At 37.3% G+C, this 72089-nt stretch overlaps 1 pseudogene; it reads right to left on the reverse strand.

The window, feature by feature from the left end:
* Window positions 1–18819: 18819 nt before the first annotated feature.
* LOC139039627 (myb/SANT-like DNA-binding domain-containing protein 7) lies at window positions 18820–21661 on the reverse strand (annotated as a pseudogene).
* Window positions 21662–72089: the final 50428 nt, after the last annotated feature.

A 72089-nucleotide genomic window follows, 5' to 3' on the forward strand; every position in this document is an offset into this window, starting at 1 on the left:
TTTATAGCTGTATTGTATTCCATTGTATGAACTTGCATCCTGTTTCAAGTTAGCTAATGACAACTCAGTCTTTCTAGTTGCTAATCCTATTGCCTCTATTTTGAAAATATAGCATGAATCTGAAAAACTTTACCCACTTTTAGTGGTCAAGTCATTAAAATTTCTTTATTTTTGTAAATGGTCTTTTTCCATCTGTCTTTGGCCTCTTTTGTGTATTCTTAATAAAAAATCTGGAGTATCCTTTTTTTAAAAAATTTAAGTCAAATTTGAATTCTTTTTTTCAAATTTGAATTCTTAAGTTATGCCTCTATTAGTGGCTTTGTATTTCATAATAAACACATTTCATAATGAATCAAAAAAAATAATGCAACTCTATAAGGCTATACACAATCTTGCACCAAGTTATATTTCCCTTGATCTTCAACTCCTCCTGCTCTCTCCCTTGCTCACCCTATTCTAAGCACACTGAAAGCAATGACACAGAAATAGAATGAGAAGTTAGACATCATGTGCATGGCTTCATAATGCACTTGATCTGATTTGTCTAGAGGACAGTTTGCCTCAAATAGACCCAGCAGTCTAATATTCTACCTGAGAATCAGGCAAGCTTTAAGTAAAGTTGATCTAATTTGGTCACTGCTATAGCTATTTTTTTTAATATAAGCATTTTATTTTAGGACAGTTTAGGTTTAAAACATTATTGCGAAGATAGCATATGGAGTTCTCAGATACCGTCACTCCTATTTTCCTATTGTTAAGGAAAGTTAAGTTTCCTACCATAACTTAGTATAGTACATATTAACACATTGTGCTGTTCTTAGTCACTCAGTCATGTCCAATGCTTTGCGACCCCATATACTGTAGCATGCTAGCCTGCCAGGCATCTCTGTACATGGGGATTCTCCAGGCAAGAATACTGGAGTGGGTTGCCATGCCCTCCTCCAGCGGATCCTCCCAACCCAGGGATCAAAACCAGGTCTGCCTCCTTGCAGGTGGATTCTTTAATATCTGAGCCACCAGAGAAGCCCAATTAACACATTACTATTGTTACTGCAAGGAGATTTAACCAGTCAATCCTAAAGGAAATCAGTTGTGAATATTCATTGGAAGGACTGATGATGAAGCTGAAACTCCAATACTTAGGCTGCCGGATGCGAGGAACTGATTCATTGGAAAAGACCCTGATGCTGGGAAAGGTGAGAGGAGAAGGGGACGACAGAGGATGAGATGGTTGGATGGCATCACCAACGAGATGGACATGATGAGGTTGAGTATGCTCCAGGAGTTGGTGATGGACAGGGAAGCCTGGCATGCTGCAGTCCATGGGGCTGCAGAGTTGAACACAACTGAGTGACTGAACTGAACTGTTTTTAATTGATGAACATACCTTATCCATATTTTCTTAGTTTTTTTTTTTTTAAACTACTTTCCATTTTTTTCTAAGACTCCACCCAGCATATCATACTGCATTTTATTTTCATGTTTCTTTAGACTTCTCTTAACCCTGTGACAATGTCTTAGACTTTCTTTATCTTTCATAACCAGCTTGGGGGTTTATTGGTCAGCTATATTGTAGGATCTTCCTCTACTCGAATTTCTCTGCTGTCTTTCTCATGATTAACCTGGTGATATAGGTTTTGGAGAGGGAGAGCACAGATGTAAAGTGCAATTTTCACCATATCCTATGAAGGGTATACACTATCAACATGATTTGTGTCTGTTGATGTTGAGTTTTTTCAGGTTTTTTTGCTCTAAAGTGACCCATTTTTCTGCTGTAAAGTAAAATGCTACACTCTGGAAGGAAGTCAACCTATACAGATCATATCAAAGGAAGGGGGATTTGTATTTCCCTCATTTGGTAGGGAGTAATTAGATAATTTATTTGAAATTCTTCTAAATAGGAGATTTCTTTCCTATCCAATGGATAGCCCTTTCAATTGGCTTCTATATCTCTTAATTATCTACCCTTCTCCCATTATTAGCGGGTGTGTGTGTTTTGAACACTTCCTCATCTTCTTGTACTATATGATTCTCTGGGCTCATTTTGTATATTTCTTGCTCTGGGGAAATATGGTACACTCACTCCTAGCATCATCTATTTTTTCAAGGAGCCCTGGTTCCTTATATTGAAGAAATATTAGAAATCAAGATCTGGATGCTAGGTATGCTCACTGTTACTGAGTCTTGTTGCTTCCAGGCCCTCTCAACTGGCAGGAAAAAATTGTATGTGTAAATACTAACCCATATTTGTACATATATCTATAAATATTATATGTGTAACCTTTCCTATAAACTAAACATGAGTTCATATTGATGTGTTCATCTCTATTGCAATATCAATGGACCATTCCAGCCTCCTCTCCTTGCTGATCTATAAACTCCCATTCTAGAGAAACCTAACTTCCACCATCCAACATTTACTTAAACGTTAAAATCCAATATATGTGTATGATGTTATCATAATTTTCCCTAGTGAGAAGCAACTTCATCAACTAGAGTAAAGTTTTATGTATGCTTTCTTTTGTCATTCATTTTACAGACTCCTGTCACTTCCATTTATGTAAATCAGTAGATTCCCTCCACCACCCAAATTCTTTGAAGAGGTTCAGTGAGGTTCTGTCATATCTTTGTAATACAGTAAAATTGGTCATATTCTACATCCCATCTGACCCGTTGATTTTCTTTGTTTGTTTGTTTGTAATGTACATTAAGATTTACTCTGTGCTATAAAGTCCAGAGGCTTTTGAAATTTTTAGTGTCATGCGTCCTTAATTAGAGCATTATATCATATAGTTTCACTACCCTAAAAAAGTCATCTGTGATTCACATATTTAAAACTTCCTCCACTTCTCTCTCCTAGCAACCACTGATCTTTTTTTGCTATTTCTATACTCTTGCCTTTTCTATAATGTCATGTAATTGGAATGATCCAATATATATCCTTTTCAGATCAGCTTCTTCCACTTAATGATATGCAATTAGGATTCACCCATGTCTTTTTGCGACTTGATGGTTCACTTATTTTTGTCTTTTAAATTACTTTCATTAAAATGTGTAAAATTCACGCTTAAACCATTTAGGCCTAAGGGTTTCTTTTTTGAATGGTTATTAATTGTGGATTCAAATTCTTTAATAGATTTGGGACTATTCAGGTTACCTATTTCTCCTTAATTGGATTTCAGTGCTTTCTGTCTTTCAAGAAATCGGTCCATTTTATGAAATGATTAAATTTGTAGGAAAAGAGTTGTTTATAGTAGTTTATTCTTGTCCATCTAATTCCAAGAAACTCTCTCTCATTTCTGACACTTGTAATGTATATTTTCTCTTCTTTTTCTTTGTTAGCCTGACTGAAGATTTGTCAATTTTATTGACTTTTTATAAGTTTTTGGTTTTGTTGATATTTTTCTAGTGTTGTCTGTTTATAGTTTCTTTGATTTATGCCCTGATTTTTATTATAGCTTTTATTCTGTTTCCTTGAGGACTAAATTACTGTTCTTTTAGATCTTTCTTCTTTTCTAATATGTGCATCTAATGAAATAAATTTGTCTTAAAGCACTGTTTAAAAAAGAAGCATTCCACAAAATTCTGAAGATTTATATTTTCATTTCTCTTTATTTCAAAATATATTTTAATTTCTTGAGTTTTTCTTTTGGCCAGTATGTTATTTAGAAGTGTAATGTTTTGTTTCTAATTTTTGAAACTATTGTTCCATTAGTTCCTCTTTTAGTTTAATTGGTTTCTAGTTTAATTCCATATAGTCTCAGAACATACTTTGTATGATTTATACTATTTTAAATTTGTTAAAGTATTATTTGTGGATCAGGATGTGAAGTATTATGGTGAACGTTCAATAAAAGTTTGAGAGGAATGTGTACTCTGCTGTGTTGGATGGACTAGTTAAATCAAGTTGATTGGTACTCTTTTGATGAACTATACACTATACTGTACTGATAGAGATATTTTCAATCCTTCAGTTATAATACTATACATGTCTATTTCTCCTGTCTGTTGTATCAGTATTTGGCTCACATATTTTGACACTCTGCTTTTAAGTTCATACATGTTTAGGATTGTTATGGCTTCTTAGAGAATCGACCCAATCACCATTATGTAGTACCTGAATTTATCTCTGATAATTTTCTTTGTTTTAAAGTCTTTTTGTCTAAAATTAATATGGGAACTCCATATTTATTTTGATTTGTGTTATATGGTATAACTTTCTTGACTCCTTTATTTTTTAACATATTTAAGCCTTTATATTTAAAATGAGTTTCCTGTAGCTGACATATAGTGAACTTTTTTCTTGTTTGTTTTATTCACTCTGACAGTCTCTGTCTTTTAATTTTATATTTAGACCATTCACATTTAAAGGGATTTTTGGTAAGCTTGGATTAACATCTACCATGTTTGTAACTGCTTTTGGTTTGTTAACAGTGCTTATTTTACTGTTTCCTTTATTTTTAATTGAGTATTGTATAAAACTTCATCTTATCCCCTCCCTTAGTATATTAATTATATTTATTTAAATAATTGTTTTAGTTTTTTTCTTAAAATTTCCTCTTCTCTGTTGTCTTTTTCTTCTACTGATAGTCCACTTAGCCATATGTTACATCTTTGACATTTCTAATAGGTACTGGGTTTTTTGCCATTTTTTTCTTCGACTTTCAGTTTGGTGTGTTTCTATTAACTCATCTTCAAGTTCATTGATCTTTTCTCAGCTTCACTGTGTTTACTAATGAGACAATCAGAGACATTCTTTCTGTTACAGTGTTTTTATTTGTAGTATTTCATTGTAATTCTTTCTTATCTCTCTGCTTATGTAGCCACTTGTCTTTGCAGATTGTCCAAGTTTTTAATTAGATTCCTTAATATATTAGTGATTCTAAATTCCATTTAAATCAGGTTCTAGTGATTACTTTGTCTCCCCAGATAGTATTTCTTGCCTTTAATGTGTCCTATACTTTTTTTTTGTTGAAATGTGAACAAGATAGGATACACTAGAGATAAATGGGACTCTTCTGGGAGAATTTGTTTTTTTTTCATGTCATCAGGATCAAGAGTTTTTAAAAATTTTATTGGAATATAGTTGGTTTTCAATGTTGCTAGTTTCAGTGTGCAGTAAAGTGATTGTTATACATAGACAAAATGCATTGTTTTTCAGATTATTTTCCTGTAGAGGTTATCACAGAATACTGTGAAGGGTTCCCTGTGCTGTCCAGTGAGTTCTTGTTTGTTATCTGACTCATCTTAGTGTGTGTATGTTAATGCCAAACTCCTGATTTATCCCTCTCCCCCACATTTCCCTTTTGGCAACTGGAAGTTTGTTTTTGATATCTGTAAGTCTGTTTCTGTTTTGTAAATAAATTTGTCATTTTTTAAAAAAATTAAAGTCCATATATGAGTGATATCATATGACATTTGTATTTATTTGAGTATGTATATTAATCTGGGATTTGTTTAATGTTTTCTATAGCTCTAGGTACCACAGGCTTCCTGTGCCTCTGATGTTCTTGCTTTTGTTTCCCATCCTCACTGTGGCTTTATAAGTCTTCTTCCTCAGAGAGAGTTGTATTTTGTACATGTTTTGACAGTGATCCACTATTATTCTTTTGGAGCCCTGTTGGTGTAGTGGTAAATTATGAAGAGGTGGGACAGTTGATTATCTTCCTGTTAAATCTCCTTCTCTAAGTGGGCCTGTATCTGTGGACAGAGACACTGTGGGAGAAGTAATTTTTATTACTTTCCTCTCCTCCCATCCCTTTTTATGATATGATTCTAGTTATGTATGATACCTCAAATCCTTTGTGGAATGAAATGTGGTATAAATTCACATGTAAAATAAAGCAATACATACCTTTTTTGAAATATTCAAGTCATCAATGTTATTTCTGTAATTCCCCAGGAATGTGAGTGTCATAAGGGAATTTTTCAGCCTTTCCCAGGTTTTAAGTTTCTCAGAAGTAAATATCTTCATACTAGGATGTTATAGTCAGAGTGACATTTCTCTGTGCAACTTTATTTTGGAATCATAAAACATCTCTATAATAGAATTTGGATTGTTTTTATTCCTAACTCTGATGCTGGTCTGCTTTTGACAGGTTGCCAAATCCCTCTGTACCTGTGTTCCTCTGTGTCTGAAAGTAGAGTAATAAAATATGCTAACTCCCTTCCTCTTATGGAGGGTGACTTTATATATAAAAGATTTAAGAATCTTGAAACAAAATCCTTTTTGTCTAAAAGAACAACATGGACCATTAATCCCATTTCATATTGTTCGCCTCCTGCTTACTAACTTGAGTGTCCCTGGGGTGGCATTCTGAGAATGCACCAAGAAAAAGTTAAGATGTTCATAATTCAATCAATGGACATGTTGTGATTGTGACTGTCTATAACCATAGCTCTTTAAAGTTACTAGAGCATCTGTCTGAGGAACAGCTCATGGGATCTGAATTTGGTTAGGCCAGTGTATTAGAGAGTGGCAACTGTGCAGACTGCAGTCCCACTGGGTTTACTCTGCAAAGTGTTTTTATGTTGCTCTTGACCTTGGCCAGCTGCCTGTTGGATTCTTATTATTTGAGTTCCAGAGGAGCCCATTTTCAATATCTCTGGCGGCTTAAAAACTCCAAGAGCAGTCGACCGATAGTCCCAATTTATTGGTGAAAACATAGGGTGGAGAGGACCCTCAGAATAAACGGTTTAGAGCAGGAATGTAACCATGTGTGTGATGCATATGTACAGATAGCTTATCTTTATGTTATTAAAGAAGTGGAAGAAAATCTAGAAATCATTAGAATTTATCTTTTTCTCATGAATGAGAAATCCAAGGCACAGTAATTTTTACTAAGTTCATAAAGAATTAGTGGAAAACTAAGAAATAGAACTCAAGTTTCCCAATACCCAAATCAGTGCTTTTTTTATGTTTAAAACATACTTGTTTCTCTTACAAAATTATTATCACATTCCAGGTTTTCCTGGTTTGATCTTTCCACTCCAACATTCTTTTTGATTCTTAAGAGTCTTTGAAAATGCAGTTTCACCCAGTGATAATACCTTTGCTCGTGGAATCTAATCAGAGAAGAAATGCTACTGATTTCTTAAAAAGAAAAAAAGCTTTTATTTTAAAATTTCTGTTGTAAAGCTACTTTAATATATTCCTAATTCATATTTAAATCATCCCAATTCAGCTCTGTGAGAACATTTTGAAAAGCAATATGTTATGACTTGAACAATATAGAGCTTTGCATATTATAAACAGTCAATAATGATGTTTTTGAGTGAGTGGACAGCTGAATGAAGAAAATAGGATTAAATAATAAATTAGATTACTAGCTTTATTGGCAGTTTGTTATAATAGTTTATCTTGAAAGTAAACGTAAGAATATTAAAAGGGGTGTTATTTGGAACATTTAGTAGCTTTTGTGTTTCACAGTGGTTTTATATAATTTTAGACAGTATTTATTTGCACAGACTGAAATTATTTCAGAATTGTTCATTACTTCAGAGGACCACCTTTTTAATGAAATTTGTTTGTATTTGCTGCCAAACGGCATATTTGGATATGTTAGTCTTTTCTCCGGCTGTTTGTGTCTTGTGCTTTAAAGATGCACCATTTTCCTGTATCTAATCATGACATTTTTTTATAGTATAATTTTGGTTTCAGACATAACATTCTGAAAAGTGACATTTCCCCTGACTTAATTATGCATTCTGATGAACCAATATTTATTTCTGCTATGTAATTAGTTTCTGATCTTTCTCTGGTGTTTAGAAATCCAACTTTTGCTATTAATTAGTCTGTATTTATCTAAATTTGAAAAGATTTTCTCACATCTAATAATACCTGCCTTTCTTTTGGTATTTTCTGGTAAGTGAGAGGTAAAACTAATCTTGTTAGCTTTATATTCAGAAACCATAAACTAATTTAAATTTCATTCTAGACTTTTACTAGCTGGGTGCTTATGTTATAAAAATACATATGCTTGGTTACTATAATAACACTACAAATAGCAGTGTATTTTTTTAATCTGTTAGGTGATAGACTGAATATAATTAGTCCAGGGCTGAGATGAGAATATAATTAGTCACTGGTGCCAAGGACCAAGGTTTTTACAAATTGTTTGCTTTATGATCCTTAGTGTAATGCCTCTATTCAGCCAGTAAATAGGTTAAAGAAAAGAGAACTCTCCCTTTTAAAAGCATGACCTGAAAATCACAGGTGCATGTTCTCAAATCCCACTGACTCTCTTTGGCTGCATGATATCATTAGACTTGGCATAGGCTGATAATTCAGTCTCTACCAAGCATCCATAGTCTCACTGTAATTTCCATGATCATTTCAGAAGAGAAAGGAAATTAGCAGTATCTGCCTGGGGTTTAGATCCTTTGATATTACCCCACAACCCCTGGGTACACACTTCTATTTTGTTTTTATTTCCACTCATTACTTCCTCTATTTATTTCACTTTGGAAATTTTCTGTTGACCTGTTTTAAATTCACCAATTCTGTCTTCTTTTGTGTCCCATGTACTGATAAAGAACTATTCATCTCAATTTTACCACCTTCTAGATTTTCAGTCTTGCTGCTGAAATTCTGCGGTGACTATTCTTGCATGTTGCCCTCTGCACTGTGTCCTTTAATATGTTAATGGCAGTTAAATCTTTGATAGTTCCAGTATCTAAGTCATCTCAGTGTCTGGTTCTGTTGTCTGCTTTATCACTTGACAGATATTCATTTTATTCCTCTACTCTATTTTGTATATGTGTGTGATCATTTTTTTTTTAACTGAATTCTGGAATTATGTGTAAAAGAACAGTAGACTTTTCAGTAAAAAAACAAAAGACTGAGGCAAATAATACCTACGCCTAGAGAAGTGTATGCCTCTTCTTTTGTCGGGTTACTGTCATGGAGAGTTGAGTCAAACTAGAGAATAATTGATCTGAGTTTGACTACTATGCCTTTAGTGTTTCACAGGTTTCAAATTTCCCAATGGTGGGATGCTGCTATATTTTGTTGAGTGTGGAGCCTAGGGTGTTGGGAAGATTTTTGTACATTCTGATTCCATGCTAAGCTTTCAACAGACTGCACAACTGCACTGTGGAAGGAATCTTTCCCATGCTATTCCCCTTCGGCAATGGTATTGCTTGTTACTAGGTATGAGGCATGTGGTACAAACAAGGGTTAGCTCTAAGATTTTTATGATTCAGCTATAGTCTTAGATGAGTCTTTTCAACCTGAGTTATACTAATAGACTTTCTCAAAAGTTCCTGTTCTCTTCCATGAGAGTCACATTCTGTCTTCTACGTGTGAGATTCTCAATTTGGAGAGATTCTCCTACCTTTCCGGCAACAGAAGCAGACCTTTTAAACTGGGCAAACAAATGTGCTTCTGCATCTCCATGAGAAGAAATGTGCCTTGACCTGGGACTAGTGGCAGAGGATTTTCTTGCTTTGTTTCAGTAGATTCTTGGAGCTTGCCCTTTGAGGTAAGGCTTAAGATACAAGGGAAGGTTTCCTAATCTTTTCCTAGGGTCAGAAAGTTTTTGTTTCTACCATTTGCCTTTGTTGGAAAAAGCCAGGTTTCCTGTCCCTCATCCATTGACTTACAGCTTTTGATTCACATAAGAAAAAGTTCAAGAAGTATGAATTCATGCCTGTGCACCATGAAGGGAAAATTCTTTTCGTTCTCCTGCTCTGCCCCCGTATTCTCATGAACACAAGATGGAGGCTCATTGTAAAGAATAGGGTGATTACAGAGTCATCTTGTCCCAGGTATTCTAAACTTTCACCCTGATCATCTCTTGATCTTTAAGAACACTTTATTGTTTCAGTTGTTTTCTTTACTTTCTCCTACTTTATTCTTATACCGGTCACTTCTTACTCTTGTGCTCTGTAAAGGTAAAAAAAGTTCACGTGTCCCTTCTGTCCTTAAAAAGCTCTTTTATATTTTAGAATTTTCTTCACCCTTCACCTCAGTTCTCAGATGGGCTTAAAATGTTATGATTTTGTAGTTTTCTTTCTTTTTTTTTTTTTGTTTTTACTTTTGTTGTTAGGGTAGATGTGATGGTCTCTTGTGGATTTATACATCCTAAGTTGAATATGAACCTGTCCTTGGGTTTAAATAGCATATGTTCAGTATTATCTTTTGCTAAAATGGTTTCTTGACATTCATAGCCTTAGGGTTTACAATACCAACTGTATGCAGTTCATTGCAACACACATTCAGTAATTTTAAATTGGAGCCTTAGTGTTGAAATTGTCTTGCTTGTGTAGTAAATCTAGCCCACTTTTAGCTAGTGTGTGAACCTAGCGGAATCTCTCAATATATGCATCTCAATCAGTTCTCCACTGTTTTCACATATGTAACTTACTGCACTTACAAGGGTGGGTGGAGTGTTGTTGTAATGTTGGAAACTATATGCTCCAGTGACATGCATAAATGTAACTATTTGCAAAGCTCAAGAGTGTTAACAAATGTCAAATATCTATTCTGTTCTATTTAGAATATACAGTAAACTCATGAGTTATGTCTGGATAGCTTTCAGATATTCTGATTCCTAAATTCATGAAAACAGACATTTAATATAGGCAAATGGTTTCCTTTTAATCATATTTAGGATGAGAGTCACATATTTAATATAGATATCAAACAAAAGTTAACTCAGTGCCAATTTAAGCTAAGAAAGTTCTTTTTATCACTACAATAGAATTATTGTGTGTACAATGCTAGATACAAATGTATGGGGAATGAGTGCATGTCCTATTTAAGTGACTTCCTTAAACAGTCAGTTTTCTAACACACAGGATTCAGATTTACACTTGAAAAAAATACTAGATTAATCTGGATCATGAATAATCACCACCAGTGGAATATCCTTGAAATAGTAAATATTAAATTTGTAAAGAACAAAGACATACTGTACCATAACTGATGGCAAAGCATAATCATTATTGGGTTTTAGGCTAGAAGTGATTTTTAAATACGGACCCTAGTTTAAGACATTAACATCTTACAAGATAAATGCCAGCTCTTCTTTTTCCACTTTCCAAACTACTAAAATGCAGTTTACTTGAAGTTTAATAAATATATTTAGTGTACTTAATAAATATCTTACAGAAGAGATAAAATCAAGTTAATGATGTGTGTCCAGCAGAAATAATCTTCTTATCAAACTGTTGTGGCCATCTCTTCTCTATAAGGAACCAATCTTCACAAGCTGTGAGAACCACCCATTTGACACACTCTATTACTTGTAATTAAAACATAAACATCTACTTGGCCATGCTGTCATTTAATAAATTATGATCAGCTTTCATATTTATTTCCAGAGTGTTAGTTTGTGTGTTATGATTAAGATTCAATTTGAGCTCCAATACTCTGTGTCGTTACTTTGTGACAACACCAAGTGTGAGATCATTTGTATTGCTTTTCCTTATGCTAATTTTTAAAAAATCTGTCAATATAATGGCAATATATTTCTATATATATTCAATATATTTCAATCTGTCAATATAATTCAAATACTGAGATGCATTTGGAAATCAGTTCTCATTTACTCTAGTCATTTCATATTCATTATCATAATGTTAATGATGATGTTTTTGTGTTATTTAAATATAATTTTATTGTAAGACCCTATAAGATCTATTTCTTGTTTGGATTTAGTCAAGTGTATCTTCCTTAGTGAGCTTCCCTGGTGGCGCATGATAAAGAATCTGCAATGCAGGAGACCGGAGGTTCGGGGTTTGGGGTTTAATCCCTGGGCTGGGAAGATCCCCTGGAGAAAGGAATGGCAAGGATTTGGCAACATTCTAGTTCCTTTGATATTTTTGATGAAGGGATATTTGCAAAGTGAAACCAAGTGTGCAGAGAAGAGCAAATAGACCCACTGGTATTTTACTTCTGATGCCCTTGATCTGGTTCCAGTTCAGGGGTTACATTTTGAGTATGGATTTTTCTCTTAATTCTTCAGCTTTCCTTCTATTTAACTTGGATAAGGTCAGTTAGATCCAGAGAAGAATTTCCACACCTAATATGAAAATGCAAATGATTGGCTTGCTGTTCTTGTGAAAAATACCAGAAACTGCATGTGTATTATCTTACCTTGTAGAAAAAAGCCAATTTGATAATTACAAGCTGCTTTCTGCAGCTGCGAATGCCACTTTTGAACCAATAAAAAACATCAGGAGGCCCAATCATGAACATTCTTTGAAAATTCTATTTACAAAATGTATGCCTTAACAAACTACCTCACAGCTTCCTGGGAATTAAAGTCAGATCTAGTAAAGAAACAGTTTCCTAAATGGGCTTTGCTCACATAGGGTCTCTTGTACTCAACTCCCAACAGAGTAGAATTGGCAGATTTTCTTGAAAGTTCTATAAAATTTTTCTATTTTTACATATAAACAGTCTAGCCAGTGTAATCATCCAAAACTAAGGTCTCAATGGGTTTTATAATAACTATTTAAATGATACTGTACCTTAAGGTAATACCTACAGTTTGTTTGCAAAATTTTCACAGATGTAACTCCAACTCACTTGAAACTTATTTTTATCTATTATGTTAGTTGTCTATTCTTAATTGTTTATTTCTCCCAAAATATTATAAGCTTTTTAAGAGCAGAATAAAGCTCCATTTCCCCCATAAGTCTTAATACTTAGTTAACTCTTTATATATAATAATTGGTTGAATATTCAAATATACCAATATAAGAAAAAAATTGGGCTATAATTGCACAACTTATCATTTAAAATTAAGTCCTTATTTCTCCTTTTAACAGAAATTTCACTTATTTATATATTTTTTAGAGTTGGTGAATGTGAAACCTTCCAATAAAATATACTATGCATTTGCATTTCTTAGTAAAATTAATATAACACAAAAATATATCAAATTCAGGTATAAAATTTAGCCAGATTGTATACCCTGAAAAAAAGTTTGTTGTTTCTGAAGTAAAGGCCAGAATTATGAGATGTGTAGAAAAGATGCAATGGATTCTAGAACATTGTAATGACTCCAGCAAAACTACAACTAAATAATCTGATAGGTTTTCTTGAGGACTCCTTGAAATGGAGGGTACATTTTCTCTCTTTGCAGCTTCTTTAAATTTAAAGAGACTGAAATATATTTAAGAACACTGATGAATTTTTTTTACCAGTTCATCATGTATGGACCCTATTTCACAGTCTAAATCTTTCTAGGAATATCCAAAATTGCCCTGTTCCTATAGATTCATCTCAGATCCTATGCAATATAGGAGGCTGGGAAAATTGCTAAGCAAAAAAATAGCAGAAGAACATGTAATCTTTAGGAAGTTGCAGGGTGATTCTTCCTGTCCAAAAAAAGAAAAAACAAGACTTAAATCTAGGTATCATCTGTGTATCTAATGCCGGTGGTTAGGGTTAAAGCTCACTTCATCAGAGCTTCTGCTTTCTATTCAGTTCAGTTCAGTCACTCAGTTGTATCTGACTCTTGGAGACCCCATGGACTCCATCAGGCCAGGCCTCCCTGTCCATTGCCAACTCCTGGAGTTTACTCAAACTCATGTCCATTGAGTCAGTGATGCCATCCAACCATCTCACCCTCTGTTGTCCCCTTCTCCTCCTGCCATCAATCTTTCCCAGCATCAGGATCTTTTCCAGGTGGCCAAAGTATTGGACTTCAGCATCAGTCCTTCCAATGTACATTCAGGACTGATTTCCTCTACGATGGACTGGTTGAATCTCCTTGCAGTCCAAGGGACTCTCAAGAGTCTTCTCCAGCATCACAGTTCAAAAGCATCAATTCTTTGGCACTCAGCTTTCTTTATACTCCAAGTCTCACATCCATACATGACTACTGGAAAAACCATAGCTTTGATTAGACAGTCCTTTGTTGGCAAAGTAATATCTCTACTTTTTAATATGCTGTCTAGGTTGGTCATAACTTTTCTTCCCAGGAGCAAGTGTCTTTTAATTTCATGGCTGCAGTCACCATCTGTAGTGGTTTTGGAACCCAAGAAAACAAAGTCTGTAACTGTTTCCCCATCTATTTGCCATGAAGTGATGGGACCAGATGCCATGATGTTAATTTTCTGACTGTTGAGTTTAAAGCCAGCTTTTTCACTCTCCTCTTTCACTTTCATCAAGAGGCTTTTTAGTTCTTCTTCGCTTTCTACCATAAAAGTGAAGTCATCTGCATATCTGAGGTTATTGATATTTCTCCTGGCAATCTTGATTCCAGCTTGTACTTCATCCAGCCCAGCGTTTCTCATGATGTGCTCTGCATATAAGTTAAATAAGCAGGGTGACAATTACAGCCTTGAGGTACTCCTTTTCCTATTTGGAACCAGTCTGTTGTTCCATGTCCAGTTCAAACTGTTGCTTCTTGACCTGCATATGGATTTCTTAGGAGGCAGGTCAGGTGGTCTGGTATTCCCATCTCTTGAAGAATTTTCCAGAGTTTGTGATGATCCACACAGTCCAAGGCTTTGGCATACTCAATAAAGCAGAAGTAGATATTTTTATGGAACTCTCTTGCTGATTTGATGATCCAGCTGATCTTGGCAATATGATCTCTGGCTATTCTGCCTTTTCTAAAACCAGCTTGAACATCTGGAAGTTCACAGTTCATGTATTGCTGAAGCCTGGCTTGGAGAATATTGAGCATTACTTTACTAGTGTGTGAGACAAGTGCAATTGTCCAGTAGTTTGATCATTCTTTGGCATTGCCTTTCTTTGGGATTGGAATGAAAACTGACCTTTTCCAGTCCTGTGGCCACTGCTGAGTTTTCCACATTTGCTGGCATATTGAGTGCAGCACTTTCACAGCATCATCTTTTGGATTTGAAATAGCTCAACGGGAATTCCATCACCTCCACTAGCTTTGTTCATAGTGGTGCTTCCTAAGACCCACTTGACTTCGCATTCCAGAATGGCTGGCTCTAGTTTGGTGATCACACCATTGTGATTTTCTAGAGTTTTTCTTAGTAGGGCTCAAAAATACTCACCCCTGGCCTGCTGTATTCATTCTCAATTGTGGGCTGTATGTGATCATTGCTTCATACTGATCTATCACAACTGTGGTCTCCTTCAGTGATAAGTTTTCTAGTAATTGCAGAAAGTGTTTAATGTTTGCAGCTAAAACTTTTCAAAGTTTACATCCAGAATTGAGTATCTGGCCTTTTCCCCACTTGACTTTTCTAAAGAAATAACCATCTGTCTCTAATATTTACTGTATTTTCTTCTTTTGTGTTATATTACCACCTCTCCCCTTTTTTGAGTCAAGGAAGAAAAATCAAGGAAAAAACCTCTTAAATGTAAGAGCATTTGATTGCATCGCATTATGTCATTTCCTGTGTATATTACCAAAGTCCCATAACTTTGATAGCTCAGAGTCATGATTTATAAATTATACATCATTCTTCATAAGATGTGGTTTATATTAGTGCATAATTATATGGGTCTTTATATTCCCCTTCTTTTTCTTTTCATGTATCATTCTTTATTTTTTCTACCCTGCCAATAGATTATAAATGGGTAGAAATTATTCACGTATTGTTTTTCTTTTACATACTGCAGAGCTGAGGACATTGTAAGCTATCAAGATGTGCCATATTGTTTAGCTGAAATAAGTATGGGTTTTTTTAAAAAGCTTCTATTTCATCCAAGGAAATTACTGGTGGAAAAAACAAATAGTGGATGATGTGGAAAATGTCCTATCAACCTGCATAATCCATTTATATAATGATGGCAGATTTGTCTCTGGTGGTACCCTCTGCTTCTATTGTTTGATAATTATGGATATTCAAATGGAACAGTGCAATAATGATTGCTTTGAGTACTCTAAGATATTTGTATCTTAAGAGCAGGGTACCTACCTCTCTAACTGCATTTCATGCTAATCTTTCCCTACATCAGTAATTAGCAAACTTTTCTGCAAATGGCCAAATAGCTAATGATTTTAAGTTTTGCAAGTCATACAGTCTCTGTTGCAACTAGTCAAGTAATCATTTTTAACGGTATCTGACATTTATTGAAAATAAGAAGTAAAATTTGTCCAGGTAGTGCTGAGGAGTTGGGTAGAGTACGGGAGTTCTTCTGTTGACCAGCAGATGCAGGAGTGAGAAAATACTCTAAATTCTGAAGAGATCTAGCATCTGGGAAAAATGAATCAATTCAATGGTGAGAGGATTTGGCTGCAAAGCACCCCTGGGACTTGGCAGTCATCTGGAGGAGTAGAAAATGTCTCTGGGGATGGAAGGGGGAATGGGCTTCAGAGAAGGTGAAAGGCTGGCCCCTTGGCAGTGATTCTGAGCTGTCTGAATCACTGTTCAGGAACTATGGCCTGCTACGTACCTCCTAAGTGAGCTCAGATCACTAAGCTCAGATCACTGTGGTTTCTTTGTGGGATGTAGTAGAGGATGATGGCGACAACATCTAATGTCTGCAGACAGACTTAGGTCTGCTAGTCTTTTCTACCAGCATTTTTCTGCTTTGCAATGTCAAAGAACCATAGAAAGTAGTAAACAAACATGTGTGGCTGTGTTCTAATAAAACCATCTAAAAAGCATAAATGAGAGTTAGCCTGAGGGTCATCATTTGCCAACTTTGCTCTAAGTCATTATGCACTGAACAGGGGAAGGTCCAGGCTTCCCTGGTGCCTCAGACAGTAAAGAATCTGCCTGCCAATGCAGGAGACCTGGGTTCGATCCTTGGGACAGGAAGATCCCTGGAGAAAGGAATGGCAACCCACTTCATTCTTGACTGGGGAGTTCCACTGCCAGTGGAGCCTGGCAAGCTCCAGTCCTTGGGGCTGCAGAGTTGGACATGACTGAACAACCAACCCAACCCAAGGAAAACGGCCTCCCTACTTCCAGTTCTTCTCCACCACTTTGGATATTCTTGTCCCCGCTTTTCCACATTCTTGACTTCTTTTCTTTCTTCTGACCTACACTTAAATGAAATAAGGCTCAAAGATAGGGTGACATTCTGCCCTACCTACAAAAAGCCTGATTTATATCTGTAGTCCTGGTGTAATTACTGATATGAAGCCTGTCACTTTGAAATGTGACATGGTTGGAATGATAAATTACTGCTCAAAATTATGAGTTACCCTATTCATAAAAGACTTCTCTGACCATTCTATGTAAACTAGGAAACTAGCAGATCATCCAATATTTACATGAAAAACACTAGAATTTGCATTTTTGGTGCTTTCTTTTTATCATTTTCTGTGTGCCTCTCCCTGGTGGAATAAAAGACTGTATGGGAACAGAGTCAAGTCTGCTCCACTCACATTGCATTTCCACTCCAAATATACTACATGCAAGATATAGTGCACCCCAAAAAGTTGACTGAGTAAATATATAAGTATTTGTTAAATGATTTCAATCTGGGCATAGTGAAATTCTCATTATTATACATTATCCACAATGACAATTTTTTTCCAACATATATAGCTTAATATTAGAGATTTTCTTTCATCCTTAGTAGAGTTGGAGATAGGCTTCTGAAATAATTGGCCTGACAGGAGTAGGATCCAGATTTTTGCATGATGGTTCCTCCTCCACCTCCTTCTGTGGATTTCTGGACAAAGGTGTTCTGGACATTTCTATACAAAGATCTGCCTGGATAGTCAGAGGATGGCAGAGTTTTTTAAATGATCCTAGTTTAATCTCAGTGGTCTTCCCTTTCTCTAAGAAAACTGAACCTATCATTGGGTTGAGAATCTTTAAAAAATCCCCAATATCTGCAACACATTTCCCCTAGCACTTACTGCTTTTTAATGTAAAGAAATATGATTTTTCACTAATTCCAGAATGGTTGGTGGAAATCTCATCTGATCAATCTTGTTACATGAATGTGGTGATATTCACTAGGAGGAATGGATTTTGTTTGTTTGTTTTTTTAGCTAAAAGTATTTGGGAGGCTGATGTAATCCAAATTGTTTCCATGATGTCCAAATGACAAACCAAACCTAAAGTTATATAATTATGAATATGAAAAAAACCTAAACATGGAATGCAAAGAATTTACCTATAGGTAGTATTTTATAAGACAACCAATTTCTCATTATATCAAAGATTATCAACATGAACCAAAGCACACGATTGTGGCTTCCTATCAGTTCTGAATTATATCCATAGTGATACGTGACTAAGGACAAGTAAAATGGAGGAAATGGTTTGACTATTAAGTGGTTGCTAGTAGGTATGTCACAGACACAGCAAACATAAAAAGGGGCCAATACATGTTGTGTCTACATTAGCCTAATGAACTACAGAGAGATTTAAAAAAATGAAGATTGTAAATTCCAGGAAGCAGTCAAGGTAAACTAGTAGAGATTTAAGCAATGAGGTCATGGTATATAACCCTAATTCTCTATCTTGTCAACTACTGTGCCTCATACCAACCTTCTTTCAGACAAGGTCATATACTTTAATAACTTACATGCGTATAGTGATGTTAAACTCTTTCACATCTATTTCAGCCATCTGATCCTCACAACAACCTGTGAGGTAAGCAGGTTTAGTAGCTGAGGAAGCTGGTGTAGAGAGGTAAACTAAAGTGTCTCCTATCAGTGACAAAGCCAGGGCTAGCTAACTCTGTGGACTTGGCTGCATTCTTCTTCTACTGGGCCACCCCTTGTATTTCTAAAAGGTCTTTCAACTAGTGGGGATGCCTGGGAGCAGCCACTAGCACACACGTCCCTACCACTCCACACATTAACCGTCCATCCACTCTTTTTTGTCTGAGGACACAAAAGGAGCCAGGGTGCTAGGAGGCATTGGTTGGACCCAGGCTCTGCCAGTGTAGGAAATACACCCTTGCATGATCAACTCCTAACTTTTGGTGTTTGAAATTAATCACTAAAGCAATTTTTTAAGTCCCAGCTGGAAAGCCCTGGTGCCTCTTCCACTGCTGTGGCCAAGCGTCTGACCACGGCCACTGCATCCCTGCGGAGCTCGTTGCCAACGTCCTGCTGACTGCTGGCCTCCTCGCCAAGGGCAATCAGCGGGTCCAGTTTTTCTTGCTCCTGCTTTGAAAGTTCTCATGCCAACCTCCGGTTTTCTGCCAGCTCAGCTGCAGGAGTCCTGGCCACTGACTGCCTTCTTCGCTGGGGCCACTTGCCGGGGGCTCAGTGGTCAACGGACTGTCCCCACTAGAAACGAAAGGAGCCCGGGGAGACGGAGGCTGGAGGCTGCTGCGTGGAGGCCACCAGATGAGTGTTTTCGCTGGAGCTGGAGCAGGAGCTGGGCTCACCAGAGTCAATCTGGTCATGGGGCTGCTCTGACAGGGGGCAGCTGCACCACTGAAAAGGTGGTGGGAGCTGCTGTAGTAGCTGGGGGTCCCTTGAGAGCACCCTGCACCCAGGGATTCACCCCAGGAGTCTGCGAGGTCATTGGTTTCTGGCATCTGGTCACTGACCCTCAGCTGGAAATCCTCATCTGATTGCTTCACTGTTTTCAAAATAGGCTTTGCTCCCAGAATGCTGGTCCCTCCTCCACTGTGGTGTCAGGGGATGCTAAATTCAGGTCACTGTTCTTGGCTTAAGCAGCGTCCTCCATTAACTTGTCTGCATCAGTCACTATCTGATTTCAGAGAAGCTGATTCAACGTATCATAAAAGGGACAGTGTGGTGAGTCACCCATACTAGTCGTGTGGGCCACATAGGTCTTTAAATATTAGGCCTTCAGGACTTTGAATAGCAAGGAGAGATAAGGAAGCCTTCCTCAGTGATCAATGCAAAGAAACAGAGGAAAACAATAGAATGGGAAAGACTAGAGATCTCTTCAAGAAAATTAGAGATATCAAGAGAATATTTCATAGAAAAATGGACACAATAGAGGATAGAAATGGTATGGACCTAATAGAAGCAGAAGATACTAAGAAGAGGTGGCAAGAATACACAGAAGAACTACACAGAAAAGATATTCATGACCCAGATAACCATGATGGTGTGATCACTGGACTAGAGCCAAACATCCTGAAATACAAAGTCAAGTGGGCCTTAGGAAGCATCGCTACAAACAAAGCTAGTGGAGATGATGCAATTCCAGTTGAGTTATTTCAAATACTAATTGTAGACAGTGTGAAAGTGTTGCACTCAGTATGTCAGCAAATATGGAAAATGCAACAGTGGCCACAGAATTGGAAAAGGTCAGTTTTCATTCCAGTCCCAAAGAATGGCAATAACAAAGAATGTTCAAACTACCGCACAATTGCACTCATCTCACGCTAGCAGAGTAAAGCTCAAAATTCTCCATTCCAAGCTACAAAAGTACATGAACTTCCAGATGTTCAAGGTGGATTTAGAAAAGGCAGAGGAACCAGAGATCAGATTTCCAACATTCACTGGATCATTGAAAAAGCAAGAGAATTCCAGAAAAACATCTACTTCCACTTTATTGACTATGCCAGAGCCTTGGACTGCGTGGATCACAACAAACTGTGGAAAATTCTTCAAGAGATGGGAATACCAGACCACCTGACTTGCCTCCTGAGAAATCCGTATGCAGGTCAAGAAGCAACAGTTTGAATTGGACATGGAACAACAGACTCGTTCCAAATAGGGAAAGGAGTACATCAAGGCTGTATATTGTCCTGCTTATTTAACTTATATGCAGAGTACATCATGAGAAATGCTGGGCTGGAGGAAGGACAAGCTGGAATCAAGATTGCTGGGAGAAATATCAATAACCTCAGATATGCAGATGACACCATCCTTATGGCAGAGAGTGAAGAGGAACTGAAAAGCCTCTTGATGAAAGTGAAAGAGGACAGTGAAAAAGTTGGCTTAAAACTCAATATTCAGAAAACTATGATCACAGCATCTGGTCCCATCACTTCATGGCAAATAGAAGGGGAAACAATGGAAATAGTGACAGACTTTATTTTTTGGGCCTCCAAAATCACTGCAGATGGTGACTGCAGCTATGAAATTAAAAGACGCTTACTCCTTTGAAGAAAAGCTTTGACCAACCTAGACAGCATATTAAAAAGCAGAGACATTACTTTGCCAACAAAGGACTGTCTAGTCAAAGCTATGGTTTTCCCAGTAATCAAGTATGGCTGTGAGAGTTGGACTATAAAGAAACTGAGTGCCACGAATTGATGCTTTTGAACTGTGGTGTTGGAGAAACTCTTGAGCATCCCTTGGACTGCAAGGAGATCCAACCAGTCCATCGTAAAGGAAATCAGTCCTGAATATTCACTGGAAGGACTGATGCTGAAGCTGAAACTCCAATACTTTGGCCACCTGATGTGAAGAACTGACTCATTTGAGAAGACCCTGATGCTGGGAAGATTGGAGGAGATGGGGATGACAGAGGATGAGATGGTTGGATTGCATCACCGACTCAATGGACGTGAGTTTGAGTAAGCTCCAGGAGTTGGTGATGGACAGGGAAGCCTGTCCTGTTGCAGTCCACAGGGTCGCAAAGAGTCGGCCAAGACCGAGTGACTGAACTGAACTGAACTGACTTTGACCTTGGAGCTGCACTGAAGCACGGTGCGGCAGAAGACTTCCTGCTTCATCCGTGTGGACACGGCCCGATGGACATCTGCCTTCTGATGCACGGTCTCCAGGCACTGAAAGGACTCCGTCTTGCCTAGTACGGAGAGAAGCCTCCTTATCTCCTGTCTGTACCACTGGATGCCTGCACGTCTACTGGAAGTGGTCATGGCATCCTGGGAAGAAAGGCTAGCTGGAGGAGGCTCCCAGGCAGGAGAGCGCCGACCTGAAAGTGTGAGGAATTTATGGGTGCTCCAGTCTATCTCCAAGAGCCAGCCACGTCTTCCCTCTCTGGGCTAAATTCTGAGAAGCCAGGTCCGAGGACCGCATTTCTGGCTGGAAGGCCACAGGAGAATGCACGTCACAGGAACAGAGTAAGGACAATTGTGGCAGTAAGTTAAGCAGTGCTACCTGTAAGTAGGCTGCAAAGAGGCATGATGCCAGGGCTGAGAAAAGCCCAACTTTGGGAGTTCGCTTAGCATGGGGACTGGACCAAGGGCTACAAAGGGTCTTACTGGGCTTGGTAACAAAGGACTGGCTTCTTCACAAAAAGCAGGATGCTTCCAAGGCTGAGACCTGGGACCACTGTGTATCTTCTGCCAAGGATGTGCTTGACTTTCATTACTGAGTTTGAAATATTCCTTATTCTACTTTGTTTTGCTGCCAATCCTACAACCTCTTCATTTTTCGAGTAAGCAAGAAACTCCAGCAACAGCTGGAGTAACTCTGTCACCTGCATCATTTGCAGCCACATCAGCCCGGCCATTCTTATGGACGGCCACACAAGCGGATGTGCAGCTCAGGTGAATCCCAATGGCCGCCATGAGGCGGCAGAGAAGGCAGCAGCACTCAGGAAAGGAGTTTTGTATTAATATAAATATGCAAATTATAAATAAGAATATAAAAATTTTATATGGTTTCAAACTGTGGGAATGCATTTGTGTCTGTAGCTGAAAATGCAGCAATGTATCCTGGCTAATTAAAATGAATTTTTATTAGTCTTAGGATGCTTCAAAAAAGAAAACAAATGTTTTTACTTAGCTGGGGAACTAAGTAACTTGAAACAAAATTTAGTAGCAATCAAAATCTTTCATTTACTTCTAAATATGTGAATATATTAATATTTTATCACAGATCCTCCTTTGACTTTGAATATGTTAATTTCATTTAAAAAATCTGTATCTCCAAAGAAACAACTACTGCCTCCATTTTAAGATTGGGAACTAATCAAGTTGCTGTGTCTTTTTAAAAATATGTTTTCTTTTGTTAAGAGGAAGCATTAAAGAATGATTTTTGTCAAATAATTGATTTCATTAAATAGTATAATTTATAAATTATAAATGAGATATGCCCATTTTTCTAACACAGAAATAATTAAATTTTGAACCCTTGGAAAAAATGAATAAGATATTCAGTTGTACACAAAGCATTATGCATAAATAAATAGCATGTTTTCCTCGGTATTAAATGACAAAATATAAGTAAGAATAACAAAAGAGAAAGTAGATGGTGTTACAGGCTAAGTTGTGTTCTCCTAAGTTCATATGTTGAATCTTAACCACCAGTGACTCAGAATTTTACTATATTTGCAAATATGGTCTTTAGAGGTAATAAAGTTAAAATAAGGTCATTAAGATGGGTCCTAATCCAGTATTACTCATGTCCTTATAAGAAGGGAGATTAGGAAACACGCACACACAGGAAAAAACCATGTGAAGACACAGGGTGAGGACAGTCATTTACAAGTCAATGAGAAAGAGCATGGAAGAAACCAACCATGTCTAACACCTTGGTCTCAGACTTCTAGGCTCCAGAACTGTAAAAAAGAAGAAAAAAAAAAAAGTGCTGTTCAGGCTTCTCAGGCTGTAGGACTTTGTTATCGCAGCCCTAACACTACTAGAGATGGGAAATTTTACTGCCCCTCCGATGACAACATGGCCCTGCTGCTGTTCCACACTTCCGCACTCGCACATGTATTCCCTGAAGAAACCAGTGCTTTCCTCTAGTTGCTTCAGAATATCTTCTTTAATGATACAAATTGAGAAGTTAAAATTCTTGTAAAACTACTTTAAAGTCTCTAAAAACTGAATATTGTGATCTGGTTTATTCCTAGTTATTTCAACATTCAAAATAAGTTGTAAATTTTGTTACATTACAGTTTACAAAATGCTTCCATATCTGTTATCGTCATGTATTTGCATAAATGCTATATTCAGTGGGGTAGACAAAATTTTATTTTGTTTTTATAGATGAGAAACTAAGGTTCCAAAGTTGATTGACTTAAAATAGCTCATAAAATCAGTACATTGCAGAACTGCAAGGCTCATCAAGATCTTGCAGCTTTGAACTCAGTTATGTTTCTTGTATACACTATTGGCCAATTCTTTATCTGAAAATATTTAGATCCTTAATAAAATCTGAGTGCACTGTTCTTCAAACAGTAGATTATGACCCATTGACAACTCATGTTATCAGCTTAAGGTTTTTGACAATTGTACCAAAAATGACATTAACTTGAACAGAATACAGTGTATCACTAGAGCTAAAAATAGATGTTGTTTCTTGACATTTGAGTATTGTGTGTCTGTGTATGTATGCCTGGGTATAAAATAAAACATATTTAGGTTATACTAGGAAAATATTTTAAAACTATTGCCATGGCATATTTCTCTAAAAGGCTATTTAAAAAATTTCTTGCTAATGCTTTGGGGTTTTGTGCAAATGCTCATTTAGATTTATCTCTTAATTAGGAGGCAAAGCCCTTGAACAGAAGGATTGCTACTTATTACTTCTTCCTCAGAGACTGCGGCACTGATGGTAGAAACATGAGGATTGATGACTGAATGGCATGAGTATATGACTGTTAGCTCTGAAAGTCATGAAAATGATTCTGATGTGTTACCATTCTAGATTTATTTATGGACATCCTTAAAGCTAGATGAATATTTGCAACAATATTCTCAGGTAGTACTTTTTATGTTGTTTTGAGTACTAAATCCTTGTCTATTTAGGCTGTGTTCTTCCAGGTATATTTTCACACCTATTTAAAAATGCTCTTAAATTATTAAGGGAAAGAGTCCAAGATTTGCTCTGATTATATCATCAGAGAAGTACATTCTCATAAGCTGATATGGAGTTTCCTTTTCATCTCTTTGCTTTCCAGAGATTTGAAAGAAAATTTTCAAAGTTTACTGGTGACCTAAGAAACTTAGGCAGCCCAAAAAGTGGACTTTAAAAACAACAAAATAATCCTTTTAACTTGTAACTTGCATTACTTTTAAGTTTATACATTATATTATTTATAAATTTATTCATTATATATTAATAGCTGATTATTTCATATTTAAAATGGTAATATGTTCAAACATAACATTGTTTTTACATCACACATGCTCTGTTCGGGACTCAAATTTAATCCTGGAAGCAAAATCCCTATAAAGACACATTGAGGACACTCGTCTTTAGGGGGAAATGCTAAACTAGAATGATGAGCTTTAGATTATGATTCGAATATCAATAAAGAATAACTGTATTACAGAAGAAGAGGGAGTTTTTCAAAGCAATACCTGCCATTGGAAGGAGCTAACTTAGGTGTCTGCCTAACTAAATGTTAAAGAAGTTAACTGCCTTTTTGCTTAATATTAAAAGCATATTTCACAGAGACAGAAGTGAACTATTCAGACATGTATACACACATTTATGCATATATATGAAATGCACACATATATATGAAATGGGGTGCCTGGTGGCTCAGTCAGTAAAGAATCTGCCCACAATTCAGATTCAATTAGGAATTAAATATATTCAATAACAATTAAATTGGGTTCAATCCCTAGGTTGGGATACTCCCCTGGAGAAGGAAATGGCAACCCACTCCAGTATTCTTGCCTGGGAAATCCCTTGGACAGGGGAGCCTGGTGGATTACAGTGCAGGGGGTCACAAGAGGTGGACACAACTTAGTGAAAACACCGCCACCACCATATACACAAACACACACACAGGACTTGAGTGATTTTGAGATTAGTAGACTCAATATTTCGAATTTCTTTGAAAATATTAGAAAAAACAAGAGAAAATTGCAGAACATCAGCAAAATGTAAATCCAAAATTCTTTGGATGTTTATACCAGAATTTGTTGTATTTTATTTGCAATCCATTTGAATTCAGCAACATAAAAGTCAAGTGATACGTGTCTAGAACAGGAAGCAGTACATTGTTTTGTTGTAGCCTATCCAATAATGTTAGGCTTTGCAGGTCAAATGGTCTCTGTCACCACTACTCAACTTTGCAGTTACAGGATAACAGCAACCACAGACAATACAGAAATGAAGAGCATAGATATCTTGCAAAAATGCTGCATTTCCAAAAACATACAATGGGGCATTTTTTTTTAACCCATGGACTTTAATTTATCCATTCTAAGTATAATGGAAATTAAAGTGGTTTTCAAAGTATAATGCTTGAATATATTTAATTTCTAATTTTTATAAAATGTTACCCTCTATAAGCCTGCATATGGTTTTTTTAAAATTATTATTATTATTTATTTTATTTTATTTTATTTTATTTTTTCATTTATTTTTATTAGTTGGAGGCTAATTACTTTACATCATTGCAGTGGTTTTTGTCATACATTGAAATGAATTAGCCATGGATTTACGTGTATTCCCCATCCCGGTCCCCCCTCCCACCTCCCTCTCCACCCGATCCCTCTGGGTCTTCCCAGTGCACCAGGCCCGAGCACTTGTCTCATGCACCCAACCTGGGCTGGTGATCTGTTTCACCCTAGATAATATACATGTTGCATATGGTTTTATTACCCTTATTCATAAATTTTAGGCCTTAAAAACTTTGTAAGATTTTACTCTTTTTTTCTTTAGCTGGAGAAACTGTCTCTGAGAACACTATATATATTTCATGAGTAAACAGAATGTAAGATGTATCACCTAAAGCATAATAATATTTTGATGAAATCTAGAGTAAGGTTTCTTATTCAGAACGAAAATAGTAAAAAAAAAAAAGTGTTTAAAAATAAGTGAGTCTTAAGAAAAACTTAGTCTTGTGAATCATATGTTTACATCAGAATCCATGAAACATACTCTTTAAAGTATAGTTAGTACTTGATAAGTGTATATGCCTTTTCAGTTATCATTTGTTTTCCTTGTCTTGAATCAGTTGTCATAATGCATGATTATTCATTGTTTGAAACTTACACTTATTTTTATAAAATATATAATAACCTCTATATTTTGTTTTCCATTCATCAAGTTTTAACTTCCCTTTGTTGTATTTTCTAACAAAAGTTACAGTCAGATAGGAAGAAGGAGGTAAGAGTTGTACCTTCTTCAATCCAGAAAAAACTGCTTTGCTTTGTCTTGCATTAAATCCCAAGGGGCACTGTTACTTTTCCCCAAAAAACTTCTTGAATGGGCTCTCCAGTGTGCAAATTATCATAGTAAATGCATAATGTGAACTCTACCATTAAAAGTAATAATAGTTCATCCTACTACAGTTGGTCCCCAATTTAGGATGGTTTGACTTAAGATTTTTTTGACTTTATTTATGATGTTTCAAAAGCTTTATGCTGTAGGTAGAAACTGTACTTTGAGTTTTGAGTTTTGATCTTTCCTGGGTTAACGATGTGAGGTAGGATACTTTCTCCCCATGCTGGGCAGTGGCAGTGAGCCACAGCTCCCAGTCGGCTATGTGACACAAGCGGTGAGCAACAGATACATTTACAACACTTCTGCCCCTACCACCATTCTGTTGGTCACTTTTAGTGCAGTAGCCAGACATTTGATACTTTATCATAAAACAGATTTTGTGTTAGATGATTTTGCCTGACTTGTAGGCTAATGTAAATGTAGACTTAAGATGGGCTAGGCTAAGCTATGGTGTTTGGTGGGTTGGGCATATTAAATACATTTTTGGCTTCTGATATTTTCAACTTGCAATGAGTTTATCGGGATATAACTCTATCATAAGTCAAAAAAGATCTATAGTCATGTTTAACAATTTGGTAGACTAAAAAATTTCAAAATTTTCTCCTCTTGACAAGTATGAAATTTACTGGTAGGAGATAAGAGAGAGGGAAGGATTGCTAGTTATAAGAACATAATAATTATGATTAATGTGTTTCTCCAATTTATAACTAAAAAATAGTATGAGTATGAACAATATATTAGTAGACAAGGAAGAAATTTGATTTATGCTATGAATACATGTTCTATCACACACAACAAACACAGACACATAACTTTTGTTTTTTTTTGTTGCAAACAAAAGCCTCCATATTTCTATTTTAAGTAAAAATGTAAGGAGGCCAAGGTATTCAAACATTTGAAATTGGGACTGTCATTCACATATTCTTTATCATATAATAAGTTGTACATATGCACATTTTTATTTATATTCCAATTTGTATAACATATTAATATTACTAAACATTACATATAAGCACTTTACACTTAGCTATTAAAATAAGATTTGTAAAAATTAATATGAATTTTATATGGAAACTTCTTTTAGTTACTTAATAAATAATTTACACATAGTGGTTTAGCTTACATGCAGGGGATAAACTAAGATTTTAGCTTAAGTCTAATAATTATGTATTGGCAACATCTAATTTGATTACCATATATACATATGTGCATATTAATGTGCAAAATTAGTTTGGGGATTTGTTTATTATGTTCAAAATGTAACTGCATTTTTCTACCCACCTGTCATTCCATCAGAGATAAGGCAAAACTAATTTTTTGCTTTGTACATTATGTAACATTATGGAGGACTCCGAATTGCTAGTAAAATTAGCTTGTCCTAAATGCTTTCTCCTTTCCTGGCTTTGAACAAATAAACTGATATGTTAGCAGACTCACGTGGCAAGAAGCTATGGACAAGTCTCTAGCCAACATTAAGCAAGAAGCTGTGGCCCTCAATTTAAGACATTTGTTAAATGAAGTAATTCTAGAGAACAATTTCAAGGCAATATAATAAAGCTAATATTTTGATGCTTGTGTTTAAAGACAAAGAGAAGTTCTCTTTGCTTATCACAAAGCAAAAAGAAGGTCTCAATGGAATGATATTAAGCAGGTTGAATAGCATAATATATCCTTATTTAGTCTCTCAATAATTCCACAGTTCTCTTGAGAAGAGTTGTATTTTTTAAAAAGCTTAATGATTTAATTCACCATATAATTATTCACATTTATACTTTCCTTGCTTACATGGAAATGACATAGATTTTTAAAACCACAAATTTTCTTTGAAATATATTTAAAATAATTTCTACACATAGATAACAGCAGTTCTTCTTGAAGCAATATTTTTATATCACAGGTTTCCATTTATTGTTACGTAAAGACATAGGATCTTATATGTTTATGTTTGGGGAATATGCAATTATAAAACTTGGCTAAATACAGCTGTTTTATGAGTAATTCTGACTTCTGGGTCTCATAACCTTTCTGATCATCATTTTTATTTTATTCCACTGAATCCAGAACTGTATACTAAGTCTCAAGGTGCTCTTATTAAGGAGGTAAATGAGTTAATATTATTTTTCCCACATTACACATGAAAACGAAGTTTAGCAAAATGAAGTGACTTATTCAAAGGCATAGAACTCAGTCCATATGAGAATTTGTGTCTAGGATTTTTTCTTTCTGCACGAGTTAATCCCATCTCTTCTCTCATTCTCGTTGGTCAATGAAATTACTGCAGCATTAATGGCAGATTCCTGATATATGTGACAGGTTGTATTTTAGCTAAATAAGCACTTGTTTTTTAGCTTCAGTTAAGTTTACTACTCCAGATCCTTCTATGTTCTTCAGAGATTAGGACCAACTGAAATCCTATACATCATCTTATTCATTGCTATACCTGCAGCCCTAAAATGGAGCTGAGTGCAGAGTAACTGGTTAATAAACATTTGTTGAAAAAAAATGCATTATTTACCAAACTGAAAAAAGAGATTTAAGTTTCCTCTCCTTCTCCCAAAGTCTCAAAAGCCCCTTCTACCCAACAGGTTGTCCTGTATCTTTTCTTTTGATAATTACTTTTTACAATACATATCATAGTCTTTCCCCTAAAGATGTTGGGGCACAACTGGATGTACAAGAAATCCATTATGTTGAACAAAACGTTTAGATTTGTTAGTAACCTATGTTTACCATGTTTATAAATGTGTTGCAGGTAAAACACCGTATTAAAAGACAATGGGAAATTTTATCACAATTCCTGGAACTCAGTAGATGCTTAATAAAGTTTAATTAACTTATTCTTCCTATCCTCAAGTTAGGATAATCTTGCCATGTACAGTATTAATTTGTATCTTTAGCCCAATCTTTAAAGGTATTCTGTTATATTTCAATATTCAAAATGTGGCATCCCTGGAATTTTTTCCGTGTAGTCAATGGTGATTTTCCCATGATTTTAATTATTTCCAAAATACAAACTATTTGTTTAATCATGAAGAACATCGATTCTGTAAGTGAAAAGCAAACAAACAATAACAAAAACACCAAAAGCAACTTGAAGTGCAAGTTTAGGGTCAGGTCTTTCTCTGTTTTTTTTTTTTTTTTAAATCTTGGAAGCAATTCAAAGGCCACAAGTATATTAGAAAAATTCCTACCTTGAAGGTCATGTCAACTTTAATATACATGCTAGGGAGGAAATAGACTCCCAGCTGTCAGTATATTGAATGACACACACACACACACACGCGCGCGCGCTCGCGCGCGTCTTGGCAGGACTGACACCATTAAGAAAGACATTAATTTTCTGTAGCTTTAGGCTAATTTTCCCCCATGGCTCTCCTTGTTATGTCATGAATAATACTTAAGGCAGTATCAGAGAAAACAACTATTTCTACAAGGATCAGCTGTTGACAGTTCCTGACGACACACCACTGTATAAGATGTTCAGAAATCAGGGTTAAGTTCTATCAGCCTATTACCATTCTTACCTTGTAGAATTCATGGATGGCCATTTGGAAGGTAAATGTCTGCTATCAGTGGACTCAAGCATTGTCTTTTTCCTGCTTAAGCATGGTAATTCAGGCTGCACAATTCTGGTCTATAAAGTCTCAGGAAGTTAAGTTTTGTCACGGCCTAGAGCCCTCTCCCGGTGCCCAGAGACTAGCATCAACAGAGTTCAATTTGTGGATAGGAAAGTTGGGAATGAGTCATGGTCTGTCTAGATCTCAATTTGGCCCCCGTCCCTCTGTAATAAGTAATGATATGTGATACTTTCTTATTAGTAGTTTACTCATTCTTACTGATTTACACATTTTTTCATGGTTATTCTATACTGAAAATGCTTAAAGAGAGTAAATGAAGACCAAGATGTAAAGAAACTTTGAGAGGTGCGTGGCTTCCTCTAAGACACTGGGAAAATAGTCTCCAAGACATCAGCATTGATTGGTATCTGGAAAAATGAACGAACAAATGCTGTTCCAAGTGAAACAAAATACATTTTCAGAGATGTATTACTCCTATGCTTCTGAGATCCTGGGGATAAGAATATTGTTTTTCCTGATTTTCTAGAGATTGGATATGTCCAATTAGAAGGAGAAGGGAACAACAGGGGATTAGATGGTTGAATGGCATCACCAACTCAATGGACATGTGTTTGGGTAAACTCTGGGAGTTGGTGATGGACAGGGAGGCCTGGCGTGCTGCGGTCCATGGGGTTGCAAAGAGTCGGTCATGACTGAGCGACTGAACTGAACTGATATTTTATGTTTCTTTCATGCTGTTATAAATTGGCTCTCTTAAAACTACATTTCCCAATTATTTGCTAATATTTATAAGGATAAATTTTATATGTATTACATTTGTCATTTGTGACCTTGCTAAGTTATACTTTTAAAAATTGGTAAATTCCTTTTTCTTTTTTTTAATATGTAATCATAATCAAGTCACCTAAAAATGGCAAAATAGTTTTACTTCTTTTTTCCTTCTTTTCTCCTTTTCTGCAATCATTAGAACCTCTACTGTAACATTAATAGAAATGATGACATTATATATTCCTTTCAAAAATCAAAGACAAAGAAAGGAATATGGTTGGTTTTTCATCATTAATCAGAGCATTAGCTATTGGTTTTTTTTATAGATGCACTTTATCACATATAGGAAGTTTCCTCTTATTCTGTCATGTTCTGAGATGTTTTAATAGTCAGTAGATTTTGAATTGAAATCAAATTCTTATTTTAACAGATTTTAATTGTGAGTTGGTGCTGAAATGCTTTTTTGCATCCACTGAAATAGCCCACTTTATTCCATTATTAAAATTCATTAGAATTCTAAAATGGCCCCCCCAATTCCTGGCTCTTAGTGTGTACACCCCTTCCACCAAATATTCAATTAAACACTACCGTAGATGAAGGGCTTCTGCAGATGTAACTGAGGCTCCTAATCAACTGACCTTAAAAGAGAGAGATTATTTGGGTGGGCCAGACCTGATCAAATGAGCCCCTTAAATCTGGATCTCAAAGTAAGAGACAGAGGAAGTGAGAGCAAATCTAAGTATGAATGAGATTTGACAAGAGAGAAATTCTGAGTGCTGGTATATGAGGGAAGGTGGGGGGCATGCAATAAGGAACATGGGGACTAAGAGCAGCTTATGGCTGCAAGCCAGCAAGGAAAGAGGACCTCAGCCCTATAACTAAAAGGAACTGAATGCTGTGGACGACCTTAGTGAGCTTGGAAGCAGATCCTTCCCCAGAACCTCCAAATGAGAACTCAGTCCAGCTAACACCTTGATTTCAGATTTTGAGGCTCTGAGCAGAACTCCATCAACTCATCAGCCATCCAGAAGTGGGTGAAGCAGGGTACTTTAGTAGGCAATAGCTTCACGCCAGGAAATGGCCTCACTGTGGCCCCAAACCAGGCACTGCATTTGGTTAAGTCTCGCCCAAGACCTGAAGGATTGATCTTTCAGGATCTCAAGACCCAGAGTTGAATGCATGACTGGAAGCATCAGGCAAGCCAGCTGTGGATTTTCTTAGCAAGAATTGATACATATACTCCACTGTGAGTGGTGGTGTTGTTCAGTCATACAGTTGTATCTGACACTTTGTGATCCCATGGACTGCACCATGCTAGGACTCCCTGTCCCTCACCATTTCCCGAAGTTTGCCCAAGGTCATGTCCATTATCCAAGGCCATGTCCATTGCATCGGCGATGCCATCCAGCCACCTCATCCTCTGGATGATGATCATTTTAAATCCACAGATGCAGAATAACTTAACTGGGGACCCAAGATATCTTTCAGCTGGACCTGTTTTCACAAGTCTCCAGCTGTGCATATATGTAACCAATTGATTTCTAGGTATCATTCTATAAAAGGTCTCAATGAATATCCTTTTGAATTTAAATATTTACTTATTCATTTATTTACTTATTTATTGCTCCCAGGCATTGGGTATGTCAGGGGAGTGAATGCTGGTCCCAATGGAGGGGCAGGAAGGCAATGGGCTGGGATATGTTGAGAATCAAGTGGTTCTGATCATAGCAGAAGTGGCAGTACTGCACCCAGCAGGAAGTTCAAACTGGGGGATTGGAAAAATTTGATTGGAGCCAGCAGGGGAATCCTGGGATGAGAACACCTGAGCGCCATGGCTGCCATCCGTATCTTATTCCAGTCTCAGCCACAGCAAGGGGAGTGGGGGAGGGGCTTGTATTAAGCTCCTGCCCAAAGATGTACCGCTGGAACCCTGGGAGACCAGCCCTGGGAAGGAAACTTCTCCTGCACGGCCGCAAATTGCCGCGATTATTACAGCCTTTCCAGAAAGGAGGGCGCCAGAGCAGCAAGCTGAGCTTCTGATTTCGAATCCTGGGTCTCTAGTCCTACCTCTGCCAAGGTCCAGAACATGCTGGTTTATCCTAGGGGCACTTGTAAGGTGTCTTAGAATTCATCCCAGGAGACCATTGCAGCCTGTTCTCTAGCCTTTCGGCCTGAAGAACAGCCTCAGGGCATTTCTCTGTTTCTGAGTCAAACCAGGTGCCAAACCTGCCGTAGGGGAACTGGCTTCTTTGGTCGAACCCCTCCATCCAGTAACGTGCTCCTCCTTTTGTGGACACTGTTCATCTGTTGATAGACACATATTAATTCCATGTCTTGGTTACTGTAAAATAATACTGCAGTGACCATGAGGATGCTCGTATCTCTTTGGGGTGATGATTTTATTTCTTTTGGATAAATACCCAGTAATGGATTTGCTGCATCTTTTTTTTTTTTTTAATGGAAATAATAATCCCTTTTAGGTTTATTTTGTTTTTTTTGTTTTTTTTTTTTCATTTATTTTTATTAGTTGGAGGCTAATTACCTTACATCATTGCAGTGGTTTTTGTCATACATTGAAATGAATTAGCCATGGATTTACATGTATTCCCCATCCCAGTCCCCCCTCCCACCTCCCTCTCCACCCGATCCCTCTAGGTCTTCCCAGTGCACCAGGCCCAAGCACTTGTCTCATGCACCCAACCTGGGCTGATGATCTGTTTCACCCTAGATAATATACATGTTTCGATGCTGTTCTCTTGAAACATCCCACCCTTCTTATGGTAGGTAGTTATGTTTGTAATTTCTTGCCAAGCTCCATACTAATTTCCTTAGTTCAGTTCAGTTCAGTTTAGTTCAGTTGCTCAGTCAGGTCCGACTCTTTGCGACCCCGTGAATCGCAGCACACCAGGCCTCCCTGTCCATCACAAACTCCCAGAGTTTACTCAAACTCATGCCCGTCGAGTCAGTGATGCCATCTAGCCATCTCATCCTCTGTCATCCCCTTCTCCTCCTGCCCCCAACCCCTCCCAGTATCAGGGTCTTTTCCAACGAATCAACTCTTCGCATGAGGTGGCCAAAGTATTGGAGTTTCAGCTTCAGCATCAGTCCTTCCAATGAATACCCAGGACTGATCTCCTTTAGGATGGACTGGTTGGATCTCCTTGCAGTCCAAGGGACTCTCAAGAGTCTTCTCCAACACCATAGTTCAAAAGCATCAATTTTTCAGCACTTAGCTTTCACAGTCCAACTCTCACATCCATACATGACCACTGGAAAAACCATAGCCTGACTAGACGGACCTTTGTTGGCTAAGTAATGTCTCTGCTTTTTAATATGCTATCTAGGTTGGTCATAACTTTCCTTCCAAGGAGCAAGCGTCTTTTAATTTCATGGCTGTAGTCACCATCTGCAGTGATTTTGGAGCCCAGAAAAATAAAGTCTGACACTGTTTCCACTGTCTCCCCATCTATTTCCTGTGAGGTAATGGGAGCAGATGCCATGATCTTAGTTTTCTGAATGTTGAGCTTTAAGCCAACTTTTTCACTCTTCTTTTTCACTTTAATCGAGAGGCTTTTTAGTTCCTCTTCACTTTCTGCCATAAGGGTGGTGTCCTCTGCATATCTGAGGTTGTTGATATTTCTCCTGGCAATCTTGATTCCAGCTTGTGCTTCTTCCAGCCCAGCTTTTCTCATGATGTACTCTGCATATAAGTTAAATAAGCAGGGTGACAATGTACAGCCTTGACGTACTCCTTTTCCTATTTGGAACCAGTCTGTTGTTCCATGTCCAGTTCTAATGGTTGCTTCCTGACCTGTATATAGGTTTCTCAAGAGGAAGGTCAGGTGGTCTGGTATTCCCATCCCTTTCAGAATTTTCCACAGTTTATTGTGATCCACACAGTCGAAGGCTTTGGCACAGTCATTAAAGCAGAAATAGATGTTTTTCTGGAAGTCTCTTGCTTTTTCAATGATACAGCAGATGTTGGCAATTTGATCTCTGGTTCCTCTGCCTTTTCTAAAACCAGCTTGAACATCTGGAAGTTCTCGGTTTACGTATTGCTGAAGCCTGGAAGCTGCACCAGTTTACATCCCCAGCTACAGCTCCCCAGGGTTCTCGTTTTTCCCAGAGTCTTGTAAGCACTTGTTATCTCTTTTCTTGCTGATAGCAGCCATTCTAACTGGTGTGAGGTGATATCTCTTTGTTGTTTTGATTTTCATTTCATTTGATTAGTGATGTTGAGCAGATTTTCATCCACCTGGTGGCTCTCTGTATGTTTTCCTTGGAAAAATGTTCAGATCCTCTGCTCAGTAATGTGTTTTTGAACATTGTTAGGAGAGTAGCTAGATCTTAAAAGTTCTCATCACAAGGAAAAAAAAAATGTAATTATATATGGTGATCAGTATTAGATAAAAGCTTTCCTGGTGACTCAGATGGTAAAGAATCTGTTTGCCAATGCAGGGGATGTGGGTTTGATCCCTGGGTTGGGAAGTTCCCTTGGAGAAGGGAATGGCACCCCCCTCCAGTATTCTTGCCTGGAGAATCCAATAGACAGAGGAGCCTGGCGGGCTACAGTCCATGGTATAGCAAAGAGTCAGACACAACTGAGCGAATGACACACACACAGAGTATTAGATAACTGGAATTACCGTGGTGATCATTTTGAAGTATATACATATTGAATTTCTATGTTGTACATCTGAAACTACGTTTGTCCTCTGGTATCTGTTGGGGATTATTTACAGAAACTGTGGCAGATACAAAGTATCCATGGATGCCCAAATCCCATAGTTAGCCTTAAGTATCTGTGCATTCCCTGCTTCTCTGGATACCAAGGGTCAACTCTATGTTTATTGTAAGAAAAAAATTGCATTGTAGTGGGTCTGCACAGTCCAAACCTGTGTTGTTCAAGGGTCAACCATAATGTTATGTGTCAATTATATTGGAAATGGAAAATTCCTTAGCTAAATAAAAAGAAAGAATATTTGAACAGAAGAATTTCCAAATAAGAGAGTAACAGGAAATTAGAGATAAATCATTAATGAGTTCACAGCAATTTTATCTGACCTTTAAGGAAGAGATGACTATAATTCTGTTTGGTCAATTACTAAGGATAGCATGTTTTCAGGTGAGATGTCAAAACTTTCTACCTTCATAAATTAAGGAAAACTAAACTGTTATTCACGTTTTCCTTTAATGAAAAAAATGTGAAAATTTGAGAGTATGTTTGAAGAAAATTATTCCCTAGCAGGAGATGCCTGGTTAAATAGTACCAGTCAGCATCTTTACAGTGCACTAGCCGAATAATATTTTTTGTATCTTAAAGCCATATGAAATGAAGATGGCCAAAGATATATTGTGAAAAGATAATCCATAGAATGAGAGGGAAAGATTTGCAAATCATCTCTCTGTTAGAGGATTTGTGCCCAGAATATATACCAAAGTTTTACAACTCAATAGAAAAATACAACCCAATTTAAAAGTGGGCAAGTTATTTGAATAGATTTTTATCCAGTGAAGATAGTCAGGTGGCCAACAAATACAAGAAAAGATGCTCAGTATCATGAGGGAAATGTAACTCAATAATAAGATAACTCCATAATAAGATAGCTCCTCATTTGAACAAGCCATACATAAAAATATATTAGGTAAAATTGAACAAATTATTCATAAAGAAGTATTTTTGATATGTTAAATTTGATAATGCTTTTTAGGATTGTAACTTAAGACAAGAAATGCCCTTATCTTCTAGAGGTGCACTTTGAGTATTTATAGGTGAATTGTCTCATGATGTTTAGAATATTTAGATATTTAGAATATTTATGAAAAAATGTAATAATAATACATATATACAATGATGAGGTTAATGTGGCAACACTGCTAACATTTGCTAAATTCAGTTATCCAGTTAATAAGTATATGAGTGTTCATTATACCAGTTTCTCTATTTTTAATGTGTGTTTACATTTTTTTCTAGATGAAATAATCCAAAAAGGTGGGGGGGAAAGGGGACTGGAAACACTTCGAACCCCACCAGTATTTGTTAAAATCTCCTTGAAGTCATTTTACGTATAATGTATTAATAAACATTTACAGTCTTTAATTTAGTTATGGTTCCACTGTTTATGCATTTATCCAATGAATAGTGACTGGAGGCTTGATTGAAAGAAAGTGAAGTCATTCAGTTGTGTCTGACTCTTTGCAACCCCATGGTCTGTAGCCTACCAGGCTCCTCCATCCATGGGATTTTCCAGACAAGAGTACTGGAGTGGGTTGCCATTTCCTTCTCCAGGGGGTCTTCCTGACCCTGGGAATCGAACCCGGGTCTCCCGTATTACAGGCAGGTGCTTTGCCATCTGAGCCACCACATGCTAGGAATTGTGCTGTTCTGTCCACTTGGCTGTCCAAATTAGAAACCTCTGATGAAAAATAAGAGAAAAAGGAAAGAAAACCCAGCTAGGCCTTCCCTAAACTGCTGACATACAGAACTGTGAACTAATAATGGATGTTGTTAAAAAGGTGCTGAATTTGTTGTAATTGCTTATGGAGCAATAGAAAATTAATACATAAAGTCAATTATACTGAGTGGTTGTCTGACATTGAAACAATCTTTCATCCTAGAAAAATCCCACTCGTCTTGATTTATTACCATTTTTATATGTAGTTGGATTTGATTTTCTAGATTTTGTTAAGATATTTGTGGGTAGTGTTGATATATAGAGTAAAATTATTATGGCTATATTAAAGTTTTTTCTTGTGATGCTTGTGTTTTAACTAAATGTAATACTGGCTTCATAAATGCATTGGTATCTCCACCTTCTCTATTTTCAGAAGAAAGTTTATATATTTCATGCTCTTTCTTTAAACTTTAGTACTATTCCCTAGTGAGCTCATGTGGATCTGGATTTTTCTGGTTGACATGTTTGTATGAAGGATTTAGTGCTTAGTAGAGATAATGTTATCTATATTTTTGTTTCATATTAGGTTAATCTTAGCAAATTGTATGTTTCAATACATTTTCCTCTTCATTTAGGTTGCAAAATTTCTCAGCAGAAAATTGTTCATAATATTCTCTTATTATTAGTTTATTGTCTCTAATTCAATATGGTTCTTCATGCTCTCAATTTTTATCTTGAATAATCTAGGGGTTAATTGATTTGTAAATAATCTCGAGGCACCATCTCTCTGTACTCTGTTTTGTATTTCATTGATTTCAGCACTTTTATTTCTTATTTCCTTTCCTCCATATCTTCAACTTCTTCTATTATTATCATTATTTTTTTTATTCCCTTTCTATTTTTTTGTTGAGATGAAACATTAGGTCATTAAGTTTAATGCCTATATAAAGAATTTTATCTTCAAGCACTGTTTTACCACAAAATGTTTAGATTGTTGTATTTGTACTATATTTTATGGCTCAGATGGCAAAGAACCTGCTTGCCAATGCAGGAGACATAAAAGACCTAGGTTCAATCCCTGGGTCTGGAAGGTCCCCAGAGAAGGGAATGGCAACTCACTCCAGTATTCTTTCCTGGAAAATCCCATGGACAGAGGAGACTGGCAGGCTACAGTCCATGGAATCACAAAGAGTCAGACATGACTGAGCAACTAATGCTTTCACTTTTAGTTCTAAATATTTTATAATTTCACTGGAAGTCATATTTTTGTTGACATATCGATAATTGAAACTTTTAAACATTTGCATACTGATTTGCTTAGTTATGTCATTGTTATTAATTTTTCATTTAATTATCTTGTGATTAAAATATTTTAATCAATTAAAATTAAGACTTATTTTATAGTCAACATATTTTCTACTTTTGTAACTGTACCTTATGTTTATGAAAAAATTGTTTTTGTATTCTTCACTTATCTGGTATAGTCTTCCATGGATATAAACTAAGTCAAAATCTTTGTTGATGTTGTTTAGATTGTTATAAACTTGCTAATATTTACTGTGTTGTTGTTACTCATTATCAGCTTCAAGAGGGGTATTTAATATCTCCTTTCTGTTTTTTGCTTTTCCATTTTCCTTCTTCTGGACTATTGAGACATTTTTAATATTCAACTTTATTTTAATACTATATTCAGTTGATATTTTAATTTCAAAATTATTGCCTTACCTCTATGATTAATAATTTACCTCTTAATATTTGCTTCACAAAAAAATGAAGAAATCTTGTTCTGTTAAGATTTATTTAGCACTTTTCTTCATAATTGCTGATGCTGTAAAAAGTGTATGTACTACATCATTATATATTATAAATCCCATCAGATAGTTCAATATTTTTTAACCTGAACAGTTTTCCTTTAAGTAAATTAAAAGAAAATGATCAATTTGCTTCAGTTCAGTTCAGTTCAGTCGCTCAGTCATGTCTGACTCTTTGAGACCCCATGAACCACAGTAACCAGGCCTCCCCGTCCATCACCAATTCCCGGAGTCCACCCAAACCCATGTGCATTGAGTCGGCGATGCCATCCAACCATCTCATCCTCTGTCATCCCCTTCTTCTCGCACCCTCAATCTTTCCCAGCATCAGGGTCTTTTCCAATGAGTCAGCTCTTCGCATCAGGTGGCCGAAGTATTGGAGTTTCAGCTTCAACGTCAGTCCTTCCAATGAACACCCAGGACTGATCTTCTTTAGGATGGACTGGTTGGATCTCCTCGAAGTTCAAGGGACTCTCAAGAGTCTTCTCCAACACTACAGTTCAGAAGCATCAATTCTTCAGCGCTCAGCTTTCTTTATAGTCCAACTCTCACATCCATACTTGACCACTGGAGAAACTGTAGCCTTGACTAGATGGACCTTTGTTGACAACGCAATGTCTCTGCTTTTTAATATGCTATCTAGGTTGGTCATAACTTTCCTTCCAAGGAGTAAGTGTCTTTTAATTTCATGGCTGCAGTCACCATCTGCAGTGATTTTGGAGCCTAGAAAAATAAAGTCAGCCACTGTTTCCACTGTTTCCCCATCTATTTGCCATGAAGTGATGGGACCAGATGCCATGATCTTAGTTTTCTGAATGTTGAGCTTTAAGCCAACTTTTCACTCTCCTCTTTCACTTTCACCAGGTGGCTCTTTAGTTCCTCTTCACTTTCTGCCAGAAGGGTGGTGTCATCTGCATATCTGAGGTTATTGATGTTTCTCCTGGCAATCTTGATTCCAGCTTGTGTTCCTTCCAGCCCAGCTTTTCTCATGATGTACACTGCATCCCTTACTCAGATGTAAAAATTTTCTAATGCCCTTCATTAGTTCTGACTTTATAATTTTCAGACTGAACACTTTTTTCTTTTCTTTTCTTTAGCATTTACTGTAGCATATTGCAGAGTTGACAAAGTTCTCTCTTGGTTTCGTAGTCTATAAAAGTGAAAAGTAAAAGTAAAGTAAAGTTGGTCAGTCGTGTCCAAATCTTTGAGACCCCATGGACTGTAGCCCACCAGGCTCCTCTGTCCATGGGATTTTCCAGGCAAGAGTAGTGGAGTGGGTTGCCATTTCCTTCTCCAGGGGATCTTCCCGACACAGGGATCGAACCCAGGTCTCTAGCATTGCAGACAGATGCTTTATCATCTGAGCCATGTGAATAAATGAATAATGACATGTAGCCACCATGGTCCATTTTGTGAAGTTGCTCAGTCTTGTCTGATTGTTTGAGGTTTTTGCAACCCCATTGGCTGTAGCCTACCAGGATCCTCTGTCCATGGGATTTTCCATGCAAGAGTGCTGGATTGGGTTGCCATTTCCTTCTCCAGGGAATCTTCCCATCCCAGGGATCAAACCCAGGTCTCCTGAATTGCAGGCAGATGCTTTACTATCTGAGCCACCAGGCAAGCAATCCATTATACTACCATGCAATGTATTTTCACCACCCTAAAAGTTCTCTATGCTCTGCGTATCATCATTGCTCCTCTCCACCATCATAACTGCTAACCACCACTGATATTTAAAATTCTCCCCATAATTTTCCCTTTCCAGAATATCATATAATTGGAATCATATTATATGTAGCCTTTTCCAACTGGCTTCTTTCACTTTGTAATATGCATTAAAGATTCCTCCATGTGTTTCCATGACTTCACAGCTCATTTCTTTTAGGCACTATATAATAATATTCCATTTTCTTGCTATACCACAGTTTATCCACCCACCTACTGAAGGACATGTTAGTTGTTTCCAAGTTTTGACAGTTATTAAAGCTGCTATGAACATTGTGGTCAAATTTTTGTATGGACATTTTAGCTTTTGGGGATAAGTACCAAGGAGCATGATTCTGGTTCATGTAAAAGAGGGTGTTTAGATCTGTAAGAAATTGCAAACTGTCTTCTGAAGTATCTGCACTATTTTGCATTTCTACCAGAAATGAATGAGACTTTATGTTGTTCCACACGCTTGTCAGCATTTGGTGTTACCAGTGTTATAGATGTTGGTCATTCTGATAGGTGTGTAGTGGTATCTCATTGAATTTGCATTTCCCTGATGACATTAAGCAGGGTATCTTTCCATATGCTTATTTACCATCTATATATCATCTTTGATGAGGTATCTGTTCAGGTCTTTGGCCCATTGTTTAATTGTTTTTTATTATTTTTTTATTAATAATAATTGTGTATTGTGGAGAATAATCCTTTTTTAGATCTTCAGATATTTTTCTTTTTCATTTTCTCTTTATCTTCTTCTTATGAGAGTTCCAGTTACACAGATGTTAGGTCTTTTGATTTTATTCCACAGTTATCTAAGCCTCTGTACATTTTATTTACAATTTTCTCCTGTCTCGTTCAGGTGGGTGAATTCCACTAATCTATTATCAAGTTCATTTGTATTTTTTCTGTCATTGTCATTCCATTATTCTGCTATTACACCCATTCAGTGTTTTGGGTTTTGTGTGTTTATTCATGAGGAGGAATGCATTTTTCAGTTCTAAATTTAAACTTGGTTCCTTTTAGTATTTTCTATTTCTCTGCTGAAATTTACTCTTTCATCATTCATTATTAGCATAGTTTCCTTTGCCTAATTAGGCTGATTGTAATAGCCAGCCTAAAGTTTTTCTCTAAAAACTCAATATCTATTATCATTTTGGGATTAGCTCCTCTTAATTTGCTTTCCCCTGATAATGGGTGAATTTTTGTAGTTCTTCATGGGTTGAGTAATTTTGGACTATATCTTGTACATTGTGAATATTTTGCTGTAGAAACCTTGGAATTTGTTACATTATTGAAGAGTACTGATATTTTTGGATTAGCATTCAATCAACTTGGTTAGACACAAATTGTAAAGTTTTCCTCAGCCTAGGATGAGTGGTAATTAAATCTTCACTTCAGACTCTCTGCACTCTGACCCTTGAATGTGTAGTTGAAGGGTCAGTCAAAGACATGAATCAAGATTTATACCTAGAATATAATGTTTTCCTTTCATTGGCTTGTTCCTTTCTGAGATTCCCCCAACTCCTACTCCATTCTCTCACAGCCCTAAGTGCTTCAGTCTTCTTCCCCAGGTTTGTTTACCCAGAGAGATGGCTGATTTTTCTAATGAGATTTTAGCCACCGTGCCCAACCCTGCAACTGTTGCTGCCCTCAGAACAAAGCAAAAACTTAAAACATTTTGCTGATTGCTTCCTCCAAGTTTTGACTTGTTTCCAAAATCTGCCTGCTGTATTCAGAATTGGTATCTTAGCTAATTATATTAAAAATACAATATTAATTTTTATGTATTACAAAAATAATTAAGCAGATTTTTCCACATATATTGTATTATATTTGAGTTAGTAAAGCAGGAAAATAGAGTTGCAGAATAATAATATGTACCTTGTAAGATTGCTATAAAGCATAAATAAGATAATGTATACAGAATACTTAGCAGAATCTCAGACAAAGAACAGGTGTTCAACAGGTGGTAGATCCTTACCGTTGGCCATAAGTTAATGCCAAGAAAGTCACTACTTATTCATCTTGTTTCATAAATCCAAGGCAAAAAATATAGTTGGATTTACTAACATTGGACTATAAAGGAATGTCTGAATACTAGGGAAAGTCTACTTAAATTTCTTCTGGAGTGATGGCCTCCTGGAGGGAATATTGAACTGAAATCATGCTGCTTAAGAGTCTCAGCAGGTCTCTAGTTCTAGCATATACTTTGAACTTTACTAGAAATCTCAGAGCAGATAAAGGAAGGTTTTCATTGACCTTTCATATTTCTGAGTGTTAAACTTGAATCTCTAGATTTTATTAATAAACATCACATACTTGGTTGTATTTTTTGTGTACCCAAAAGATTTGTGCTTTTTTTCTTTTTGCTTTTATTCAATAAAGTAAAATTGAATTGGCCACTTAACAAAGGCTCATATTCTATCATAAAAGTCCCTGTATATAACCTATGTTCCATTTAAAGCTTAGCAATATGAATAATTAGTGGGTGTACATGTGCTTGTGTCTATATGCATGCATGCTAGCTAATACCTTTTAAAAGAATATTTCCTATACAGCCTGAGTCCTCAATTTCAGCTCTTAAGTTCCAAACTGTAAAGGAAATGTCTAATTATCTTTGAGTAACAAGATATAAAGTTATTTTACTTTATATTATTTTGAAGAATATTTTCTACAAAGTTTTATCCAAGTTAATATATTTGAAAGCTAATACATTGTAATCAAACAAAATTCTACATGGTAAAGATAATAGAGATGCCTTTGTTTCATGCAATCCTGAAATGGTCTTGGGACATGAAGCGGATTTGTTTCAGAAGCTGGCCAGGAAACATAAATTGCTAAGAAAGTGTAAAAGCATGTTGGAGTTGAGCCAGATATTACCCCCTGAATTGAAAGAGTAATGTGAAAATCAGGACATTGTTTTTTAACCAATAGTTAACATAGGGATTGCAGATAGGGAGAGATATATTTTGATTAATTTTGCCCTTTTCAGAAGGAATCTGGCAGCTTTGTCCTTCACCAGCTGGAGTTTATGTAAGGCCTTATGGAGCTAGTCAGGCAACAGGGACTTAACAATAATCTAATCTTCATGGCCTGGATGCTGCCTCGCGTGAGCAGCTTACTTAAGTAAAGTGTTTTTCCAATTCCCCACTAGGCGGGCTAAGAACATAAAGGTACTGCGCTGGTTTCTCTTGTGTGACCAGTGTCAAGATCCTCAGAGAAAAGCAACGGAAGATGTTATGATTAATGACACCTCTCTAACTCTAGAATAAACAGCCATTACCTTTTAAGTTTAGGAGAGAGTTAAGTTGGCAATTTTCCACTGACATTGATTCATCGTGATTGGTACAGTTTTTACTTAAATGCCAATAACCACTGCTGTATGATCAGATTCCTGCTGGGTGCAGCTCTTGGGATTTTGCCTTGTTTTAAGTTTTGTAGGTCTGCTTTGCTTAGCCTCCTTATTTCTTGTTGTTTAATTGATAAGTCGTGTCTGACTCTTTGCGACCCCATGGACTGTAGCCCACCAGGCTCCTCTGTCCATGGGATTTCCCAGGCAAGAGTACTGGAGTGGGTTTCCATTTCTTTCTCCAGGGGATCTTCCCAACCCTGGAATCAAACCCACGTCTCCTGCTTGGATTTTTTATCACTGAGTCACCTGGGAAACCCTAGCCTCCTTACTTGGCTAAGATCAATATAGGTACCATGACTAGTATTGGTTTTTCTCTGAACAAATAATCAAATACACTGGTTATTTCATCTGGAATTGCATTTAGAGTTGTGCCAATACTAAGTTTTCCAATGCCATGGCCAGTTTCTAGAACAGAACCTATCACAATGCATATCATCTAAAATATTTACTGATTAGATGAAGATTTCTTTATAAATGAGAAATATATTTAACAAAAATATGACCTTTTAAGTCCAACACATAGTTGTGTTCCCCTGTATTTCTTCATTTGTTCCACTGAACGAAATAAGATAACTTCCTGGACTGTATACTCTTTGAGATATTCCACATCAAAATGTAGCTACACACTGAGGAGCAAAGCTATAGGGTAGTCATTTTAGCCAGAATTTATATATTATGGTCACTTTTGCTCTTTGCTCTTTTCTAGCAGAAGTTCCAGATTTTCTTTAATTTCTAACTCTCCCTAATTAACTCAGATTTTCTCTAATTATTATATTTAATCTTTGTAAATTGGATAATATTGATTTTTATGATCTTTATATTATTTTACTATATATATATTTGAAACCTTATTTTATATTGAAGTTTAGTTGATTTATAATGTGGTAGTTTCAGTTGCATTGCAAAGTGCAGTTATATATATATGTGTGTGTGTATATATATATATATGTATATAACTGAGTTATAATAGCTTTTTTATACTCTTTCAGATACTTTTTCCCATGTAGGTTATTAGGGAGTATTGAGTAGAGTTCCCTGTACTATATAGAAGGTCATTGTTGATTATCTATTTGATATAGAGTATTGTGTATATATTAATCCCAACCTCCTAATTTATCAAGTCATTTGTATTTACAATTTATTTTTCTCTTGAAAAGAAAAAAAAGATTACACTAGATTTTTTTTTTTTGGATTTTAAATAAGCCTCTTCTATATAGCAATATAAGGTATATTTGGATTGAGTCAATGAGAAATTAACCCACTAGCTATATTATATTACATGTGTAAAATATGGAACCACTAAGATGTTAGTACAATCTCAAATTCTAATTCAAGAGAATCTTTCCTTATTCCTAATGCCTTCACTCTCTGGGTCCACTGACAGCTTTCATTGTCTGAAAAACACTTAATTGACAAATGTTTGGGTTTTGTCCTCTGTTTAGTATTCTGGAAATGGGAAGCTTTTAAAATAAAATGATGAAATGAGGAAGGGGATCCAAGGGATATCCTGATTCTGCTTTCCGCAGGAACATCTGTCTTCCCCTCCCAAAATTCTCAAGGAAAAGACATAATACAAGAATGATAATACTTTTTTTTCTTAATTAGGGTTCTGACCTCAAATTGCTGCATAGCATTCCCGTAAGTCGGATAGACCACATGAAAAGCTTATTTTGGTTAGGGTAAGTGGCTAAGCACTTTCTTCCTTTTATTTATAGGTCTGAATTTGAGAGCTTACCATAATAAAGAACTAAAATCTAACCAACAAGCAAATACAAAACCAGAACACCTGCATGGGGAAAATAGTTTCTATGAGAAATGATATTAAGATGCTTCAATAACTACAAGTAATTTTGTGATGATTACATCAGTTCTTCTTTAACTATTTGCTGTCATGGACTATAACCCAGAACTTCTAACTACTGGAAATAACTTCACTAAAATGTAGTTTTCATGGAACTACTCTGTGAAGACAACTTCCGCTACATCCATTGTTTCTCTCAGTTTTACTCTGTACACTCACCTTTATCGAAAAATTCATTCTTATTGGAATATACTTGATTTACAATTTGTATTAGTTTCTACTATACAGTAGAATTGATCAGCCAAACATAGACATATATGCACTTCCCTGGTAGCTCAGACGGTGGTACAGAATCTGCCTAAATGCAGGAGTTCAGTTCAGTCACTTAGTCATGTCCAACGCTTTGGACCCCATGGACTGTAGCACGCCGCACCTCCCCGTCCATCGCCAAATTCTGGAGTTTACTAAAACTCATGTCCATTGAGTCGGTGATGCCATCCAACCATCTCATCCCCTGTCGTCCTCTTCTTCTACTGCCTTCAATGTTTCCCGGCATCAGGGTCTTTTCAAATGAGTCAGTTCTTCGCATCAGGTGGCCAAAGTATTGGAGCTTAGGTCAGCATCAGTTCTTTCAATGAATATTCAGGACTGATTTCCTTTAGGATTGACTGGTTTGATCTCCTTGCAGTCCAAAGGACTCAAGAGTCTTCTCCAACACCACAGTTCAAAAGGATCAATTCTTAAGTGCTCAGCTTTCTTTGTGGTCCAATTCTCACATCCATACATGACTACTGGAAAAATCATATGCCTATCTGGACTTTCATTGCAAAGTATTTTCTCTGCATTTTAATGTGTTATCTAGAAGGGTCATAAATTTTCTTCCAAGGAGCAAGAATCTTTTAATTAAATGGCTGCAGTTACCATCTGCAGAGATTTTGGAGCCCCCCTCAAAAAAAAGTCTGTCACTGTCTCCACTGTTTCCTCATTTATTTACCATGAAGTGATGGTACTAGATGCCATGATCTTAGTTTTCTGAATGTTGAGTTTTAAGCCAACTGTTTCATGCCCCTCTTTCACTTTCCTCAAGAGGCTCTTTAATTCTTCTTCACTTTCTGCCATAAGAGCGGTGTCATCTGCATATCTGAGGTTATTGATATATCTCCCAGTAATCTTGATTCCAGCTTGTGCTTCAGCTGATGGAGGTAAGGAGTACGTCAAGGATGTATATTGTCACCCTGCTTATTAAGGATGTCAATATACATCCTTGACGTACTCCTTACCTGATTTGGAACCAGTCCATGTCCAGTTCTAAATATTGTTTACCGACCTGCATTACAGAGTTCTCAGGAGGCAGGTCAGGTGGTCTGATATTCCCAAATTAGAAGAATTTTCCACAGTTTGTTGTGATCCACACAGTCAAAGACTTTGGCATATTCAGTAAAGCAGAAGTAGATGTTTTTCTGGAACTCTCTTGCTTTTTTTATGATCCAACAGATGTTGGCAATTCGATCTCTGGTTCCCCTGCCTTTTCTAAGTCCAGCTTGAACATCTGGAATTTCACAGTGCATGCACTATTGACGCCTGGCCTGGAGAATATTGAGCATTACTTTGCTAGCGTGTGAAATGAGTGCAATTGTGTGGTAGTTTGAGCATTCTTTGGCATTGCCTTTCTTTGGGATTGGAATGAAAACTGACCTTTTCAGTCCTGTGGCCACTGCTGAGCTTTCCAAATTTGCTGGCATATTGTGTGCAACGCGTTCACACCATCATCTTTTAGGATTTGAAATAGCTCAGCTGGAATTCTATCACCTCCACTCGCTTGGTTCATTGTGATGCTTCCTGCTTGACTTCACATTCCAGGATGTCTGGCTCTAGGTGAGTGATGACACCATTGTGATTATCTGGGTCCAGTAGATCTTTTTTGTACAGTTCTTCTGTGTATTCTTGCCACCTCTTCTTAATATCTTCTGCTTCTGTTAGGTCCATACCATTTCTGTCCTTTATTATGCCCATCTTGGCATGAATGTTTCCCTTGGTATCTCTAATCTTCTTAAAGAGATCTCTAGAATTTCCCATTCTATTGTTGTCCTCTATTTCTTTGCAGGGATGACTGAGGAAGGCTTTCTCATCTCTCCTTGCTATTCTTTGGAATTCTGCATTTAAATGGGCATATCTTTCCTTTTCTCTTTTATCTTTCACTTCTCTTTCTTTCATAGCTGTTTGTAAGGCCTCCTCAGACAACCATTTTGCCTTTTTGCATTTCTTGTTCCTGGGGATAGTCTTGATCTCTGCCTTCTGTACAGTGTCACAAACCTCTGTCCATAGTTCTTCAGGCACTCTATCAGATCTAATCCCTTAAATCTATTTGTCATTTCCACTGTATAATCATAAGAGATTTATTTAGGTCATACCTGAATGGTCTAGTGGTTTTCCCTACTGTTTTCACTTTAAGTCTGAATTTGGTCATAAGGAGGTCATGATCTGAGCCATCACCAGTCAGCTCTGGGTCTTGTTTTGTCTGACAGTATAGAGCTTCTCCATCTCTGTCTGCAAAGAACATTTCAGTGTTGACCATCTGATGATATCCATGTGTAGATCTTCTCTTGTGGTGTTGGAAGAGGGTGTTTGCTATGACCAGTGCATTTTCTTGGGAAAACTCTATTAGCCTTTGCCCTGCTTCATTCCATACTCCAAGGCCTAATTTGTCTGTTACTCCAGGTATTTCTTGACTTCCTAATTTTGCATTCCAGTCCCCTATAATGAAAAGGACATCTCTTTGGGGGTGTTTTTTCTAGAATGTCTTGTAGGTCTTCTTAGAGCCATTCCACTTCAACTTCTTCAGCATTCCTGGTCAGGGCATAGACTTGGATTACTGTGATATTGAATGGTTTTCCTTGGAAATGAACAGAGATCATTCTGTTGCTTTTCAGATTGCATCCAAGTACTGCATTTTGGACTTTTTTGTTGACTATGACAGGTATTCCATTTCTTCTAAGGGATTCTTGCCCACAGTAGTAAATATAGTGTTCACCTGAGTTAAATTCACCCATTCCAGTCCATCTTAGTTCACTGACTCCTAAAATGTTGACATTTACTCTCACCATCTCCTGTTTGACCACTTCCACTTTGCCTTGATTCATGGACCTAACATCTCAGGTTCCTATGCAATATTGCTCATTATAGCATCAGACCTTGCTTCTATCACCAGTCACATCCACAGCTGGACATTGTTTTTGCTTTGGCTCTGTCTCTTCAATCTTTCTGGTGTTATTTCTCCACTGATCATTGGGCACATACTGACATGGGGACTTCATATTTCAGTTTCCTATCTTTTTGCCTTTTCATACTCTTCATGTGACTTTCAAGGCAAGAATTCCCTTCTCCAGGGGATCACCTTTTGTCAGAACTCTCCACCATGATCAGTCCATCTTAGATGGCCCTACATGGCATGGGTCATGGTTTCATTGAGTTAGACAAAGCTCTGGTCCATGTGATTAGATTGGTTAGTTTTCTGTGATTATGGTTTTCAGTCTGTCTGCCCTCTGATGGGAAAGGATAAGAGGCTATGGAAGCTGCCTGATGTGACAGACTGACTGAGGGGGAAACTGGTTCTTGTTATGATGGGCAGGGGCATGATCAGTTTAGTTCAGTTGCTTAGTCATGTCTGACTCTTTGGAACCCCATGAATCGAAGCACGCCAGGCCTCCCTGTCTATCACCAGCTCCTGGAGTTTACTCAAACTCATGACCATCGAGTTGGTGATGCCATCCAGCCATCTCATCCTCTGTCCTCCCTTTCTTCTCCTGCCCTCAATCCATCCCAGCATCAGGGTCTTTTCCAATGAGTCAACTCTTCACATGAGGTAGCCAGAGTATTGGAGTTTCAGCTTCAGCATCAGTCCTTCCAATGAACACCCAGGACTGGTCTCCTTTAGGATGGACTGGTTGGATCTCCTTGCAGTTCAAGGGACTCTCAAGATTCTTCTCCAACACCGCAGTTCAAAAGCATCAATTCTTTGGCACTCAGCTTTCTTCACAGTCCAACTCTCACATCCATACATGACCACTGGAAAATCCATAGCCTTGACCAGATGGATCTTTGTTGGCAAAGTAATATCTCTGCTTTTTAATATGCTATCTAGGTTGGTCATCACTTTCCTTCCAATGAGTAAGTGTCTTTTAATTTCATGGCTGTAGTCACCATCTGCAGTGATTTTGGAGCTCAGAAAAATAAAGTCTGACACTGTTTCCACTGTTTCCCCATCTATTTCCCGTGAAGTGATGGGACCAGATGCCATGATCTTAGTTTTCTGAATGTTGAGCTTTAAGCCAACTTTTTCACTCTCCTCTTTCACTTTCATCAAGGCCATGCTCAGTAAATATTTAATCCAATCTTCTGTTGAAGGGCTGGGTTGTGTTCCCTCCCTGTTATTTGACCTGTGGCCAAACTATGATGGAGGTACTGAAGATAGTGGCAACCTCCTTCAAAAGGTCCCATGCGCACACTGCTACTCTCAGTACCCCCAACCCTGCAGCAGGCCACCGCTGACCCACGCCTCCACCAGAGACTCCTGGACACTCACGGGCAAGTCTGCATCAGTCTTTTACACCATCAAATCATCCATCCTTAAATCTTTCTTTTTATCCCAGTGTTTGCCCTTTGTCTTCATGTGTTTCATTCAGATCCAGTATAGCCTATCATTTCAACAAGCCTGTTATCAGGGAAATGTTGGCCTCATGAAATGAAGAATTTCCTCCTTTTCAAATTTTGAAGGAGTTTGAGAAGGATAGATATTAAATCTTCTTTGAAATTTTGGTGGAATTCACCAAGGTGGCAATATAGTGTCTGGTCCTAGATTTTTATTTTCTGAGAAGTTTTTGATTACTGTTTCAATCTTTTTACTAGTAATCCATTTATTTGGATATTCAATTTCTTCATCATTCAGTTTTTTTTTTCCATTTATTTTTATTAGTTTGATTCAGTTTTGAAAGATTGTATTCTAAGAATGTATCCATTTCTTCCAATTTGTTGGCTTGTCCAATTTGTTGGTGTATAACTGATCAGTCTCTCATAATCCTTTATATTTCTGTGATGTCCATGGTAATGTGTCTTCTTTCTTTCTTTCTTTTTATAAAATTTATTTGAGCTTGCATTCTTTCTTTCTGAGTCTAGCTGAGTCTGTCATTTTGTTCATCTATTTTTTTAATCTTAGTTTCATTGCTCTTTTCTATTGTCCTTTTAATTTCTACTTTACTAATGTCCACTCTTATCACTATTATTTCCTTCCTTTTACTGATTTTGGCCTTGTTTGTTCTTTTTCTTATTTCCTTATGTGTAAGATTAGATTGTGTATTTGAGACTTTTCTTATTTCTTGAGCTGGGTCTATATTGCTATGAACTTCTTTCTTAATATTGTTTTTGTTGTATCTCATAGATTTTTGTCTTATTTTATTTTTCACTTGTCTTCAGGTATTTGTTTATTACTCCTTTGATTTTTTTTCATTAACTCAACAATTATTCAGTAGCATGATTAGTCTCCACATATTTGTGCTTTTTCCATCTTCTTCTTTTAATTGATTTCTAGTTTCATACTATTGTGGTCAGAAAAGGTGCTTGTTATGATTTCAGTCTTCTTAAATGTATCACGTCTTGTTTTTGGTCCCAATATATGGTCTATTCTTGAGAATGTTCCATGAATACATGAGAAAACCCTGTATTCTACTGCTTTGAGGTGGAATGTTCAGTGCATACCTATTAAATCTATATAGCCTAATGTTTCATTTACAGCTGATGTTTCCTTGTTGACTTTCTATTGGCTTGATATATTCACTGATATAGTGAGTTGGTAGAGTTCCCTACTGTTAATGTATTGCTATAAATTTCGCCATTCTGTTGGCTCATTAATAATTGCTTTATAGATTTTGGTGTTCCTTTGTTATGTGCTTCTGTTAGGTCCATACCATTTCTGTCCTTTATCGAACCCATTTTTGCATGAAATATTCCCTTGGTATCTCTAATTTTCTTTAAGAGATCTCTAGTCTTTCCCATTCTGTTGTTTTCCTCTGTTTCTTTGCATTGATCGCTGAGGAAGACTTTCTTATCTCTCCTTGCTATTCTTTGGAACTCTGCTTTCAAATGGGAATATCTTCCCCTTTACTCCTTTGGTTTTTGCTTCTCTTCCTTTCACAGCTATTTGTAAGGCCTCCTCAGACAGCCATTTTGCCTTTTTGCATTTCTTTTCCATGGGGATGGTCTTGATCCCTGTCTCCTGTACAATGTCACGAACCTCCATCCATAGTTCTTCAGGCACTCTGTCTATCAGATCTAGTCCCTTAGATCTATTTGTCACTTCCACTGTAGAATCGTTAAGGATTTGATTTAGGTCATACCTGAATGGTCTAATGATTTTCCCTACTTTCTTCAATTTAAGTCTGAATTTGGCAATAAGGAGCTCATGATCTGAGCCACAGTCAGCTCCTGGTCTTGTTTTTGCTGACTGTATAGAGCTTCTCCATCTTTGGCTGCAAAGAATATAATCAATCTGATTTTGGTGTTGACCATCTGGTGATGTCCATGTGTAGAGTCTTCTCTTGTGTTGTTGGAAGAGGGTGTTTGCTATGACCAGTGCATTCTCTTGGCAAAACTCTATTAGCCTTTGTCCTGCTTCATTCTGTACTTCAAGGCCAAATTTGCCTGTTACTCCAGGTATTTCTTGACTTCCTACTTTATAATTCCAGAAAAAAGGAGCTCAGGCTCAAATAAATAAAAAAAGAAAGAAAGAAAGAAAAGAAGACAAGTTACCATGAAAATCACAGAAATATAAAGGATTATGAGAGACTATTATGATCAGTTATACACCAACAAATTGAACAAACCAACAAATTGGAAAAAAATGGATACATTCTTAGAATACAATCTTTCAAAACTGAATAATGAATAAATAGAAAAAGATGGGCTCAATAAAGGATGGAAATGGTATGGACCTAACAGAAGCAGAAGATATTAAGAAGAGGTTGCAAGAATATACAGAAGAACTGTACGAAAAGATCTTCATGACCCAGATAATCACGATGGTGTGATCACTCACCTAGAGCCTGGATTGTGAAGTCAAGTGGGCCTTAGAAAGCATCACTACAAACAAAGCTAGTGGAGGTGATGGAATTCCAGTTAAGCTATTTCAAATCCTGAAAGATGATGCTGTGAAAGTGCTGCACTTAATATGCCAGCAAATTTGGAAAACTCAGCAGTGGCCACAGGACTGGAAAAGGTCAATTTTCATTCCAATCCCAAAGAAAGGTAATGCCAAAGAATGCTCAAACTACCACACAATTGCACTCATCTCACATGCTAGTAAAGTAATGCTCAAAATTCTCCAAGCCAGGCTTCAGCAATACATGAACAGTGAACATCCAGATGTTCAAGCTGGACTTAGAACAGACAGAGGAACCAGATTCAAATTGTCAATATCTGCTGGATCATCAAAAAAGCAAGAGAGTTCCAGAAAAATATCAATTTCTGCTTTACTGACTACGTTAAAGCCTTTGACTGTGTGAATCACAGTAAACTGTGGAAAATTCTTCTAGATTTCGGAATACCAGACCACCTTACCTGCCTCTTGATAAACCTGTATGCAGGTCAGGAAGTAACAGTTACAACTGGACATGGAAGAACAGACTGGTTCCAAATATGGAAAGGAGTACGTTAAGGCTATATACTGTTACCCTGCTTATTTAACTTCTATGCAGAGTACATCATGAGAAACGTTGGGCTGGAAGAAGCACAAGCTGGAATCAAGGTTGCTGGGAGAAGTATCAATAACCTCAGATATGCAGATGACACCACCCTTATGGCAGAAAGTGAAGAGGAACTAAAAAGCCTCTTGATGAAAGTGAAAAAGAAGAGTGAAAAAGTTGGCTTAAAGCTCAACATTCAGAAAACTAAGATCATGGCATCTGGTCCCATCACTTCATGGGAAATAGATGGGGAGACAGTGGAAACAGTGTCAGACTTTATTTCTCTGGTCTTCAAAATCACTGCAGATGGTGATTGCAGCCATGAAATTAAAAGGCGCTTACTCCTTGGAAGGAAAGTTATGACCAACCTAGATAGCGTATTAAGAAACAGAGACATTACTTTGCCGACAAAGGTCCGTCTAGTCAAGGCTACGGTTTTTCCAGTGGTCATGTATGGGTGTGAGATTTGGACTGTGAAGAGAGCTGAGTGCCAAAGAATTGATGCTTTTGAACTGTGTTTTTGGAAAAGACTCTTGAGAGTCCCTTGGACTGCAAGGAGATCCAACCAGTCCATCCTAAAGGAGATCAGTTCTGGGTGTTCATTGGAAGGATTGATGTTGAAGCTGAAACTGCAATACTCTGGCCGCCTCATGTGAAGAGTTGACTCACCGGGAAAGACCCTGATGCTGGGAGGGACTGGGGGCAGGAGGAGAAGGGGAGGACAGAGGATGAGATGGCTGGATGACATCACCAACTCGATGGACATGAGTTTGAGTAAACTCCGGGAGTTGGTGATGGACAGGGAGGCCTGGATGCTGCGATTCATGGGGTTGCAAAGAGTCGGACACCACTGAGAGACTGAACTGAACTGAACTTGTTATGTGCTAGCATTTTAGTAAATATTATGCCTTTCGATGGATTATCTACTTTTTCATTATATAATGTCTGTCTTTATCTCTTGTCACTTTTTTTTTTTTTTTGGCTTGAAGTCTATTTTGTCTGATATGAGTGTGGCTACTCACTTTTTTTCTGACTGCTGGAGTTTGCTTGGAGTATTATTCTCATTCCTTCACTTTTAAACAGGAGAAGAAACAATTTATTCATATGCGTATGGCAGTCCACAATTGAAGTCAGTTTAGTAATAAGAGATAGGGGTTATATACCTAACAGAGGAGATGGAAGGAGTAGAAAATATTTCTGTGGGAAGATTAAATAATTTCTTTTTTTCTAGTATTATTAAGATATAATCATTATATTATATATATTAAAAATGAAACATCACTGTATACATAAACATGTACAACATCATTTGATATATATAATGGAAGCAGTTTTCACATATTGATTTATGGGAAAGTCACTCTGGCTTATACACGATTTAACTTGAATTTGATGCTAACCAGAATAGTCTGCTTAAACATATATTTTAACATCTGCTTTACTTGTTAAAGAAAAAGAAAAAAAAAAAATTTGAAAATCAAAATGGAGAAACTGGTTCAGGCATCCAAAATGGAAATGGAGCTGGGTAGCCACTGTGTATGTGGTTTCAGAAACATCCTGTACTGCTGAGAACTTGAATCTTCTGAACTGTATCAGACTCAAGGACACCACTAGCTCTTCTCAAAACAGTGTCTGCTAGGAGCTGTTAGCTGCAACTTTATGGTCTCCTCTTGTAACTAGGCAATCATTTTGACCCTAACCAATCTTTGCTTAATAAGAACCCTTACTTCTTGCCAGATCCAGTTGTAATTCTTGACAAATTACATAATTTTTCAGTTTTTGCCTTTATAAATCCCCACTCATTTTGTAATCCAGCAGAACAAAATTCAAGTGCTTCTTCAATCTGTTTCTCCAGGGCTGTAGTACTCAGTTTGTCTTCAGTTTAAATTGTTTTCTATTTATATTACAAATTGTTTATTGATCATTTCCACTGACACATACATCATGAAATTATTACCATAATAAGTTTAGTGAACATCCATCATCTCCTGTAGATATAAATTTAAAGAAATAGAATTTTTTTTTCTGGTGATCAGAATTCTTAGGATTACTATTAATAATTTTCACATATAACATACAGTGAAAAGTGAAAGTGAAGTTGCTCAGTCATGTCCGACTTTGCGACCCCATGGATTGTAGCCCATGGAATTTTTCAGGCAAGAGTACTGGAGTGGGTTGCCATTTCCTTCTCCAGGGGATCTTCCTGACCCAGGGATCAAACCTAGGTCTCCCACATCGCAGGCAGAGGCTTTACCTCTGTGCCACCAGGGAAGCCCTATAACATACAGTAGTATTGATTATATGTATCATGTACATTTTACATCCCTAGAGCTTATTTATCTTATAACTGGAAATTGGTATTAATACTTTTTTCCATCCATTCATTCTGAGTCTGTCTTTAGAGCTGGTTGAGTCTCCTGTGGGTAGCATGTAGATGAGTTTTGCTTTTTAATCCACTTGTGTTTTTTGACTGATGAATTCAATCCATTTACATTTAGGGTGGTCATTGATAGGCGAGGACTTACTACTGCCATTTAACCTATTTTCTTTTTCCTGGTTGGTCTGTAGCTTCATTATTTCTTTTCTTTGTGTTTCTGTCTGCCATTTGAGTTTGTTGACTTTCTGTGATGTTTTTGTCAGTTTCCTCTCCTTTTTGTTTTGTGTCTCTGCTTTAGATTTTTACTTTGTGGTTACCATGGCATGCAATGCTTAGTCACTCAGCTATGTCTGACTCTTTGCAATTCCATGGAGATAGCCTGCCAGGCTCCTCTGACCATGGGGATTCTCTAGGCAAGAATACTGGAGTGGGTTGTCATGCTCTCCTACAGGTCATGTTCCCAACCCAGGAATCGAACCCAAGTCTCCCGCATTGCAGGTGGGTTCTATACCATCTGAGTCACCAGGGAAGCCCATGAATACTGAAGTGGGTAGCCTACCCCTTCTCCAGGGAATCTTCCTGACCCAGGGATCAAATCAGTGTCTCCTGCTACATGCAGATTCTTGACCAGCTGAGCTACCAGGGAAACCCATGAAGTATATATAAATGTCTCATAGATAAAATAGTATTTTTTTCCTTCTGAAAGCATATGATATTAATTTACCTATACAGCTTCTGGCTTTACATCCCAGAAATTTCTCAGCGACTATTTCTTTAAGTCATCTCTCTGCTCCCTTCTTCCTTTCTTCTCCTTCTTCATTATCCTTATACTGCCTTTTCTAATGGAGTCAGACAGTTCTTGCAGAGTATCTTAATTTAAAAATAAATTTCTTTCTCTCTCCTCTGCTACCTGAGTCCTTTCTAGATTTCTATACTTGAGATGGCTAAGTCCATCTTCCATATGGTTTGCTCATATCCAAGGCTTTCTAATGCATTCCTCATCTCATTTATTGAACCCTTTAGCTTCAGAATTTCCATTTGATTCTTTTTTAGAGTTTCAATCTCTTTGGTAATGTATTCTTTCTGTTCATTAATTTTATTCCTGAGCTTATTGAACTGTCTGTCTAAGTTTTCTCATAGTTTGTTGAGTTTCTTCAGGACAGCTATTTCAAATTGTCTCTTAGAGCACAGCCTCCCATGACTTTAAGTTTGGTTTCTGGACAATTGGTATTTTTGTATCATGTAATACCATACTACCATGATTGAGCTATTCCTCTGCCAGCACATTTGAAGTAGTGAACATTTTTTTTTTTTTTTTTACTTTTAATTCTTTCTTGCTGTTTTTAACAGTAGGACCTTGTTCTTATTTTGGTAAAAACTCATTTACTTTCATTCTAACAATTCAACAGGTTGGTATTTAGAGGACTTGTTTTTTTCAGTAGGTGACACTATAGCACATTACGTGTTTGTTTATTTAATCTGCGCTGCCACTGACTATGTTTGAGAATTGACGCTTTCTGCCTTCCGCCATCTCTGCCAGAGGTGTTGCTGGCGTCCTCATCACTGATGCGTGTGCCTCCGCTGTTGCTGGCGCCTTGCTGCAGCTGGTCACGCTGTCACTGGCATCGCCTCTGAGTGCACCAGGAACATGGATACCTCTCTCATGCCTGTCATTGTCAGGTTGGTGAGCGCTGCTGCCACCGGAGGTGTGCCAGTCATGGATGTTGTCTCTGCCACTGCCCATGGCTTCTCTGGGGCTGTAGGCAGTGGGTCAGGAATCGTGGGCACCACCTCTGCTGTTCGCCAGGTTCTTGCTTCTCTGTGGTGCAGTCCACCTACCTTCAGATGTATAGCTATGTGGAGCTCTCTGGCCACCTCCTGTTTTGGACAGAGGAAGCTTTGTTTTACTAGTTGTAGACTGAAGGGAGAGACAAAGGAAGCATTTATGCTACAATGATAATGATGCCACTCCCAAAATGGTGCTTTCCCCCCACTCCAGTCCTCTATCTTGTCCTCCCTCTCTTACCTCCTGGCTTTTGGGAAAGCTGTTTCATCTGCTCTTATCAGTTCTTTCTGACTCTTCTCCGATAAACTAACTTCTACACCACATATGTTCAGCTCTATGAAACATTTCCTGGCTTTCACTCTGTCAGCAATGGTTAGGTGTCCTTGTGTAGCACCCACTATTTATTTTATACTGTTATTTATTGAGCTTTAGTGAAACTGATTATTCACTTGACTCTCTGCCTCAGCAGCAGGAAGCTCTGTGATCTCTCACTGTTTTTCTAGCCCAGCACAATGGCTAGCACACAACTGGCATTAAATAAATAGGGTCAAATATATCAACAAGATTATGTTATTGGTCCAACATCATGGCCTTCATGAAGCTATGGGACCGAAAATCTGAACTGAGATTGACCAGCTTCAGTGACTTTTCACTTAATTGGCAAACTAAAGTGTCTCATTATTGCTTGGTTTTGGTGTTAGCTTAGTATTAGGTGAACATTTCCATTTATAAAACTCTAACTTTCCTACATTCATTATTTTAAAAAATTATACATGAACCCAGAATCATGATTATTTTTGTCCTTTATGTATTCCTCTATTCATAATGCCTAAATGTTCTTTAGTATTATACACATGAGAAAATATTTTTCTATATTCTCATACTTCACATCAAGTATTTCCCAAACTTGAAGTTTGAATATGCAATTATCACTGGGCCTAACAGTCCTGGGTGATCTATGCATCATGCATTTACTTTTCTGTGAGACAGGTAGTCTCTGAATTACACTACAAAGTGTTTTATGGTTTCAGTAGGACTTTTGCATGCTAATATTCACAGCAACCCTTAGAAAGGATCATTATTCCTGAATTATAGCTGATGCCAATAGACATTTTTAACAATTAAAGTACACAGTAGTCTATATTCAGTTCTTTTGAATAACAAAATACAATGTAACCTTTCATAATATTTATATATTATACCCTTACTAGTTACAAATTTAGTTTTTTTATCTTTTAGAAATACCCTCAAGAAGAAACATGTTATTTAGTATTGGATATATAAGAGTTTTTTGCCTTCCTGTCTCTGTATAGGGCTTTGCTGATGGCTCAACAGTAAAGAATCTGCTGGCCAAGCAGGAGACATGAGTTAAATCCCTGGGTTGGAAAGATCCCCTGGAGAAGGAAATGGCAACCCACTCCAGTATTCTTGCCAAGGACAGAGGAGCCTAGCAGGCTACAGTTCATGAGGTTGCAAAGAGTTGGACATGACTGAGTGACTAAACAGAAACAGCAGCATCTCTGTATGAGGTGGGAAGGTGAAAATGCAATTTTTCCTTTTTATAATGTTATTTTGAGGTGATCACCTGACACAATTAATCTTGAGCTGCAGAGAAATATGTGGTCTTTTCTTATACTCCCAAGAGACTTACCAGACTTGTCTGGCACATTCAAGGTCATAAAACAGGACTTGTTTTATATTTGTTTCTCATGCAGAAGAGTTTGCTCCATTAATTTTAATGAAGGGGAAATCAGCATAAATTCCACAGATTAACAGTGGTCTGTAAATTTGCTCTGATGAACATTGTATTTATTTACAACATATTTTCCATATATTTGTCTATATTTTTCACTCTTTATTGAGCAAAGATACAACGTATCTTCATGGAAATTTCAGAAATAGCATTTTGGTGATCACAGAAAGCTACAACCAATGAATGCCTATTAAACTGCTCACAAGAGAAGTCAAAGCTTCCTTCTTTTTTATTTAGGTAGGGCTATTTCTTGACAGCCAAGCATTCAAGCTTGTACTTCTGTTAGATTGCTGACAAGATATTTGTCATATATGTATGCATATATTTTTTCTTACTTGACTTACCACCTTATTTTATAGCTAAGTTTCTAAGCAGGTACATATAATTCTGGTTGTAGGAGTGAATTGCTAAGGTTTAGATAGAAGTTTCTGTAGTTGGTCAAAAATGTTGGTTCCTAAGACATTTTCAGAAATATTTGATGCTTTAAAAGAACAGTTATGCAGTATCAGGCATATCTTATCTTTCTCTATGTCTGTACTTACATCCTCATTTCTAGGTATATCATTCTCTGTCTCTTTATCTCTGTCTACATCTATGTCTGACCACCACCTTTTTTTTTTTTTTTTTTTTTTGCTAAGAATGGAAGACTTAGTAATGTTTTGCCTTCATGGGGAGGAATATATTCTTGCTTGTTCTGATTCTACCACAGTGTATTTTTGAGTCCTCACATTCTACAGACCACTCTCTTTCTGGTTGGTGAGTCACAGTAAAATCTCACATTCTGCTTCCAAAATATCTCTGGATTCCATCTCCTCTATCTTCATCCCTCTAAACTTTGGTGAAACATAAACACTCTCACCAAGACAACTGCGGTAGCCTTTTAAATCAATTCCCTGCTTTGAGTATCACACCAATGTAATCACCCTTCACATTCTTCTGAGAGTTGTTTTTCCAAAACACAGGTTATTTTTCTTTAAAAGCCTTTATTTATCCTCCTTGTCTCAGGGATTCTGGACCCTTCCCTTAGCTGGGACCTTGACAAGTTGGCTTAAGTGTAACTCTTTGGCCTTAAGTGCGGCCAGCATTTCTTTAGTGAGTATGCACTTTTTGTAATGTCTTTCTGTATTTATGCAGTTACCTCTCCTTCAAGCCCCAGTTTAGATTTAACTTCTTCTGGACATTTAACTTCCTCAAATTCTCAAAATAAGACTTAGCATTCCCTCTTCTCCTTTATGATAGAACCTTGTTAGAAGTTGATGAACTTTTACTGTGGAAAGCATGTTAGCTTGCCCACTCTATTCCACTCATCCTTTGCATTTCCTTGAAGGCATGCATTTTATGTAGTTACTCTTTGTCTCTTTGTTTTCTAGCACAAAGTCTATGTGTCATGTGCTGTGTGATCATTAGGAGCTATCTGAGTTAAATAGAATAAAATGTTGCATGTTTTTTGTCTAATCTGCATTATTCCTTATGTTAAGAAGGATAGTGATGGGAAAAATAAATCCTTTAATAAATAAATACATTATCATAGCCTTTACCTTGCTTTGAAAAGAGAACAAATCACAGACCAGGAGAAAGAAAAAGACATTGACTGAGAGAGTCATAGTCACACCCGGGTATCAAGTGGGCCGTGTGTATATGGCTGGGGAACCTTAGGATGGAGTGGAGGAAATATGAGAAAGGAGATACATTAGTTGGGCATCTTATTATTTCAAGTAATTGTACACTGCTTGTTTAAGATAGAACTTAGAGGTGTCTCATGAAACACAAGTGTAAGGATCTGCCCTGGTGTCAAAAAAATTAGGAAGGATATGGAATGTCTTCTGCCTCTGTCACCTATGCTCATCTTTGTATTTCTAGCTTATACTCTTTTATACTGCAGATCAGTTTTCTTGGTTGTGATATGCAACTAGTACCTCTCATTTAAGAAGAAAGTCAGATTAAGGCTGATATTGTGAAGTTTTAATTTCAAAATTAATACAGGGATCAAGCTTGGACCAGCTTGAACAAGATGACAACGCAGTTACAGGCCAGTTATATCCAGAAGTGAAGAAGGGGTGAGTCACATGTGGTTCAAGGATGGCTGCATCCCCCTTACCATGTGGGATTGCTAAGAGAGAGGGAGACTCCTGCTACAAACAGTGTTTGGCAGATACAGATAAAATATTGCTTATCATTATGCTATGAATGATTATTTTTTAAAAGTCTGGATAAATAAATCTTATGTCTTTCTTTAGTGTTAAAACAATAAGCAAAATATGCCACAAAAATTGACTCCAACCAATGGCACTAAATGTTGCTCTTGTTTAAATGCCCACATTCTTCCAACTTCCTCTTTGCACATAAAAAGTGTTAGGATTCTTCTACTTTTTTCTCCCATTTTCATAAAGAAGTATTCATTGTACTATAGAGGAGAGGGACTATTGGGGAGATAATCTGACCACTTCTCTCAGTCTTCTGCTCAGTTTTCTTTCTCATTCTTCTTGCTAAATTGATCGATGATCCTGTGAGGAAGGACAGTTCTCTCCTGGTCTTCCTGCTCCCATCCTAAGCATGAGCCTAGGGCAGTGATCCAGGGACATCTAGGAGACAAGTTAGGAATGTGGTATTTTGCCCTGCTCTTTGAGCTCAACAGATACAAAGCAGATTCTCCTTTCAGTAGATTTGGGAAGACTTGTATGCTAGAAGTCCTATTTTCCTATAGGTCCCAATTGCATTTTCTATTTCAACTTTGTCAATACTAAATCTATTTTCCCCTTAGATCTTAAATCATATCTCAAGAGAGGGTTTGATTTGTTAGCCTTAATAAACCCCCAAACAAGGTACATGAGCTAGAAAACCTTTTGAAATGGACCCAAACATCCATTTTGGAAACAAACTAACAAGCTTAACTTATTAGATTTATGTCAGGTTTTTCCAGTTTCAGAGGTGGAAGCCATCCATTGTTCACTGGTGACAGATTTATTTTTCAATTGGCACAGGCCTGTGTGCCAGAAACAAGGCTTTGCTGCTGATTTTGACCTAAGCAGTACAGCTGAGAAAGAAATCAAATCACCGAGAAAAGAAAGGCTCTTAGTGCTAGAAAAGACTTGCATCTATAAAGGCCCAGCTTCCATTAAAAAAAAAAAAAAAATGTTCTCAGTTTTTTTGAGCAGTAAAAACCATGCTGGCTTCCTCTAATGCAATGTTTCTCTGAATGTAATTCCTAGACCAAGAGTATCAGTATCATCCAGGAATTGTTCAAAATGCTAATTTTCTAGCTTTGTCCCTAGGCGTTCTGATTTAGTGGGTGTAGAGTGGAGTGCAAGCATTTGGGGGGATGTGATTTTGGTTTGAATGTTAACTTTATAATTCTGATCTTGATATAACCTTGATCTCTAGTTTATGAGGGCAAGGCAAGATAATGTTCAAATTTCAGTCTCTTCCTGAAAATTAAAGTGTAGTGGCATTGAGATCTGGGAATTTCACTTTTGTTATTTTACTTCTCAAAAATCTTTATCATTGTATCTTTAAACATTTATTTATTTATTTGACTGCATTAGGTCTTACTTGTGGCACACAGACTCTCTAGCTGAGGTGCCCAGACTCAGTTAATTGCAGCATATGTGCTTAGTACTCCAAGGCATGTGGGATCTTATTTCCCCACCAGGGATCAAACCAGAGTCCCCTGAATAGCAAGGCTGATTCTTAAACACTGTACCACCAAGCAAGTCCCTCTGTGTATCTTTATGATAATAAAGGGGTTTCGCAGGTGGCTCAGTGTAAATAATCTGTTTGCCAATGCAGGAGACACAGAAGATGCTGGTTCAATCCCTGAGTCAGGACGATCCCATGGAGGAGGAAATGGCAACCCGCTCAAGTATTCCTGCCTGGAAAATTCCACGGCCAGGGAAGCCCAGCAGCCTTCTCTGGAGTCACAGAGAGTTAGACACAATTGAACATGCACACATGATGGCACGATGATAACATATGGGCTCGATAAATGACCTTGGCCAAAGTTGTGTTTGAAAATTCACTGAGTATAATTTAAGATGTGAAGTAGATTGGGGAGTAGGTGCTTGCCCTCAGGCACAGTTGAGTTGATTTCAGCTATGTGCTTTTCTGATCCATCCCGGCGCCGTGTTGAGGTAAAACTGTGCTCAATAGTAATACCCGAACCATAGAAGAGCGGGCACTGGTAGTGAGTGGCAGTCTCAGGGCAGCAGCAGGACTACGTGGCTCATTGGTGGCCTCGTTGGTGCCCTGGGTAGGCCGCCTCCAAATGTGGCTCAGTGCCGTGTTAACTATTTTGAATTAAAGTTACTCAAGAAACAGCCGATGCAAGAGGGACATGCTGACTCTCCGTTTCCCTGCAAGCAGGAAATAAATTTCTTATGCATCTAATGGTAGGAGGACACCCTTATCCCTAAAGACAAGGAATTTGGAGTTAGAAGTCATCTAAACAAACTTTGCTACTTCCTTAATTGCCTACCCCATGGCCAAACTCTGTTTCCTTCACTCACTAGGCCCCCAAAATATAAGCTTCTTTTGTCATGTCAGTTCCTCACAAATTTATTGTTTCTTTATTTAAAAAGGATAAAAGTTGCATCTTTGGCCAGTTCTTTAGATCTAATTTCTGTGGGATTTCCATGTGCATGAATTAAAATTTGTTTATTTTATTTTTTTCCTGTTAATTTGCCTTAGGTCAGTTTGCTTAGTTCAGCCATAGGAACTTAGAAGAGGGTAAGGGGGAATTTCCTTCTCCCTGACAGCCTCCTCCCCTGAGAGATCAGGGGACTGGTCCGTGGTGTGTTGGTCCTGGATTGAGAGAAGCTTGTTGTCCTAGACTTCATATTTCCAAAATGGAATGGCTCTTCTACCCCTCCAGTGGTAGCTGTGTCAGGAAGGCACCTTCTGCCATCTCCCAAGTCCTCCTAATCTACATGTCCACAAAGGAGGCTTAGGCACTTATATAATAGGTGCTATTTTGCTCAGTTTGTGTGGCTCTGCCTCCTCCCAGCTCACTTGAGCTCTGCCTTCCCACAGGCAATTTTTGTGGGCAAAAAAGGTGTGCTGGGCTCCTGCTCTTAGGGAGGAAATTCTAGAGCCTTCCCACTTAACTTGTGGTTTGTGGACCACCAGGAGCAGCAGTATCTATCACCTGGGATCTTCTCAAAAACTAGAATCTTGAGCCTCACCCTAAACCCACAGAATCAGAACCTATTTTTTAACCACACCTTGAGGTGGTAAATATTCCATTACCATTTCAGAAGCACTGATTTATATTTTCCCAAACTTCCAAGATAATAAAATTATATGGGGTGAGTTTTAAAAATGTAGATTCCCAAGATCCATCCTATAGATTCAGAATCTTGAAAGGAGAACACTATAGAAATATGAGAAACACGAGAAGCCCTTTGCTCACAGTCTAGAGCAGCAGTTCTCAAGCTTTAATGTGTATTCATATTCCCCAGAAATCTTGCTAACTTGCAGGCTCAGATTTAGTAGCCTTCGGTTGGGACCTGAGTTCTGCAGCAATCTCAGGCTGCTGAACCACAGGCAGTGCTCAGTAAGAAGGTCAGAGCATCAGGGCTCATGTGTATGAAGCAGCGAGTAGCTTTGCAAATGTGTCTCATCTGTCTGTCTTTTGAACACTCTTGGATATGATATCCTAAGGTCTAGCTTTATAGAGAGCTGCTGCCGCTGCTAAGTCGCTTCAGTTGTGTCCGACTCTGTGCAACCCCATAGACGGCAGCCCACCAGGCTCCCCCATCCCTGGGATTCTCCAGTCAAGAACACTGGAGTGGGCTGCCATTTCCTTTAATGCAGGAAAGTGAAAAGTGAAAGTGAAGTTGCTCAGTCGTGTCCAACTCTTCGTGGCCCCATGGACTGCTGCCCACTAGCCTCCTCCATCCATGGGATTTTCCAGGCAAGAGCACTGGAGTGTGTTGCCATTGCCTTCTCCATTATAGACAGCATGTTAAGTCTATTTGGGGGCTAGTTTAAAACACTATTCTCCGACTCAAATTTATAAATAATACAAGTGTTATTTTGATCTCCATATGTTTGACTCCCCAGTCTATTCCTAATAGAGTTGACAATGTGTGTGTGTGTTTGTGTATCTGTATTGGTTTAAACCTTAGGAGGTTTAACAGATGTAATAATACTGTCTGGGACTCATTTCCAAATCCCTATTCTCTACTGATAGTAGCACTAATATTAAACATCTACCATATCATTTCTTCCCAATAAATTATTTACTTTTTCCTGTAAAAGTACCTCCACATGAGCTAAGATTTTTGCTAGCTGTTTATAAGGCCAGCCATAATGTGGTCAATATCTGTCTCTGCCTGAATCAGAAGAGAGAAATAAACATTTGACAACATTTTGCAGTTCCTTTATGGAGTAAAAGATTCCACCAAGAAATTCTGAGAGAATTTGCAAGAGGAAGCATGTGAAGTCACTAAGTTGTGAATCCCCAGGCTGTGCTGATGGCACAATTTTGGAGAATCTAAAGTAGATGAAAATCCAAAGAATAGCGATAAGATTTTTGTATATAAGTATTTGTTGAGCACTGGTATAATACATGCCTGAAGCTCAAGGAAACAAGTGCTTTGGAAAAAATATAGGCATTTTGTGGAACAAAGGGAAAGTACATTTCTCTCTCTCTCTCTTTTTTTTTTGGAGAGAAGAACTTATTTGGAATAAACATTTTGATGGGTGGGGAACTTTTCTATGGCAGGCTCCATCTTTCAGAAAAGCAATGAGAGTAAAGGCTTCAGAGAGAAAATGAGTCATAACCCAGGGGTATTGAAATTGTACAATAGAACTTTTTTTAAATTGTACAATAGAAGTTTTTTTTTTTTTTTTTAAGTAGGATTCTTGTTTGTTTTGGAAACTTGTCAAAGATATTCTTCAGTTATTTTCCAAGCCAGTTTTTGTTGTTATTACTATTTTTATTCATGTATTTCTTTGTCTTGAACATTAGGAGACACAAACTGAAAGTTCAAAAACAATCAGTGATATATAGCCCTTACTGGAAAAAAAAAAGAAAAAAAAGCTCCAAATGAAATATAGAAAGGAAAAGGCTCAAAACTGATGAGGATTAATGAATAGCAAGCAACTGGTAACAGAGGATAGATAATAATAAGGTAATAATAATAAGATAATAATAAGGACAGCTGGTAGAGGATAACTAACCAAGAAAGTAGAAATAGGGTAGCCGAGAATGGAGAAACTTTTTGAGCTAATTCCTTATATGAGATAAAATCAGTTTTTACATCTTTAGACTTTGAATTTCATGAAATTATAGGTATATGTTGTACCTTAAGAAATAAACAAAAACTTCAAATAGGGTGGGAGACCGGAAGGGGGCACTCCTCCACTCTGGGATAATGGCAGAGCTAGGGAAGACAAAGGAAGAATCTTCTTTAGCAAGGACTCAGCCCATGGGAAGCCACATTCCTTGTTGGCTGTAGCCCTCCCACCTTCCCCTTCCTTCCAATACAAGTGCTGACCTTCTGTTGCTGTGCCAGGACTTGCAATTAACTCACCATGGTGGCAGACTCCAAACTGCAGTTCTTCGATGATCCTGAGTAAGCCTGTTTTTGCTGGAGAAATATCTGGTAGTATATTAGTTTCAGGTCAGCAGGACCTAGGGGTTATTTACTTTTTAAATTTTTCTTGAATGTCCTGTATGTTAAAATTCAATGTTATTACAATTATTAGATAAATGATTTCTTAAGAGTTTACAAAAAGAGATACAGGGAACAGATATTTGTTAAGCACTGTGGAGGTAATTTGACATTTTTTTAGTTGCACAGAATCCATTATCCCTTCCTGACTATACCTCATTTCCTAGTGGGAAAATAATTCTTCCTGACTATATGTAGACTCTCTCGGTTGGCAGTTCCACACGCAGTCTTCTATCATGGAAGATTAATCAGAAGTGCTCTTTCAGGAATTTGGATCTCTAGCAACTGATGCAAGTCTGAGCATGAACATTTGGAAATTATTCCCTCCCTGCTGCCCCTTGACAAGACTTTTAGGCAGTGATACTTTTTCTGTGAGTCTTACCTCCTTTTTTTTTTTTTTCCTTCCTAGAGCCTCCACTGATTCTGCTTAGTCCCAAACATGATCCTTTCTGTCTTCTGTCAATTTAGCATCTCTACCCTGTCACCCTTCACTTCAGTTCAGTTGCTCAGTCGTGTCCAACTCTTTGCGACCACATAGACTGCAGCATGCCAGGCTTCCCTGTCCATCACCAACTCCCAGAGTTTACTCAAACTCATGTTCATTGAGTCGGTGATGCCATCCAGCCATCTCATCCTCTGCCGTCCCCTTCTCCTCCTGCCCCCCAATCTCTCCCAGCATCAGGGTCTTTTCCAATGAGTCAGCTCTTTGCATCAGGTGGCCAAATTATTGGGCTTTCAGTTTTAACATCAGTCCTTCCAATATACACCCAGGACTGATTTCCTTTAGGATGGATTGGCTGAATCTGCTTGCTGTCCAAGGGACTCTCAAGATTCTTCTCCACCACCACTGTTCAGAAGCATCAGTTCTTTGGTACTCAGATTTCTCTATAGTCCAACTCTCACATCCACACATGACTACTGGAAACCATAGCTTTGGCTAGACACACCTTTGTTGGCAAAGTAATGTCTCTGCTTTTTAATATGCTGTCTAGGTTAGTCATAACTTTTCTAGCTGTCACCCTTAATGACCTAACTGTTCTTCCAGTTAGTTCCCTTTTTCATGAATTAGCCTTTGGATGGGAGCAAACTTTGTCACCCCGAAATATGCTTCTTTGCCATAAAGGTTATTTATGCTGATTTTGGGTTTATGTTACTAGACAGAGGAGCCTGGTAGGCTACAGTCTATAGGGTCACAAATAGTCAGACATACAGGACTGAAGCAACTTAGCATGCATGCAGATGCCTATTATTTAAAAAAAAAAAGTACAGGAGAGAAGCTCTGAAAATCAAGTAGAAATTACTCTTTTGTAAGAGCAATTTGCATTTATAAGAGAAGTCTTCATTTCTAAGGGTGTCTCCCTCTGTGTACCAGAGAGATGGACTAAATCTGTCCACACTCCTTTGGATGGAGAAGGCCTGGACTTAAACCTGCATAACAATCATATTCTTGTTTACTGTGCTTTTCCTGAAAATCTGTGTGTATGCTCAGTCAAGTCCTGACTCTCTCTCACCTTGTGTTTTCTTGGTCTTTTACCTAGGGATGGCATTTAGGCTGACGGTGTGGGATGTTTCAGAGAGTTGCTCAGTTTCCCTGGGTATAAATGTTACTAAACTTCTGTTTTTCTCCTTTAAATGTGTCTTTAATTACTGGGGTGTTGGGGGGAGGTCTCAGCAAAAAGCCTAGAAGGGTAGAGAAAAAATTATTTTTCTCCCCTACACCTTTTTATTGCTTGTCAACAACAAACTATTTTGTATAACCCAAGACGGAATAGGCACCTCCATTTATTGTGTCCAGGGAAAATTTGGTTTAGAATTCTAAAGGTTAAACTATAATCTGTAGAATTTGCATACTGAATCATTTCTGAAACATTAATATCACAGATATATTTGTTATGTGTTCATCAACTTCACATTATCTCCTAAAAGGAAAAAATCTAGAGCACACAATCAATTGCAATTTGTAAAATATGGGCAACAAAAAATAATGGTAATTAACTCAGTGCAAATAGAGATATCAGATGAATCATACTTTCTTCCTAATATTTATATATACTATTTGTAATTTTATAATGTGCATGTATTGTCTGTATAACCAGAAATCAAAGCTACTTTATTGAAAAAATTTAGGAAAAAAAAATTAAAAGCCATCTTATTAATAGACATATTAGATATTAGCTTCTTGACATTTAACTATGTATCTAGCAAGATTTATTTTACATCCCTTAAACAGAGAGTGGAATTCTTATCTTTGGGTTTTTTTTGTTTGTTTTTAACTTCTTACCTCTATTTCCTGTTCTCTTGACATACTTCAAGAAATCAACTGGTAGTTAAGGACTAAAATTAATAGAAAGCACAAATGCCAGTAAAATTATTAGTGATAGAAAATCAGAAATGTGTATAGCTAGAGATGTTAAAGTAAATTGAGATTTGCTAAGTTCTTAATGATTTGCTACATTTAGGATCAAAACATGCATTGTAAGAGCAAATACAAATTAAAAATAAGAGGCTTAATTCTCTCTGTAAAAAAACAAGTGAAAATTTCTCACTTGCCCTGTCTTCTGATATTTACTTTAGAATATTTGGAATTATAAATTATTTCTGTGTCACTTTGAAATGTGTGTAAATCTTTTTAAAAGCTCAGTAAACCTCTGGAAAGCTATAAGATATAGAAATGTCTTTCTCTTTCTCAAGACCTATGAGCCATCTCTCTGAAATGTTATCACCACAAAGGATAGAGCCCATTTCCCAGTTTGTTTGGGTGGTCAGGAGTCAACTTTAGCAGGTGCCTTGCTCACCTTACAAGACTACCTCCTATCATAAAGATTTTTCCTCTAGAGAAAACCCATTCACTAAAACAGATGGTCACCCCAAATACCAAGTGAATTTACAGTGACCTAAGGAAATGGCAACCCACTCCAGTACTCTTGCCTGGAAAATTCCATGGCGGAGGAGCCTGGTAGGCTATACAGTCCATGTGGTCGCAAAGAGTAAGACACGACTGAGTGACCGCTTTTTTCATTTTTGTGTGACACATGGTGCTTCATGTTCTCTTTCTTGAGAACTAGTTGCTTATCTTGAAAATATTGATGTAATGGGGAGTATTTGCTTGGCTATATAAAAGGGTAAGGTTTTTTTTTTTCCTGTCTTTGCAAATTTCTTAGCAGATTGATTGTAAATGTGCATATCAGATTCTGGTTTAACCCTTATGGAAGAATGAAATTGTTTCCTTACTCTTCTACCTTTGTGGAGAGGATTTTTAGGTTAGGAGGAGGTTTTGTTTTTAGCTATCTTTCCCTAAAACTATGTGAAATAGATAATCACATTTCTAGAGTCTCAAAATTTTATTAAAGATTAATTATATGACATATTGAGAAAAGAAAAAAGACATGCATGTAACATATTTCAAGATCAACAAATTTTTGTCAGTTCTCTAAAAAAATTTTGATTAAAAATAGTCCTTTAAATAAATCCTCTTAAAATTAAATACATTTAATGTACACATTTTTTGGTGTGTCCTATTATTTGTTTATTCTCAGAGAAGAGGATCTGTGTCTTTACTGTAAAAAATAGCCTAGTACCGACAAGTTTGTTCATTCCTTTTTGGTACCATCAATCCTATACTTGTGTATTAGGTAACTTATTATCTCATAAATTCCAAAAAATACTTTCAGAACAATCTAATTATTTTGGTATTTAATGTCTGCTTACTTATCTTGTTTGTATCCTTCTGAGATAAATTTATTATAGAGAAAGTCTTTGCAATAAAGGATGTCAATTAGCTCCAGAAATAGATATAGTTTCTAAATATGGAATGCAGAGGTCAATAGGCTGTCTGTTTTAGCCTGTGGTCTTTGAAGTTTCAGTACTAGCCATCATGATAGTTTATTTACTTCTGATAGTTCTTGAATTTTTCAGTTCAGTTCAGTTCAGTCGCTCAGTCATGTCCGACTCTTTGAAACCCCATGAACTGCAGCACGCCAGGCCTCCCTGTCCATCACCAACTCCCGGAGTCCACCCAAACCTATGTCCATTGAGTCGGTGATGCCATCCAACCATCTCATCCTCTGTCGTCCCCTTCTCCTCCCCTTTCCCAGCATCAGGGTCTTTTCCAATGAGTCAGCTCTTTGCATCAGGTGACCAAAGTACTGGAGTCTCAGCTTCAACATCAGTCCTTCCAATGAACACCCAGGACTGATCTCCTTTAGGATGGACTGGTTGGATCTCCTTGCAGTCCAAGGGACTCTCAAGAGTCTTCTCCAACACCACAATTCAAAAGCATTAATTCTTTGGTGCTCAGCTTTCTTTATAGTCCAACTCTCACATCCATACATGACCACTGGAAAAATCATAGCCTTG

The sequence above is a fragment of the Odocoileus virginianus genome, chromosome 19 (assembly GCF_023699985.2).
Source record: "Odocoileus virginianus isolate 20LAN1187 ecotype Illinois chromosome 19, Ovbor_1.2, whole genome shotgun sequence".
Taxonomy (NCBI): Eukaryota; Metazoa; Chordata; class Mammalia; order Artiodactyla; family Cervidae; genus Odocoileus; species Odocoileus virginianus.